General features: G+C 41.5%; 1 protein-coding gene across 3 annotated transcripts; it reads left to right on the top strand.

The window, feature by feature from the left end:
• Window positions 1-35,819: 35,819 nt before the first annotated feature.
• Window positions 35,820-71,824, top strand: GYG1 (glycogenin 1). Of its 3 annotated transcripts, none has more exons than XM_073898774.1 (7): window positions 35,820-35,980; window positions 38,325-38,460; window positions 40,289-40,463; window positions 40,756-40,918; window positions 51,999-52,125; window positions 64,879-65,098; window positions 71,663-71,824. In XM_073898774.1, the coding sequence occupies exons 1-7, from the start codon at window positions 35,974-35,976 to the stop codon at window positions 71,672-71,674; spliced, it is 840 nt and encodes a 279-aa protein (XP_073754875.1). In that variant the 5' UTR covers window positions 35,820-35,973; the 3' UTR covers window positions 71,675-71,824. The 3 variants fall into 3 exon arrangements, with proteins under 3 accessions (XP_073754875.1, XP_025736668.2, XP_073754873.1); XM_025880883.2 differs by lacking the exon at window positions 71,663-71,824 and adding an exon at window positions 67,360-68,240; XM_073898772.1 differs by lacking the exon at window positions 71,663-71,824 and adding an exon at window positions 67,044-67,161.
• Window positions 71,825-72,089: the final 265 nt, after the last annotated feature.

Below are 72,089 nucleotides of genomic sequence, written 5' to 3'. Positions count from 1 at the left end.
GTCTGAGCCAGGACAGGAGGTTCACTAGGGAGGAGGCCAGTGGCAGTGGGTTCTCCGAAAGGGGAAGACCTATGCCCCACCCCACCCTCAGACAGCCCTCACACAGTGACTTGGCTTCTGCAGAAGGGGGATTGAACACCAGATTTTTGGCCTTATCCTACAGCATAAGATCCTCGTGCCCAGCTTGGTGAAGAAAAAGAAGCTGACATCTTAGAAAAAGGACAGTAAGCACCCCAGTGGCTCCCACAGAGCCCTAAACAATTGTAGCCCCTCTGTTTGCTGGACACCATGTAAAACTCAACTGAGATGCAGTTTCCAGCCAGTTCTGGTGAGTGGGAGGGGCCCAATTTATCTCCCTTAGAACTGTTAAAGCCCATTGGCCAGAGACACCAAAAAGGGAGTTGAGAGGGGCTTCTTAGGGCATTTGGGTTTTTTGTGGATACGTTTAAGGAGACATTAGGGCAGCAGGGGTCAAATCTGGACTGGATTCTGTCAAGAAGAAGGGGATTTGGTTATAACTATCTTAATTTTCACCTTGAAAGGAAAAAACTGAAGTGGGGGAGAGTTGTCATCAGTTTAAAAAGAAAGAAAGTAGCAGTCATCTGTGTTAGAAAAGATATTTTAAGTTGTAGAGTGGCTTTGTCTTTATCTTGTTCCAAACATGGTCAGAATGGCCTTGTACAGCATTGTTTATATTCTTTAAACATTGTTAATTTCCACTTGGCAACATCATGATCCAGCTGCTATAGCAAAGCCATTTTTTACTTTCCTGAACAAAGGACTGTATCATTTCTTAACCCAAATTAATATCTATTATATATGTACACAGATTTTTTTTTTTACAAATACAGGAGTGTACTATACATACTGTTTGAGAATCTATTTTACCTAATAATATATCAACAAGAGTTGTTTGTGATAGTATTCATCTGTGTCATTTTAAATGGGAATAATGGGGTTCCATTGTGCAGATAAGCCATACATAGTTAACTAGTCCCATACTGCTTGACATTAGAATGTTTTCTTCCATGCATGCAAGCCTGTGTGTGTGTGTGTGTGTGTGTGTGTGTGTGTGTGTGTTTATGCTTTCGTAATCAATGCAGTAATGGACATCTCTGTATCTGAGATTTTGTGTATATCCACAGTTAGTTCCTTAGGATAAATTTCCGGAAGTGGGATTGCCAAATTGAAGTGGGGCCACAGTTCTAAGGCTTTTGGTAATATTGTCAAATTGCCCTTAAAAGTTGTTACAATGTACACTCTCACAAAGCAGTATAGGAGGATGATTTTAGCCCTGTTTCCTTCAGTGTGCTTTGTAATTTTGCAATTATCTGCTTTTATTGGTTTCACATTTGGTAGATTTATCTACCTCCACATAAGTTCAGATGGTCTAAACATGTTAGCGAGACCAAAACTATCCACTTAATTGCTTCCTAAGAGTTTTTATCACTAGTTAAGTAAACAAGTGAAAGGAAATGTTCTATTGATAGTAAATCAGGACTGGTTTCCATACACAAAGGACAGCATGCTAAAGTTAAGGTTTTTGCTGACAGAAATAGTTCGTTGATTTCTATCTCAAGCATTCACGGTTTGGTACTCTATGACATTTCAATAAACATTTGTTGACTATCTTTTAAACGCTATCTGATCCAATTAGATTTTTTGGTTGTGGGTGACAGAAAAACTCAATTCTAAATGGCTTAAACCCAAAGCAGGGTGAAATTTATTGATTCATGTAACTGAAAACCCTGGAAGACAGTAGAGCCACAGGTGAGGCTTCGTCCTGAAATTAAAGGCTGCCACCAGCATCCACCTCTGTTTAGCTGGCTTGATGTTTAGCTCTCTGTGGTGGCCTTTGGCAGCTTTGGGCTTTGTCATCATAGTCACAGGATGACTGGAGGAAAATCAGAAGGAAATCATCATTGATACTGAGCAGGAAAACAACAAACACCACTCTCCTAGAATTCTAAAGCTAGTAGGAAATTTGGAAATCATCTAGTCTAACGTTTTTCAAAAGGTGTTTGTTTTGTTTTGTTTTGTTTTGTTTTGTTTTGTTTTGTTTTGTTTTGATGGATCAAAGATCTTTCGCTGTCTTGGGGCACCTGGGGGGCTCAGTCAGTTAAGAGCGTCTGCCTTTGATCATGAGGTCATGATCTCAGGGTCCTAGGATTGAGCCCTGCGTCTGGCTCCCTGCTCAGCGTGGAGACTGTTTGTTCCTCTCCCTCTGCCCCCCCACCCCGCTCATGCTCTCTGGGTCCCTCTCCCTCTCTCAAATAAATAAATAAAATCTTTAAAAAAAAAAAAAACTTTTGCCTTCTTCACACCAGATCTTATGATAAAGCCAAATACATAAAATAGAGTAAAACTGAGCTACTCATGTTGAAACAGGGGTAAGAACCCTAAGCCCCAAGTATTTCACCCCCTCTTTTTTTCCTCATCCTCCCTGAACCTCCTACAAGAAACACTGATCACTTTTGAGTAGGGAAAATGAGGCCCTGAGCACACACATGGCTGGCTCTAGGACACATAGCCCATGAGTGATAGAGCCAATGGAACTCAAGTGCCCTCACCCTGTCCCTCTGTCTTGCTGCTTCCCTCACCTCTGTTTATTTCTCACTGCCATTTTGAGCATTGGGTTTCACTTCAATTTTTGACTAAGCACCTCTGCCCCCACCAAAAAGAAAAAAGAAAAGGTAAACAGAATTGAAAGTCTCAGTTGCCTGCCATGCGTGTTTATGCCCAGTCCTCCTGCCTCCAGCCATAGTGGATCACCGAAACAGGCTCAGGACCAACACGTTCAAAGGCACATTGAGCTTCTGTATTCCTCCAAGTCCACTTGAGGTTTTTATTTTAAATCACCAAGACGATGCCAGAAATCAGTGTTTCTCAGGGTATCACCTAAGGACATTGTGGATACTTCTCTAAGATCCTCTAGGAATTCTTGAGTTTTAGAAGATATTTTTGGACAGAGTGCAGGATGAGTGACAGAAGCAAAGGGACCCAAAACGAGAGTCCTAGAGATTGCTGTCCTATGAGAAAGGAAGATTATCAGTTTGACTTTAAGGGATAGAAACATTTTGTTTAGTACACAATTGAAAGTTACAGCCAATATTGAGAAAGCAATGAAAAAGATGACCAAATTTATGCAAATGCAAAAAGAATCCTAAGTGGTTACAGTAAATAGAAATAAAAGAATAAACAACACCATCTATGTCTGGTAAGAAGTATACCCCAAAATATCACCACTATGTTTCATATTACCGTAGTGATTTTCATACCACCATTATCACCATATCACCATTATGTTTCATTTGCCTTTATACCCAAGAGTTAGATATGAGGGACTAATGTAATTCACCAATATATTCTCTCTCTCTCCACCCCTCATCCCTCTCTTTCTCCCAGTTTTAATTAAAGCTTTTCTTATGCAGAAGAATTGGGGCATAGAAAAAACTCGGAAAACTACATTAATACATTTTCCAACTAAAACAAAATAAAAGGGTAAAGGTCACTGGGACCCTGGGTAACATTCAGAGCTCTATATATACAAGATCGTGGGTTAGAGCCAATGGATAAATGTCACAGGAGACCAGGAGGGGTGCAAGCCTCTCCTCTGTAAAGAACAAATTTTGGAGGGTCTCATTAAAGATAATTCTCCCTTTATATGGAGGAAAAGAATTTCTATCAAAACTATGTTTTCTACCAAAACCCACACATAACCTTTTTTATTGTATACTGGTACTCTGCAATTTAAAGCAATATTTAATTTGTTGAAGCTAGAGGTATAGAGTCTCTCCAAATATTCAAGTTATAAAAGGAAAATGTTTCCGTTGAACATAGAAGAAAAAAAATTGGGAGAAAACTGAGCATGTACTTCTGTATCCCTTTCAGATCCCAAATCACTTTGTGAGATTAGTAACATAGAAATATATTAAACCTATCATGATTTGTTTATAGAATCTTGAGCTCCAGTGCACAGAGAAATGTGATTGCCAGGAGAAATAAGTTGGGTCAGGGAGGCATTCATTTTTTCACCTTTGGGTTTGAATAATCAAAGAAATTAACTCATATGCCCCTGTGACCACCCACTTTATTGTTCACACCCCAGTTTTTGGTCACCTGGTGTTATACTTTTATGTTTACTCATCCATCTTTCCCACCACCAAACTCAGCAAAGGCAAGGACTGTATCTTACTCATTTAGGATCCTGAAGGTTTTAGGAAAATGCTTGTCCATCAATAAATAACACAGAAACAGAGGCAGAAAAGAGGTCAAATGAATTGTATCAACACCCCTTCCATGCTTTGATTTGCTGCCATTTTTACCTTTTTTCCAAATTAATAAAAGGTTAAGTATAAATTCCAAAGAAAGATTGGCTCAGAAGATTCAGAGACCATGGCCAAAAAAGGATTAGGACTGTGGAAGAAAGTTCTAGAAACGTTGGGTAAAATTAATTTATCCCCAACACTACCTTTTGCTTTCTTCCTTTGCCAATTTAATGAAAAAGATAATTAAGCCTAAAAATGCAGCATTGTCAGGGAAATGGCAGTTGAAGACAAATAGGGTATACCAGAAGAGGGCACTCTTAACACAGATATTTACAGTTAACATTTTTTGAACGTTTGCCCCACAGCAGGGCCAACAGGGAAAGCGCAGCATTCTTTCCTAAGGAGCTCATAATTCTCCCAGCCAAGCAAGGAAAAGGAAAAACACCAAGGGTAAAAAATTAGAGAAGAATGCCAAAGGTGATGACCGTGCTCCCTGGCCATTGCAATCTGGAAGCAGAGCTTTATATGGGTTCTCAGAGGACTATTTACCGCCTCCCCCTCATTAAGGCAAAAAAAAAAAAAGGAAAAGAAAGGAAGGAAGGAAGGAAGGAAGGAAAAAAGCCAAAGAGAAACGACACCACTATACCGGCCAACCCACATTCTGGCCTGCATTAACCCCACTCTCTGTATTGCATTTCAACTCTTTTTATTCCCATGCATTAAAACAAATCATTTCATTCTAGGGCTAGACCAAACCACATTTGCCAGAAGTCTGTAGCGTTAAGTGATAGTGTTGTACTTTTTTAGGGGAAGAACAGCCACATTCTCCCTGATGCCCCACGGAGAGTGCCTGGGCTTCTGAGCTGTGGAAACAGATGAAGCCTATCTCTGCCTTCACGCTTCTTTGGGACACTTACAGACTATAGAACTTTTGGTTCTCCTCCTACTCGGATAGCCGTCATTGCATATGATTAATCCAGAGATTGGGAGATAAGTACCCCCATCTCATCCTGGCCCCAGAGCTCTGGCCTTCCCCAAGGCCAGCTCTGTTTGGGAATTTCATCTGTGTGCTGTTCCAAAAGACGCCCTTCACCTAGACTATGATGATTCTACAATTCCAACTCAATTGCCCCACCATGGTGCTGGTCCTCTTCATTCCCGTGGGCTCCTAGGGGTCTCCCTGCTCCAGGCCTGGTTCCCCATCAGTCCTTCACACTGCACTGGAGTTCCCTTCCTAGAAAAAGAGCTGATGCTTGACTACTGCAACCTCAGTGCCCATCATTCGTCTCATTGCTTACTCCAGCCAGATTGGCCTCTATGTTTTTCCATGAACATAACTGTGTTGCTGCCTCAGGGCCTTTGTACTTACCGTTTTCTCTGTCTAGAATTATATTCTCCAATACCCACATGATTCATTCTCTCACTTTGTTCAGGGTTGTGCCCAAATATCATGCCTTCCCTGACCGTGGGCATCCAAAGCAGCTACTTGCCATATTACCCTCTATGCTCTTACTCTTCCTCACACTGCTTTATTTGTCTTTACAGTGTTCATCCCTCCCTGACATTATGTTATATATCTGATAGTTTACTTATGTCAGCTCCCTGAGGGCAGAGATTTAGTTCTATCTTGTCCACAACTACATTTGCAATACCTGGCACTTTGGATGTTCCCAGTAAATATTTGCTGAATTTATTAAACCATGTCTTTCATCCACTCACTTCCTTCCTCCATCCCCTCAGGTACTCCTCATTCATTCCAGAATTAAACCAAACCCTCTGGCATGGCATTCAGGGCTCATGATCTGACAGTCCCTTCCTTTTCTGGCCTTATTTCCTATCACACCTCCCCCGCCTGCAATGGACCGGGAACTGTAGGCAAACCTAGTGGTATACACCCCACTCTCTTGCTTGCTCTCTTGTGCTGCTGCCTCTGTTCCATCACCACTTGCCAAAACCCGCCTAGTCTCTCAAAAACCTTCTGCCAGTGCCGTGTCCGCGCAGGAGAGACTTCTCTATTCTCCCTCCCATCCCAGCCAATGACAGCTCTGTCCTTGGTATCAGTTTGTACATCTCTTAGATTATGTCCTGTCTTACACGGTATTGCTCCATTTAACTTTCTCTACCAGTAGACAAAATACCAGGACTGGATATTTTCTCTTTTAATTCCCAAGCACCAAGAGCAGGGGTCTCAAACGCAAATGCCCGCAGAAGCTAGGCACAAAGTATGGCACATGGCTGTATCACTCTACTTGGGCTTCCCTAACAAAACACCACAGAGTGGGGGCCCCAAACAACAGATACTTAACTTTCTCACGGTTCTGGAGACTGGGAGTCCAAGGTAGAGGTGCCATCAGGATCGGTTTCTGGTGAGAGCTCTCGGCAGCGCTTACGGCTGGATAGTCAGGGTCTTTCCTTTTCTATAGACGCGTGGTGACAGCGAGCAAGCTCTCTGGTGTCCCTTCCCCTAAGGGACACCCTTACCCCTCTAACTGCTTTCCTTTTTTTTTTTTTTTTAGATTTTATTTGTTTGAGAGAGAGAGAGGGAGCAAAGGGAGAGGGAGAGGCATACTCCCCACTGAGCAGGGAGCCCCATGCGGGTCTCGATCCCGAGACCCTGAGATCACGACCTGAGCCGAGGGCAGACGCTTAACCCACCGAGCCACCCAGGCGCCCCCCCTAACTGCTTTCTTAAAGGCCCTATCTCCGCATATAGTCACATTGCAGTTAGAGCCTCAAAACACGGACTGAGGGGGACACAGTTCAGTCGGTAACAAGGGGCCAGATAGGACTGAGGGAAAGTGGAGGCGTTCCCCGCTCATCTGGGGCGGTCCCAGGCCTGACGCGCAAGCCTCATAGCCCCACCCTCTAGGACCTGAAAGAAGCTGAAAATCGAGATCATTTGTAGGTGAGATCTCTCCATTTTAAGTTGCCAGTAACTAGTTCAAATGTATGTTCAACCTATGAGAGCAAAACAGATGCAGGATCCTGCCTGGGGACCAAGGATCCGCAGTGTTCCGGACGCCAGTGGAAGTACTGGGCCCGTAGCAAAGCCTTGTGAAATGTTTTGTGAGGAAATGGTCCCCGGTGTCTGTGTGTGCCATTGTCTGGAGAATTCTGAGATGAAGGTGACGTGCTAGGGGAAAGTGTGACTTCTAATTCATGTAAAGACTGCCTATGCCGCCTCAAAAAAAAAAAAAAGACTGCCTATGCCTCCCCCCATTTTCCGTGGTGTTTGTCCACTAGCAAGTTCCGCTGGCCCTGCCCACCTCTCGGTTCCCAACACACACACACACACACACACTCCCGGGTCCCTGCCCCCCTGCCCCGGCCCCGCGAACCTGGGTAGACACCCCCCACCCAGGGCTGCAGTTAGTAGGGAAGAGTGAGGAACCGGAGTCGGTTCTCAGAAAGCCACGGAAGAGATGAGAGGTCTGGAAAATAAAGATCAGGAGAGGTTAAAGGAACCAAGGTAATTCCGCTCAGAGGGGAGAGGGTTACAGGGTTAGCCCGCAATGGTTTTCAAGTACATAAAAGGCTCGTGCCCAGGACAGTAATGAGCAGTTCTCCCTACTGAGAACAGAACAAACAGAAAACAGACTCCAAATGCAGCATGGGGATTTGGATGTTTCTTTCCCTAACATAAGCATTTGTAAGGACTTTTGTGTTCGAATGGACCTTTATAGTGGAAAAGTTCTTTTTTTCATTCATTTATCTCCCTTCTGGCTCTAACATTCTGTGATTCTAAGAAAGTCCTGTTAGAAAAGGTTGTTCATAACGAGAGAATGAGCCATAAGGTGAAAGGAAGACTTTCATCTAGATACCATGGTGATGTGATGTTGCTCAATGAAGGATATAATATTTCTGTATTTACCTAAGAGAGTCACTTCATACAGAAAGCAACAAAAATCCACATGAACTTGGTAATATGTTCAAGGTCATGGATGACTATCAACAGCCACATTTTCTCCCTCATCTACCTTCCTGTTACATACCAAGAAAGCCAGATTTCCTCCAGTAAATGAGGAGGGGTGAAGAAGATATATAAATAAATAGATACACATAAGCAAACAACCTGTTCCTTAAGAAGTGCAGAGTCATGATCCTCCAGGTCAGAGATGATCTGCCCTCACAGGACAGCTGGACCTTTCCTAGGGCCCACTGTAGTGACTTGCATTTTCTTAATTTGCTAAGCGAAAGGACGGACATGGGTGAGCTTTCGCCTCTGGAAACCCTGGCAAACCTGGAGCTACAGTCAACTGGCCTCCAAGCCAGCCCTCAGCAGAACAACAAGATTGATAAAGTCTTGGATGTTTCCTCTGTGCTTCCTCTCCCCCCTCACCCCACCCCACCCCCCCGCCCCAGGCCCTGGACACCTCCACCAATAGCTAGCTCTTTTTTGCCATGTGCACCCTCGGAGAAGGCTAATCAGACCCGGAAACCAGCCTACTATCTTTCCTCACAGGCTAGCCTCTGATGAGGAATTCCAGCCAAAGTAATAGGGCCTTACTCCTCTTTCGAAGAATGACCATTGTCACACAAGTCACAGGAATGAATCTGGAGGATTTCCAGGGTTTCAGATAAACACATACCCTCACGCAGGTAAAACCTGCCTGGCTAGTTTGTGGCATTCGCTCAGTTCCAAATTCCTCTTTCCCCCTCTTTCTGCCACTTCCCAAGATTTCTTTCTTTACCCTGATATTGCCTAACTCTATTTTTCTTCTTGGTGGACTTTTAAAGGCACTTGGTATCCTATTTTAATAGGACTAGCTATTAACTAATAAGAGCAAGAATGCCAACATTAAATCAAAGATAAGTGTTTTGTTTTGCTTTGTTTTGTGTGATAGGACTGTATCTGAAAGGTGCGATAAGGAGAGGGGATCCTATTTAATTATAGGTCATAAATTGTCACTGGACATCTGGAATCAAGGATGACTACACCAGGAGTTTGAAAAACTGACAAGCACGAAGAAGGTATTTGAGACCATGAATTCAGAACAGGCGAAGGGTCAGCTTCTCTCACTGCGGGTTATTTCTTCCAAAGCTGTTATGCTCAGAGCTATCGTACTCTTCACTGGCTTAGATAGCATAAAAATGGGGGGGGGTGGGGTGAGGACATTGAATCTATTGTTTATGAGTAGAGATTACTCATTTGAAATTCTGTCACATAAACTTGGAGCCAGGCAACCTGGATTCAAATCCCAGATCTGCCATTTGCTGTGAGAACCTGGCCAAGACATGTCATCTCTAAAATAAGGACATGAGTACCAACCTCCAAGGTTGCTGTAAAAATTCATTTACATAAGATCCATTATACCCATGGCAGTTGTAAACACATATCTTTTGAGAAGTGGTGACTATTATGATCATTAAAATAATAATAATAATAACAACAACAACAACAACATTTTCACTCCTTGTAGCCTTCTGGAACACACCTCTATAGCTTCCAATCAAACAAACTTTTTTTTTTAAGATTTTATTTATTTATGTGACAGAGAGAGACAGAGCGAGAGAGGAAAACACAAGCAGGGGGAGTGGGAGAGGGAGAAGCAGGCTTCCCAACAAGCAGGGAGCCCGATGCGGGGCTCGATCCCGGGACCCTGGGATCGTGACCTGAGCCGAAGGCAGACGCTTAACGACTGAGCCACCCAGGTGCCCCCAATCAAACAAACTTACCTTAAAGCAGACATCAGCAACCTGGAGTATTGTGGCAAAGGCAGCCCTGGTATTGGCTCAGAGATTGTACTCCAGTGTCTTCCACTGAGTTACGGCAGTCCCTTCACTCTATCCTAGGCAACCTCCCTCTTTCTGTTACCCTCCCTCTACCTTCCAGCAAACCCACCCACCTCTGTCCTGCCCTGAAGCTACTCCTCTTCTCATCCTCTCCTCTGTAATCAAAACTCTTTTTCCTTCAGGACTGTGATGTTCTGTACATGCTAAGACAAAAGTATCATCAGTTTCCTCATCAGCCAACGGAAAGAGTGAATGAAAAGCTCCTAACTGCACTAGGCACTCAAGAGGTCTTGATAAATGGGAGTTCTCATCCCTCATCTATGAAGTGAGAGATCTGGACAAGGTTCCTCCAGATTCCCGGGATTCCACAGAAACTCATAGTCAACTGTGAAGCCGGTATATATTTGCATGCTAGCAAGAGAATTTTTTTAACCACCCACACGCCTCCTAGTTGAGACTCATCTCTGGTTGTTGGTTAAGTGATATTTAAAGATACCCAGAGAAAATGGATCACCCCCCAGCCCACACACAAAGGCCAGAAGAGTATTAAGCTCCTCACCACCCTACTTCTGAATGGTTGCTGGCCCTCATGTTGAACACGAACATGGCTAGAGAATTAAAAATTAGGGTTGCCACCTGTTAAGAATATTTATGGACAGTCCACGGACACATAGGTCAACTTCATCCTAGAGAGACCCTTTATTCAGAAGCTGTGACCTCAGGTTATCAGAAGCATGATAGGCTTTTTGAGCAGACTCTAAGAACAGTCCAGGCACCCCAGGCTTCTGGTAGCATCTACTGGATTCAGGCTGGGGTGACCTGACCTGAAGATGGCACTTGCATTGAGTCAAGTTTGGAATTCAATGGCTGGTCTGTCAAGCAGAGGACCATCTATGGGACTGATGGCTCCATAAGAGCCCAGTAATGAAATTATGTGCCTAGGATACACAGCTGGCCAGTATACTCTCTATGGATCACTTTAGGCAGCAATAAAGATAAAGTGCTTTATAATGTATTCATTCATTTCAATAGAGTCAGTAGTAATGTTAGAAAGTGGTTCGTGTCAAGAAAAGGCTGAACTGCATTTGAAAAGGAGAAATGTGTTTTCTTAGTGGGATTATTTTGGAGAACCAAATGAATGTACATGAGATGCTTCATTAAATCATAAGTCAGTTTGGCAGGTGATCCTAATATGCTCCTGGCAAAAGTGGGATTTGGAGCAATTGAAACAGTGGAAACAAATGAGCTACAGGTGTGTCTTGTTTTTGTTTTGGGTCTCATTTGGATTATTATGGGCTACATCAAATATATGTCAAAAAGTTTGTAGTAGATCATCCCAATAAACAGATTTCGAGTTTCTAGGAAACATCAGATATTTATTTGATGGACACACAGGGGACAAAATGTGGTTTCTAGGATGTCCTCTTGGAGACTCAGCAGCTTCTGGGTATAAATCTCCCTATTCCAAGGTTGTTCTCTCCCCCCTCTCTTCCAGGGAAAAGATAAGTCACACAGGGGGAAAACTGGACTCTTAAAGTGAGGTGGGAAACACCGAGATAACCACCCGGCGAAGGGCATTCTCCTGGAAGAGGCTGCTCTGATCCTTAGAAAGAAGGTAAACCTATAGAGTGCCAAGCTGGGTCCCTGGCCTTGAAATCCTGCCAATCACCATCCAAAGTGTTGTTTCTTCTAAGCTGATCCATGCCGAACGCTAACTCATCATCTTCCTTTTCTTCCTTTCCCCAAATTACCCTCTTTTTTGAACTTTCCTAGTTCATTGATTTAATTAATATATCTTTATTGAGAACCTACTATGTGCCGGGCACTGTGTGAAGGGCAGAGGCAAAAATGAGGGATAGTCTTCGTCCCTCTGCCCTCACATTTTAGTAACAGGCGAACAAACAAAACAGAAAATAACCAAACAAATGACTAAATACACAATATATTGTTAGATGAGGAAACAAGAAAAATCAAGCAGAGTAAGGGGAAAGAGAGGGATGGGGGTAGTTAGAGAAGGCCTCTCTAACTCGGGTACATTTTAGCAATCTCTCTGAACCTGCAAGAACTTTGGGGGAGAGTCATATTTTCATGTTTTGTGTATTGGTTGAAAATTCCAATTTTCCAAACTACAAAGGTAAAATAAGTGTGTGGAGAAGCAAGATAGGGACTGAAAGTGAGGGAACAAGTCAGGGAGATACCTGGGGAAGAATGTTCGGGATGGAGAAACCGGCAAATGGAAAGGCCTTGATGTGGGACTTTGCTGGCCTTGTTCAAGGAACAGCAAGGACATCTGTGTGGCTGGAGAAAGTGAGCAAGATGGGACAATGGGCAAAAATGGCTCTCAGCTCTTATTCCCCTCCAGCATGGAAACTACAGGTGCCTTTTACTCCTCCCACACTTTATATATTTGGTTATCTTTTCTTTTCTTTTTTATTCCTTTTTGGTTTTGTTTTTAAAGATTTTATTTATTTATTTATTTATTTGTCAGAGAGAGAGCACACAAGCAGGCGGAAGGGGCAGAGGGAGAAGCAGGCTCCCCGCTGAGCAAGGAGCCTGATGTGGACTCCATCCCAGGACCCTGGGATCATGACCTGAGCTGAAGACAGATGCTTAACCAGCTGAGCCACCCAGGCATCCCTTGGTTATCTTTTCTAAAGGATGACTCTCTAAAATCACCCTCCCCCTGCTTCTCTCTGATCTCTCCCCCGAATTCAGGTTCCACTCACTTTATGCCTGGATTACTGAAGAGCCTCCTAACTGGCCTTCCAAACTCATGCAGCAGCATCTATTGCTCTAATCACTTTACTCTAAGCTTCTAGATTAATCCTCCTAGAGCACTGCTTTCATCATGTCTCTTCCTCCCTTGCATAAAAATGGCTTAGCATTACCTATAGGATAAAACAGAAGCTCCTTAGCATGCCGCTCCTCCATCCCTGCCTCATTCTGGCCTAAACTCCATCTTTCTGTATCTCTGTTCCCACTTTCCCAACTCCAGTGACCTCCACCCATCATGCCATATACTCAGGGGTCCTCACTTTCAAGCCTTGAAGCCCATCCTGTGACCCACTTTAACCTACTCTGAGTAGCCCATCCCAAAAAGGATTGCCTCCTGTCTTGAACAGTCAGCACACTAAGTCAGAAGTATATCTCCAATTTGCTGCTTAATATACAGCAGTATATAGGCCCATAGCTTTCTTCTTTAGTCCTAGCCCCCCAATTATACTAAATTCATTGAGGGTAGGAACCATGTCTTCTACATTATGTACATCCTTTGAGTGCCATATATGTACAAGCCATATTTTATATTATAAGTGGACAATAAATACTAACAAAGAAAAAGTCATGGGTTGTTGGACACTGAATTGGGTAAGAAAAATAAAATAAAATGATCATATTGTATCAATGAAGCCATCCTTTTTCTGCAGACAAAAGGGGCTATTCAAAGCAAGGTCATCTTCCTAGTAATATGAAGGAAGGGAAGCTCGGCAGCATGATCACAGAAACTTTATTTTGTTCACCCCCTATATTCAGTAACTAAGTAATCAGATAGCTCCCATATTTGTGTTAAGCACTGAGTATATGTAACTACAAATTCTCTAGGGAAATGCTATCAATGTGATTGAACCAAATGTAAAAACTATGCACACCTACATGGACTTCTAGTAGGTAATGCTAACAGGTCTGAAGAGCTTTATAAAAGTGAGAAGATACGTTTCTTCAGTCCTCAATACCAATGTCAAAGGCTGAATGGCAGCAATATTTTTCCCACACAGAAAGCTCACATGGGTGCCAATAAAAACATAGGCAAAGTTTATAAATCTTGCATTGTGATGGAGAAAATATAAAATCTCATTCTTAAGTAGCAAGGTTTCCAACAAGAAACTCAAGTAGAAATTCTTTCCACCTTTGAATGCCTGATGGCCTTGCAGAACATTGCCCAACAGAACTGAACTGTCTGGACGGTATTTTCTGTGTGGTCTTTGAAGTTCACACCTGCCAGGGTCTTTGAAGTCCTATCTTTCAAAATCATAATAATCATAATTAAGTTAAAAATAAGAGATGCCAGAATTCTGTACTCAATTCGTATTTCACCTGGTTTCAGCAAGATGAAGCACTTGAAGGGAAAGGGTGGGTGTGTAGGTGGATGGGAGGGTTTCCCTGGCAAATCATTAACTTTGCCTTTCCTCTTCCCTTTATTCCTGGAGAGCCTGCAGCTGTGGTGACGCCGTCCATGGGGAGGCTCCGGATGAGACTGGCTGGTAGTGACATTAGGTAGAGGCCTTACCTGCCGTGGGATGCAGAGGCCCAGGGACCCTCCAGGTCCTCCCACTAGCTAAAGCCTGGAATTCCTTTATTATTAGCGAATTTGCACAGCTTTCTTCCTTCTCTGTGAACCTGCAGGAATTTTGAGGAAAGCTAATACTTGAAGCTGTCATGTATCTCTGAGGGCAAAGGTTGAAATTCCTGGTTTCCCGGGCCAGGCAGGGCTAAGAGGGGACTGAAGCAAACAGCTCCAGTGAGCCCAGCTGCGTGGAGCCGCTACCAAGCCTTCTGACCTTTCCAAAGATGCCAAGAAGCCACATCTTTATGCGAAGCCCCCCCGCCCCGCGCCCCTTTTTGACGTTGACCGCTAACTCTGGCTGGATACAACACTGCACGGACGAGACCAAACGCACCCGCACGCCCGCAGTGAACCGTGTCCGCACGCGGGTCTCAGTACGGTGCACGGGAGAAGTGAGGGTAGAGCCGGCAGCCACCTGTTAACCGAGGCTTGAAGGAGGGGCGGGGCTTTCGAGAGAATCTGAAGGTCTGAGTGTGAGCCAAGCGGCTCTGCCAAAGGGGGGTTCTGTGGCAGCTTGCCTGCACACCGACCTGTGCAGGGAAGGAAGGGGCCACACAACGAGCCTCCGGAGGGGTTTCTGAGCAGCGGCTTTGGCCACAGCTTCTCCACCTCTGCTCTACCCCTTGTCCAGGCCCACCTTAGGATATTCCCAGGCACATTGAAAAATATATCAATTATGGCTATGCCAGTATAAAGACAAATATGAGCCAGGCTGGATTAGTATTCATTTTTTCTTTTTTTTTAACATATATTTTTTTAAAGATTTTATTTGACAGAGAGAAACACAGCGAGAGAGGGAGCACAAGCAGGGGGAGTGGGAGAGGGAGAAGCAGGCTTCCCACTGAGCAGGGAGCCCGATGTGGGACTCGATCCCAGGGCCCTGGAATCACGACCTGAGCCGAAGGCAGACAACCAACGACTGAGCCACCCAGGAGCCCCTAGTATTCATTTTTTCCTCCTGATTTTGAAAGAAGTTTAAAACTTTCCTTGGGCCCCTAAAAGTACCGTGGGCCTTAGACCCTTGCCTCCGGTGCCTAAGGGCCTTAGTTGGCCCTTTCTCCAGCCCAGCAGGGCTTGGACTAAATGCTGGATGAAAACTCTTGGTTACTAGCTACTGGTGCCTGTCATTGTAAATATGACAAATCAGTAGTCCTGTTGAGAGGCGGCTAGATTGTTGTGGACACAAAGCATAGGCCATAAAAACGGACTACATCAGTTCAAATCACCTTGCCATTTACAATTTAAGCGATATTAGGCAAGTCACTCGACCCTCTCTGTACCTTGATCTCCTCATCCATGAAGGAAGAATAATAACAGTACCTACCTGAGAATTGCTGTGAGGATTAAATGGGTTAACATATGTAAAAAGCTTAGAAAAGTACCCAGCAAAAGTAAGAAATAAACGTTAGCTATTATTTTGTTCTGTTGTGTCCCCACATCTGACTGGCTTTATGGTTCTCGATATTGATGAAACTATCGAGTTAACATGTAAAAACTCTTGAAGGACCAAGCATTCTCTGGTCTTGAAGGCAACAGCTTTATCATGATTTCCTAAAGGTAACTTAACTGTATAAAATTCAAGAAATAGATGAATATCTATGCAGGCTTGCCTTGGCTAATTTTTAATCGTGTGTCGTCTTCCTTCTATCAGCTTCCTGATTTCCCCCATTTGTCTCTAAAAGAAGTTCAAAGTGGAGACTTGAACTTAGAAACTTATCCATGAATTGTGTTTGATATCCTGAAGAGATACGGTCTTTTAATAAATAAATATGCTTTGCATTCATCGAGTGCCTAGAAACTTTCAAAGCACTCAAATATACAATGATAAATGATATACATTCAAAGCAGCTAAAAACAAGAGAGAATTTTAGAAGAGTTCATGCCCCTGGGAGGACCCAGAGCGCCAGTCTCCCCTGTTGTACTGGGATAATTAATGACAGTGATTTTTGTTGTCATCCATAGAGTTGTAGAGTGAGAAGGAGCCTCTCAAGTTATCAGCCCGTCCCTCATTTGCTGAGGACACTAAACACACAGTTGTTTCCTCAAGGTCATGTTGGTTGGTCTCAAGCTCTTTATGTCTAGTCTTGCCACCTCTATCATCATTTTGCATATATTGCCTATTCTGAGTCCTTTTGTATGAATTCATACCTCTAACACTAGAATTATTGCAGCTAAAGATGGTTATAGAATTTTGAGCAGATTTTAAATTCTTTTGGTGGAAAAAGAAAATGGTACTCAAAAATCCTTGCTAAATGAATGAATGGAAGTTCTTTAAGCTTTCATTTCATGTTATCTTGTGATCTCATTGAACTCCTTACCATTTTATAAAACAGGAGGAGGAAATAGAGACCCTCATGTATTATCATGTTCTCAGCCTCTATGTAGTCCACATGGTTCATAACCACATGTGGAATGAACTATTTCTATTTCCAAATGTTCATAGATACATTAACATGAGTGTTGTTTGATTTCAAAAGAGCTAACAACAATGTATCCAAAGCCACATGATTTGGTGATTCCTGAAGACAAGAGTAAGGAAGGTCATGTGGAAATGTGAGCTAAGCTGAGCCTGTATCTCTTGATCTCTCTACATAATATACCTTTAACTGCTCAAACTACAAAAAAATATTTATTCTCATCTAATCCGAAGGAATGGCACAAATTTGAATGTCTTACACCAGCCAAAAACGAATGCATTTTTCAAGATACATCTTTACTATAGTCTAATAGTTCCCTTTCCAAAAAACCAATCAACAAAAACCTCTTGCACATTTGCAAAATACTTGAAAATCATTAATTCCTCCCAATAGTATTGTTAGCTCACTTTATAGTGAAGGTGCTAAAGAAAGTTTGAGACGTATTATGGAATTTTATATAACTCACGTTCTATTCAACTGTTGAACCCAGTGAGCCATGCTGTGTTCCTAATGCTCAAATAGATGGTCAAATCTTTCTTTGGGCCAAAATAAACCAATTGGTTTATCTGAAATAGTTGTTTTGTTAAAAGCCAGAGTCATTTATAAACAGAATGGTGATTTCCTTATAGCAAAAGAACAAAACCCGTTACTAACCTATGCTCACATATGATGTTCAGCTCTGTGGTCTCAAATGCAATTCCTGAACATAAGCCATGTCAGCATTAAGTGCTGAATACAGGCTAATATAGGGACTCTTTTTAACTGGACTATTAAGTCCATTAACATTTAATGAAACAATTTTAACTTTATCCACAAAAACACTCACAAATGCCTTTCCATCAACTCCCTAAAGGCAAAACAACATAAATTTAAGAGAAAAATAACCATGAAGCTTTGCTAAGTGCAGATGATTTCCATAGGACAGGTTAAGTCCTGAATTTCTGTCTCAGTGCAGTCCACATTTGATTTTTACTACAAAGATAAACTCAAACTGGCAATTACCCTTTGCTAACCCTACCAAATAATCTCAGCATGAAAATGCTGGCATTTTTCTTACTACAATGCAATGTATGGAGAATCAACTAAAGTAATCTCACCAAGAGTCTTAGTAATCCATTTCAAATTTATGCTATGAAACATTATCTTTAAAAATATCATGTTAATGATTTTCCCTTTACAGCAGGCTCAAAATAAAACTATATTCACTTTGGCTTGAATGATGAAGAAAGTCCTAGAAACCAAAGTCCTTTACAGAGATCCACTGTCCCGTTGAGACAGAGATATATGTGGGACACAGGGAACTCAAATTGTTTAGTCGGTTGTGCTTTTTTTTCCCTGTTACCTTTGACACATACCTATGCTATTTAAACTTATGCTCGTTCTGAACCTAAGTCTGGATATTTTTATAAGTATGCCCCCTCCAACGCCTATTTTGAAACTTCTAAAGTAGAGAGAAGTGAAATTGGTCCCCTTGTTAAGCTTTTTTAAAAAAAATCATTAACATATTCTTCTTCATGTTTCTTAGCATGACTCTACTACCTGGACAATTCTATAGATTTAACAATTCTATGTCCACTCCTCCAAATCTGACCACTTTGAAAACGGCTCTCCCTCAGTTAAAACAATAAAATACAATAAACTATAAGCATCCATGACTTAGAGTCATGTTTTTGGCAAACTTATTTAATAATCTAATGATTTAAAAATAAATCATATTTTTTTTCAAACATCTATCTTGAAAGACCTCACATAGCAGCTTCAGGGATTTGAATACCTTTGAGAAACCTGAACATCTAAAGGAGTTAGTGGGACTGATGCAGTTGAGACACTGAACATTCGACATGGCAGTTGTAGGACTTGTAAATGTACCACAGTAGGAAGCAGCTTCCCTTGGACTTCAAAGCAAACGGCAGTTAATTATCCAGCTTTCAGGAGCAGCATGGACTTACCGAGACAGCTGTTAGGCGAGGACACATGGGCATCCTCACAACTGAACATCAGCTCGTGTCATTGTCTGGCTTGGATCTCACTGGAAAGAAATGCTTAAGGTCTCAGCTTGGTTCAATTCAAATTAGTCTAAGAGTTTTCCCAGACGGTTTCTCAGCACAAGCTTATTTCTCACCCCGGAGCCTGTGCTTCACTATCACCTCAGATCTGCAGTCAACATGCTGTTTGCATATGCTCAAGCTCCATTTTTAATGCTGTGCATGGGATCTATCCATTTGAACTTTCTCCTCCCTGTTATTATTGTGAATTCACCCTGGGGGTCTTATAACTTTGGTGACAAAAGTAATGCTTCTGCTTTTTAAGCTCTCTCTCTTTCTTTCTCTCTCTCTCTGTATCCCTCCCCCTTCCTTCTCATCCACTCTCTTCATTGTGTCACCGACAGAGAAGATTGACTGTTTCTACCTGGTGCCTAACAGGTGGGATGTTTTGGGGTGTTCTTCATGGCTGGCCAAATATAGTGGGTCCAACAGTTACTTGATTTGCACGAATCCTAGCAGGGCCTGGCTTGTCCACAGTTTCCCAGAGCATCAGCTTCTATCTATGACCTGATCAGCCTTCACATAAGCCATGACAAATGCCCAGAATAACCAAGTTCATTCCTGGCCTCTCCTAACACCACCTCCCAGTCAAGGATTGTGGTCACAATTGTGCACTTTGCTGCATCTAGCACCATTTTTAAATCCAGACCTCATCCTTCTTGAACAATGTCAGGTTGTCCATAAACACAAGGGATGTGCCCTCAAGGAAAGATAAAAAAGAAAGTAAAGAACATATTCCTTTGATTAGACCTGCCAGAGATAGGGAAGAATAAAATATAAAGGGGAAAAAGTGAAGGACAGAGTTATTGGGATCAGAAGCTAATTAGGAAAGAGTTGAGAAAAAGAAAACTTTTCAAAAAAAGGGGGGAAAAATGAAGTACCAAACTGATATGACCTAAACTAACTTCATCCCTTTTACAAAAATGTCTGCCTTTAAGTTCTCTAAGTTAGTGAGGTCTTGCTGTTAAACTTGAAAAGTAAAAAAATAGCACTTGAACAAAAAAACCTCAACAATTGCTGACCTCTCATTGCAATTCACTTCAATCAGCCCCATACTGTTTCTTGACATGTCCAAAGTCCCAAATGAGGCCTTGCTGATTTCAAGCAGTTGGTAACTATGTGCAATATACGCAGAATCATCTTCTGGGGACTCCAAAGACCTGGGACTCTTCTTCTCCCCCACCTCCAGGAAACAAATATCAAATGCTTTCATCTTTCTAGTATGCAAAATGTTTTCAAGCTGCCTGTAAAACGTGTGCTGTGAGTGATTTGACAAAAATATTATACAAATTTATTAATTAGCTTTAAACATGTTTCTTTGCAGTTTTCAGTTCATCTTATATTAAGTGCTGAGCAGAAACTGGCTTTGTTTCTTACAGTAAAATTACACAAGATGCATAATTCTTTAATGTTCTCGGTTGCCTTTAGTGACTTTGCTTTCTTCTAAAAGTGTCTGAATACCTCTGAAATGCATGTGGGATAAATTCCCAAGATGCCAGGCTGCTAGCCAAAGTACTCAAAGGTGATAGGCTACAGCTGCTTCCTTCGTCCTAAGGAAAATGGTGCAGAGATGTGGGTCACTGGGTACTTGACAAATGTGTGATTGCCAAGTGTTCAGGCCCTGTCTTCTAAGGAGATGCTGAGTAGACCATGTGAAAGCAAACTGCTTTATGTGGAGAGTACATAGTTAACCAAACCTAGGTTTTTGAGTCTAAATAAGGAAATGTGTGACCAGTGAATCATAAAAGCTGAGAATAGGAATGTACTTTAAAAATCACATGGTACTGGGGTGGCGGGTGGCTCAGTCAGTTAAGCGGTTGACTCTGGATTTCGGCTCAGGTCATGATTCCAGGGTCCTGGGATCAAGCCCCACATTGGGCTCTACGCTTAGAGGGGATCTGCTCTCTCTTCTCCCTCCCCTCCCCCACTCATGCTCGCTCATGTGGGTGCACTCTCTCTCTCTAAAATAAATAAATAAATCTTTTCTTTTTTAATCATATGGTCCAGAGATCTAATCCAAGAAAACCTGCTATATAATCTTACCCAGTGATCATATGTTTGAACACCTCTGGAGCAGAGAATCTACTCTGTGTTAAAATAGTCTACATACATACACACAATTGTAATTCATATCAGACAAATGGATAATCTCCATAATACGCAAAAAGCTACTAAACTTCACTAAGAAAAAGGCCAATAGTTCAATTAAAAAAAAAAAAGGCAAAGGATACGGAAAGAAAAAAATAGAAATGATTATAAATTTAAAAAGAGACAGTTGGTTAAGCATCTGCCTTTGGCTTAAGTTGTGATCTTAGCGTCCTGGGATCAAGCCCCACTTGGGGCTCCCTGCTCAGCAAGGAGTCTGCTTCTCCCTCTCCCTCTGTCCCTCCCACCCCCCCACTCATGCTCATGCTCTCTCTCTCTCTCTCAAATAAATAAATAAATAAAATCTTTAAAAAAATTTTTTTTGAGGGGCGCCTGGGTAGCTCAGTCGTTAAGCGTCTGCCTTCGGCTCAGGTCATGATCCCAGGGTCCTGGGATGGAGCCCCGCATCAGGCTCCCTGCTCCGTGGGAAGCCTGCTTCTCCCTCTCCTACTCCCCCTGCTTGTGTTCCCTCCTTCGCTGTCTCTCTCTCTCTCTGTCAAATAAATAAATAAAAATCTTTAAAAAAAATAAAAAATAATTTTTTTAAAATAAAAAAATAAAAAGAGAAGATATGGTCAACTTCACTCATAGTAAGAGAAACGCAAATCAAAACCACACTGAAATACAACTTCTCCCAAATATTTCCTATATTCCTGACATGAGTATAAATTTATACAATCTCTATAGAGTAAAACTTAGTAATTAAAGTAATAGATGCATATATATGCTTTTATTCACTATTTCAACTTTTAGGAATTTTTAAACATGCAAAATGGTATACTTATAAAGGTAGCCACTGCAGCATTACTGATGCTAACAAAAGATGTGGAAATAACTTAATTCCCATCAACAAAGATCCAGTTAAATAGTATATCCATGCAATGGAGTACTATGCAGCTGTAGGTAATTATGAAGGTAATAAGGCAGCTCTTTTTTTTTTTTTTTTTTTTTATTTAAGAAACAGAGAGAGAGAGAAGCAGAGGGAGAAACAGGCTCCCAAGGAGTAGGGAGCCCGATGTGGGACTCGATCCCAGGACCTTGGGATCATGACCCGAGCTGAAGGCAGACGCTCAACCATCTGAGCCACCCAGGCACCCAGGCAGCTCTTAATATACATAATAGAAAGCTCTCCAAACTTTATTGTTAAAAAAAAGAAAGCAAGGTACCCTCAGCAAACTAGGAATAGAGAACTTCCTCAACTTGATAACAAACCACTATAAAAAACAACCAACAACAACCACCTAACATCATACTTAGTCGTGAGAAACTTGAAGCTTTCCCACTAAAATCAGAAAGAAGATAAAGATGTCCCCTCTTACCACTGCTTTTCAACATCGCACTGGAAATCCTAGCTAATGCAAAAAGACAGTAAAAGGAAATAAGAGGTATACAGATTGAGAAGAAAGAAAAAAAGAAAACTGTCTTTGTTCACAGATGACATGATCATCTATATAGAAAATTTGAAACAATTGGCAAAAAAAATATTCCTGGAACTAATAAGCAATCATAACAAAGCTGCAGGATACAAGGTTAATATACAAAAGTTGATCACATTCCTATATACCATCAATTAACAAGGGAATTTGCTTAAAACACATCTCTATTTACTTCTGTACCCCCCAAAATGAAATAAATCTAACAAAGATGTACAAGATTTATATGAGGCTAACTACAAAATTCTGGTGAAAGATATCAAAGAAAAACTACATAGATGGAGAGGTATTCCATGTTCATGGGTAAGAAGACTCAGTATTGTCAAGATGTCAATTCTTCCCAACCTGATTTATAGATTCAACACAATCCAGCCAAAATCCCAGAAAGTTACTTTGTGGATGTTGGCAAACTGGTTATAAAGTTTACATGGAAAGGCAAAAGATCCAGATAACAAACTCAAGATTAAAGAAGAACAGAGTTGCAGGACTGACACTACCTGGCTTTAAGACTTACTATTAAGTTACAGTATTCAAGGCAGTGTGGTATTGCAAAAGAATAGACTATTAGATAAATGGAATAGAAAAGTCCAGAAATAGACCCACACAAATATAATCAATTTATCTTTGACAAAGGGACAAAGGTCCTACAATGGAAAAAATCCGTCTTTGCTGCAATTGGTGCCACATCAACAGAACATCCACATGCAAAACAATTATTCTAGACACAGACTTTACACTTTTCTCAAACATTAACTCAAAATGGATCACATGGACCTAAATACAAAACACCAAACTATAAAACTCCTAGAAGATAATAACATAGGAGAAAATTTGGATGACCTTGGGTTTGGCAATAACTTTTTAAATACAACACCAAAGCACAGTTTGTGAAAGAAAGAATTGATAAACTGGACTTCATTAAAATTAAAATTTTCCACTCTGTGAAAGACACTGTCAAGAGAATGAAAAGATAAGCCACAGACTGGAAGAAAGTATTTGGGAAAGACATATTTGATAAAGGACTGTTATCCAAAATATACAGAGAATGCTTGAAAGTAAACAATAAGAAAACAAACAATCCAATTAATAAATAGGACAAAGGCCTTAACAGATCCCTCACCAAAGAATATATACAAATGGAAAGCATACAGAAAGATGTTCCACATCATAGGTCATCAGGGAAATGCAAAATAAAACAACAATGAGATACCATTACATATCTATTAGAATGACGAAAATTTAGAACACTGACCACAGCAAATGCTGGTGAGCATGTCAACAACATTCGTATTGGTGATGCAAAATGGTACATACACTTTGGAAGACAGTTTGGCAAATTCTACAACACTAAACATATTCTTACCATATGACCCAGCAGTTATGCTCTTTGGCACTTACCCAACGGAACTGAAAATTTATGTCTACACAAAATCTAGCACGTGGATGTTTACCGCAGCTTTATTCATCATGGCCGAAACTTGGGAGCAGCCAAGATGTCCTTCAGGAGATGAATGGACACATAATCTGTGGTACACAATGGAATATTACTCAGCGCTAAAAGGAAATGAGGTATGAAGCCATGGAATGATGTGAAGGAGCCTTAAAAGCATACTACTGAGTGAAAGAAGCCAATCTGAAAGATTAGAGGTTGCCAGGGTTAGGAGAAAGGAGGGATGAATAGGCAGACACAGAGGAACTTCAGAGCACTGAAACTATTCTGTACAATATTGCCATGCTGGATGCTTGTCGTCACACGTATGTCCAAACCCATAGAATGTACAACACACCAACACTGAAGCCTAAGGGAAACTGTGGACTTTGGATGATGATGATGTGTCAGTGCAGGTTTCCTGATTGTAACAACTGTGGCACCGTGGTGTGCGATGTTCTTGGGGAAAGGTTGTGGGTGTGTGAGGACACGGGTATATGGGAACTCTGTATTTTCTGTTCAGTTTTGCTATGACCCTAAAACCGCTCTAAAAAATAAAGTTTGTTAATTAAAAAAAAAAACAAGATCCTACATAACAAGATGTATAGGATGTTCCCTTTACATAAAATATATAGGATTACCTATATGTTCATTTCTTATGCACGAAACTGTTACTTGTGGAGAGTAGGACGGGAGTTGGAGGAAGACTTTTCACCATAGACCTTTTTATACTTATTTTTGAACCATTGAAAAGTTACTTATTCAAAAAATTAAATAACATAATTTAAAAATACATGAAAATGGTCTATTCTATCCCTTTCTTACAGTCAGTTAAAAAAACCCGACAACTTAGTATTGAAATACTGCCTCAAACAGTTAACTCTTTTTATATTTTTTTTAACTGAGACCATCACACAATGGCCTGTTTATTCTAACCCTAAAAATTTGGACCCAATTTTCAATCTTCTTGAAACCAATAAAAAAAAAAGTACAAGGAAAACCTTGTGAAATCTCCAAAAGAGAAAAATCAAATCTTAAAAGAATGTGGATTCCTAAATGAACCGCCACCATTTTTTCTCTTATTTAAACTTTACCTTAAACATCAGCTATCAGTCTTGATTATTTATCTACTGTTTAAGGTCTTAACTTTTAAGCCTCTAATCCAAAAGTTTCTGCAGGCAGGCACATATTGTGCTTTGTTGTGGGCATGCTGGAAACACCCAGTGGTCCTCGCCAGCTGAGCATATTCTTTGGGAACTGCTAGTGGCAGGGCTTCTGGACCTTTAAGGAATTTTTCTCCTGACCTCAAAACAAAACAAAACAAAACAAAAACAAAAAACAAAAACATCCAAGTACTTTTCTGGACAAATGCTATTTCTCTCAGAATCAATTTGTCCAGGAGATCTGTCAAATTCCTGCTACCGATATGTTTTGATACAAACTGTTCTGCTTATCCCTCAGGTGGTTAGGACCTTTCTTATAGACATGGCTTTATGAGAGTCACATACAGTGGTCACAGACTTTCTTGAATTTCATTCTAGCAGGTAGCAGGGCAGCTCCACCTCTCCTTCCTTTGGGATAACCCACTTGCCTCCAGAAAGGGCTGCCCTCAGCTGACACCAGCAGAACCTGCCAAAGAGCTCACATGTTGATTTTTTGATAGGCCTAGCAAGGTTAGATGCTATCACCACTCTTAAGCTTTTGGCCAGGCCAGAAGCTGGGTGTGTCCCAATGATGTACCATGACCAAACTGTTTGGGCTGTAGCACCCTGTTTGGCATAGAATGGTGGAGTATCAAATTCTGGCAAACAGCTTTCAACTCTGTAGTATTCAAGGAAGATACTCGGCTCCTGGAGGGGGTTTTCCTGATGCAAACTGGCAGTGAAAAATCTTCAGCTCAAGGTCAGTCCACACTGCACAGATTTGGCTTACCCACCAGCCCTTGAGCTATTGATTGCAAATCTCTTTCTGGAATACAGAGGTCAGCAGACGATCATTCCTACATACTTGCCAGTGAAATTTAACGTGGTGGGTACTTCAGTACATTTTTTAAGCTGTTTAAGTCCAAATAAAAAATTATCTCAATCATCCAACAGAACAAAACCTGAAACACTTTGGGAACCAAAGATTTATCTAGTTACGATACCAAAAAAAACAAAAACAAAACTGAAAACAAAACAAAAAAACAACCAAAAATAAAGAAGTTCAAAGTTCATCAGAAGCAAAAGTGAAAGCCGCCAGAAACATATGTTCAAGAGCCATGTAACACAAAACAGAAGTTGAGGAAGTATTTTAAAGCTCGAGGGCTATATTGATTCATGTGGAATGATAAAAAGTCTCTTGTTCTTGCCTTACTTTAAAAAAAAAAATGCTTAAGGGGCTCCTGGGTGGCTCAGTCGGTTAAGCATCTGCCTTCAGCTCAGGTCAGGATCCCAGGGTCCTGGGATCCAGCCCCTTGTGTGGGGCTCCCTACTCAGCAGAGAGCCTGCTTCTCCCTCTCCTCCCTGCTCACACTCTCTCTCGCTATCTTTGTCACTCTCTCTGTCTCTCTCAAATAAATAAACAAAATCTTTAAAAATAATAAAATAAAATAATGCTTAAAATATATATTTGGAAAAAAACCTGAAATAGCCCTTAAAAAATTTAAGTACCAGGACTGAGTAAATTTCTATTTCTACATAAACACCTCTTTAATTTATAAATGACCACAAAAGCACTAGGTATTCATGGTTCTAAGAATTACATGTTACTATAATTGCTCTGTGTGCAAAATAGCCATACGTCAATGAATGGATCTTCTGAAAGCATGTTGCTTTATCTTAATAAAGTTTGGTTATTTTTTTAAAAAAGAGGTTTGTTTACAAAAGTCTTCAGTAATCATTTCGAGCAAAGCTGTACCCACAAACCGTATTCACATATGACAAAAATAGCCCCGGACACAGAATCTATTTACTGGCTCATAAAAGGCATATTCACACATCAAAGGTAAATGGTTTCTTATCCTCTCAGTCTCATCATTTTGTGTGCAAAATGGAGCTAATAATATCTCCTGCACAGGGCTGTTGAAAAGATTAAATGAGATTATATATGTAGTATCTATTCTCACCGTGCCTCATAAAATTAGCTCTTCAAATAATGTCTCTTCTTCAACCAGAACTTATTTTTTCTTTCTAATTATGGGTGAAATATTTTGTCCTCTGTAAAAGGAATTTCAGACAAGTAAAGATATTTTAGGAGTTTAGGACACTCCAAGAAATCATTAAGCCTTTGTTCCAATGACCCCTCCCTGGAATGAGGGTAAGCGATAGGATCTATTCTAGAAGCCGCTTAGGAATTACCAGGAGTGAAGTACGTATGTCCTTTGACAGCAGCTCTTTTAGGACCTTGGAGACTTCTTGGCTCTTTTCCACTTGAACTCTTGACTCTCTCTGCCTGCTTGTGGACTAGAACCTCTCTCAGGCTGCTTCCAACATTCTTAGAGATTCTTCTTCAAAAATCCAATGCCTCATTCATTCCTCCATCTCCTCTGTGTCAAAAGGAGAAGCAGACGGGGAGAGATTATTGACATACTGACTACCAGAATTGGCAATGAGTGTCCCTGAGGTCCTGAATCCTGAGGAATACTCTGATTCCCACTCAAATTCCAGGGAGGCAGCGCAGTTTAAGAAGACCCAGACATGCCACTCTCTAGTCAAATGACCTTGAACAATTCTCTAACTTCTCTGAGTTTCAGTTATATCATCTGTAATATAGGGAAAGTAATTCTGCACGAACCAAAGAAAGCCTTTTCACCTGGTGGAAAAGAAAAATAAAAACACTTTTTTGTTTTCAAACACTGGGTTCAATAGACACCCCTCAACCTCACACTCACTTTGGAGGTTCAGGGCTGGGATCGGGCTCAGAGATGTGATGATCCTGAGGGACTGGCTGTAGTTCAGTAATGTAAGAGGGCTCAGGGCTGTGCGGGGACACCTGTGACAGCCTTTAGTTTTGTTGTTGCTGTTGTTGTTTGTTGTTTAACCCGGAAGTTGAATGCTTTTTTTAAAAAAGAATAAAATTATTGCTTGAATCCCAGTGGTCTTGTGAAAATATCATGTAGGTGACCTGATAGGCTAGATGAGCTGATGGGCTGTTTTGAGGCTCAGATGATACAATCCACAAGAGAGTATTTTCTATAATATATGTTGTGATCTAGACGTTTGGTGACAGTGGTGTTCTCTCTTCAGGTAAAAGCCTGCAGTCCACAGATCACTAAGACTCTGAATCGTAATGAATCTTATTTAATCCTCAAATGAAACCCTGAGTGTACACATGCTGGACAGTTAGAAGCAGATGGCACTGGCGTGCTAAAGGAAAGTCATTCTCCTGTAATACCTGTGGGGACTTGTGTCCCCTTCTCTCTAAGCGTACTATGAATGGACATCAGATCATCTTAGGACATAATCAATTTTATATAAAAACAATAACTTACATTCTTCATGATCTCATCAAGTTTTTGCAATGAACTTTGAAAGTCAACTGCCATTCTTATAAACTTTAACATACCATACTATACAATCCAGTAATCCTGCTCCTCTCATTTGAATATTCATGGCAGCTTTATTCATAAAACCCAAAGGAGAAGCAACTCAAATATCCATCTTCTGGTGAATGGATAAATATATGTTGGTATATGCATGGTAAAGAATTCTACTCAGCAATAAAAAGGAATGAACCATTGATACTCAACAACATGAATAAACCTCAAAAGCCTTATGCTAAAAGAAGCCAGACACAAAAGACTGCATACTGTATGATTGCATTTGCATAAAATTCTACAAAAAGCAAATCTATATGCTCAGAAATCAGAGCTGTGTTGGCCAGGGACCAAGGTTGTACACTTCTAAAAGCATTTTATTGTAGATAGATTATGCTACAATAAAGCTGATTTTAAAGAAAAAATAACTGCCAAAAAGATTCTCTTAATTTTTAGTCTTATAACTCACTAATTTAAATGATTTAATCCACAAACTAAAAGATAACAAATATGGTCACTAAAGTTTGAAAGGTGATATATATATATATATATATATATATATGTATATATATATATATATATATATTCGAAGTGTTCAGGGTTAGAGGTCCTAGACAACTTTATTTCTGCTTTTTGGCCACCATCATGTTGTTAGTGTGTTACTGGTAGAATAAATAATAAAAGTAAGATTGAAAGATCAGGCAATGACTTGTCTTTTTAACTAATCTTAAACTAATTACAGAAGGTTATTCTGATGTCTGGATCTGTAACCCTGCCTCTCTAATTTATGGAATCTTCATTTTACTGACAAACCACTACAAAAACCTCCAGAGTCACCCAAATTGAGCTGAAATTTCATTTTCTGTGCTCTACTCCCACTAGAAACCTCTGATAATTTAATTATTTAATAATTAATTCCACATGCCTCCCCTACTTCCAAAGGATCTCACGCAACTTCATAAATAAGGCAAGCCTAATAATGAGAGTAAGTAATGCAAGTAAATGCAGGGTAGAGAGGCTAAATAACGACTAGAAGTAGCTGCAGATTTTGCCATAAGTTTCTAAGTGGACCAAAAAAGGGGGAAGCATGTATTGATATAAGATTCAAAATGCCTATAAGATAAAGAAAAAACTAAGTACTAAGGAGATGTAGCATTCTTTCTAATACTAAGACTAGGGTGAAAATTTTCACGTGGATCCTCTGCAAGAAGAAATTGTGTGACACAGCAAATATCATCAATAAAACAGTCAGTTTTCTGTGGGATCCTTAGATCCACAGAAAACACTGAGAACATAATGCCACTCTATGCAGGGAAACATGGTGGCTGGAGGGAAAAAGTGGCAGGGAAGTGACTTATCATTGCACACATCTCCTTTCGCAGCTTTTGAATAGTACACAACCTGCACATATAACCAAGCACTGGTTATTGTACAGACTGGGGAAGCACCTCCACAAATTACTAGCTGTATAACATTGGGTAAACTCTGTGACTCCCTTTGATAGTGAGGATTAGAGACTATCTACCTCATTTGATTGTTGGGAAGGCTAAATGATTTAATATGTATAAGAAGTCTAGCATCAAGTAAGTGATAGCTATTACTAATGATAATGCCAAAGTGAAGTTTGTAAAGGTTGTCTTGTGATGGAGCAAAACAGTGTTGTTCCTTGTATGAAAGTCAATGATAATCCCATTTTAGTCAAGAATATAAATCTAGAGTACCTACTAGATATGAAAATCAGGTGTCTGTTGGTGGGAAAGCAAACTGGTACAGCCACTCTGGATAACAGTATGGAGGTTCCTCAAAATGTTAAAAATAGAGCTACCCTATGACCCAGCAATTGCACTACTGGGTATTTACCCCAAAGACACAAATGTAGGGATCCGAAGGGGTATGTGCACCCCGATGTTTATATCAGCAATGTCCACAATAGCCAAACTATGGAGAGAGCCCAGATGTCCATCGACAGATGAGTGGATAAAGAGGATGTGGTATATATATATACAATGGAATACTACTTAGCCATCAAAAAGAATGAAATCTTACTATTTGCAACGATGTGGATGGAACTACAGGGTATTATGCTGAGCGAAATAAGTCAGTCAGGGAAAGACAAATACCATATGATTTCACTCATATGTGGAATTTAAGAAACAAAACAGATGAACATAGGGGAAGGGAAGGAACAATAAAATAAGAGGAAAACAGAAAGGGAGGCAAACCATAAGAGACTCTTAACTATAGGGAACAAACTGAGGGTTACTGGAGGGGAGAGGGGTGGCAGGATGGGGTAACTGGGGGATGGGCATTAAGGAGGGCACTTGATGTAATGAGCACTGGGTGTTGCATGCAACTGATGAAATCACTGAATTCTACCTTTGAAACTAATATACAGTATATGTTAATTAAATTGAATTTAAATAAAAAATTTTAAAAATAATTAAAGATGAAAATTACAGGGGAAAAAAAAGAAAATCAGGTGTCATGCCTTTGGGGTTATGCAGCTAACAGACTTAGTTGGTTTGAATTTTGTTATGTGTTTTAAAAGGTAATGTACTACTAGGCATTGTTGAAAGAAATTAAGGAAGATCTAAGTAAATGAGAAGACATCTCATGTTCATGGATCAAGTTTAAGTTTTTAAGTTGTCAATTCTCCCCAAACTGATCTAAAAATTCCATGCAATCTCAATCAAAATCCCACCTTTCTTTATTGCAGAAATTAATAAACTGATCCTAAAATTCATATGGAAATGCAAGGGACCCAGAATAGCCAAAACAACTTTGAAAAAGAACAAAAATTAAGAACTCACTCTTCTTAATTCCAAACTTACTACAAAGCTGCAGAAATCAAGGCAATGTAGAATTAGCATTAGGATAGACATATAGATCAATGGAATAGAATGAGTCCAGACTTAGAACTGTCACATTGATGGTCAACTGATTTTCATCAAAGGTGCCAAGAAACGGTGCTGGGACAATTCAATATCCACATGCCAAAGAAAGAAGCTAGACTTCCACTTCACATGACACACAAAAATTAACACAAAGTGGATTATAGACCTAAATTTAAGAGCTAAAACTATAAATCTCTTAGAAGAAAACATAAGAGCAAATCTTCATGACTGCGGGTTAGGCGATGGTTTCCTAGACATGATACCAAAAGCACAAGCAAAAAAGAAAAATCAATAAATTGGACTGTGCAGAAATTTAAAATTTTATGCTACAAAAAATACTATCAAAAAAGTAAAAAGTCAACACACAGAATAGGAGAATATATTACAAATTTTATATATATACATGTGGGGTGCCTGCATAATTCACATATCATAAAATTCAGCCATTTAAAGTATACAATTAGATGGTTTTGAGTATATTCACAGAATTGTGCAAATATCATCACAATCTAACTTCAGAAGATTTCATCACCCAAAAAAGAAAACTATACCCATAAGCAGGGGTGCCTGCCTGCATGGCTCAGTTGGTCAAGTGTCTGCCTTGGGCTCAGGTCATGATCCCAGGGTCCTCCGGCTCCCTGCTCAGCAGGGAGTCTGCTTCTCCCCTTCCCTTTGCCCCTCCCCCTACTCATGCTCTCTCTCTCTCTCTCAAATAAATAAATAAAATCTTTTAAAAATTTTTAAAAAATAAATAAAAATCAAATCATATATCTGATAAGGGCTTGTATCCAGAATATATAAAGAACTCTTATAACTCAATAATAAAAAACCAACTCAATTTAAAAGTGGGTGAAGTGTTTTAATAGTCATTTCTCCAAAGAAGATATGCAAATGGACAATAAGCGCATGAAAAAATGCTCAACATCACAAGTCATTAGGGAAATACAAATCAAATCCACAATGAGATGCTACTCCAAACCCATTAGGATACCTATAATAAAACACAACGGGCACCTGGGTGGCTCAGTTGGTTAAGCGACTGCCTTCGGCTCAGGTCATGATCCTGGAGTCCCGGGATCGAGTCCCACATCGGGCTCCCTGCTCAGCAGGGAGTCTGCTTCTCCCTCTGACCCTCTTCCCTCTCGTGCACTCTATCTCTCATTCTCTCTCAAATAAATAAATAAAATCTTAAAAAAAAAAAACACAACAACATTGGCTAAGAAACTCTCATACTAGTGGGAATGACAAATGGGGCAGACATTTTGGAAAACAATCTAGCCATCTTAAAATATTAAACATAGAATTACCATACGATCCAGCAATTCTATGGTTGGTATATATCCAGGAGGAGAACTATCTATCTATCTATCTATCTATCTATTTAAAAAAATATATATGTGTGTCAAGCAAAAACTTGGACACAAATGTTCATAGCAGCATTATTCACAATAGCTAAAAAGTGGAAACTACCCAAATATTCATCCACATGTTTATTCATGAAATGGTAACTAAAATGTCATATATCCATATAGTGAAATATTATTTGGCAATAAAAAGGAAGGAAACACCAATACATGCCCTAATGTGGAAGAACCATAAAACATTATGGTAGTAAATGAAAGAAAGTTACAAAAGACCACATATAGGCAAATCTTTCTAGACAAATCCATAGAGACAGAAAGATTAGTAGTTACTGAGGGATGAGGGAAAGAGAGACTGAGGAGGACTACTTATGGGTATAGTTTTCTTTTTGTGTGATGAAATGTTCTAAAGTTAGATTGTGATGATATTTGCACAATTCTGTAAATATCCTCAAAAGCATCTAATTGTATACTTTAAATGGCTGAATTTTATGATATGTGAATTATATTGTAATAAAGTTGTTGTTGCTTTTTTTAAGGCATTATAACTAGTCAACAGGCCCTTACAACTTGGGGAGTTGGAGACTCCAGCTTTCAAGTGAAGTATGAACAACTTTGGGCCTCCAAGGATAATATTTCTTGAATAAGCTTTCACTTGGAATTAGGGCTGTGGTCGCTGGCAACAATTCCAGGTACAGATTCTGTGTGTTACCAATTAAGGGCAAAATTTTATGTAGTTAGTTAACAAGTTAGTTACTGTGTCTGGGCAGATGTGGTATATCTATTTCATGGACTGTCTGTGGGAACTGTTTGTCTTAGGCCAGCAGGTTGCCCTCTGCTCTGGAATATATTTCTAGGTCAGTGGCTCCCACCATCAATTAGTGTGTGTGCTCAAGGGAATGCAAACTGATTTCAGCATTATCTTAAACAAAACATAATTGGGAAGGTAAGGATCCTGCCAAAAAATTACATCATGCATTCCAAAGCCAACTAAAAATGAATTTTGGACCAACCATGCTAAATATACACATTTAGCATAGGTTTAAATGGTTAATAGTTATGATAATACTAAGTTGGTAGTACCCATGTAGCTTCTCTTTTTGAACTTATTTAAATCTTTCTTTTAGGATTTAGAAATTCTGCTACACAAATTTCACAGGAAAAAAGTTAATAAATTAAATTCTCAAACATTTGTCCTATTACAACATTGTATGTCTTTCCACTATGTCTAAATCCTTACAATCCAGAATATTCAATCACCTTGCTATGCAAAATTGGTCCACCACCTGGACATTGCCATGGAGATCCATTCCAAACTACTGAGTCAGAATCTGCATTTTAACAAGATCCCCAGACAATCTGTGTGCACATTAAAGTTTGAGAGGCCTTGCTCTCATACCTAACCAAAACTCAGTGTAAAACAGCCTCAGGAAAACTGGGCAGTGCGTCACTATTAGTAATCTCAATTGAGACAACATTGTAGCAACCTCAAAATGTCCCTTTTTGATTAAGGTGGTAAAAGCTATCAATGTTCTCTTATTGTAAATGTGCACGAAACACAGGGCAGAAGGCTGTGGTGACCACTCCTACTTAAACATCCTGGAGGATGGAGCAGAGAGGAGCTTTTTCCTAAGGAAATTTTCCCTACTGTTCTAGTTGTCCCCAGATCTTCCTCCTGGCTTTGACCTTTTGAGTACAGCATCACCCTTTGTGAAAACCCAGCCTGGACAGTTTGCTCTGAAGCAACAGGTGGTAATAGAACCATCAAGGGCAGGAGGGTTCCTGAGTGAAAGAAACTTTACTCTTTCAGGCCCACTTATCAGTATGGAAAGAAGCAATTGAGACCTGGAGCACCACTGTTTTCCCTCTCCCAGGGAGGTACAATTCAACCACAGTCTTCATTTTCCTTAAAGAGTGTCAACTCTTCTAACCCCACAGGGTTTGAATACATGAAAACCCCTCCATTATACCTTTGCTCCGATATTTCCACTTCCTACAAAGGAAGTTTATAAAGCCAAGTAACCAGGAGGTCTTCCCAAGTGAATTGGTCTCCATGCCAAGATGGGGTTGGGGGGAAGGGGAAGGGATCAAGAGAGTTTCCTGGAGAATGATAAATAAGATGCTGATTCTTGGGTTCCACCCTTAAGATTCTGATTCAGGAGGTCCGGACTTAGGACCAAAAATTAACATTTTAACAAGTGCCTTAAGCAATTCTAAAGTAGGCAGTCCAGGCCTACACTTGAGGAAACTGAGATAATGGGTTTAAGAATAGCAATAGCACCTTTGCAATAAAACACTTATTCTTACGCATCTATTTCATCTTTTGAACTGAAGTTGTCAATTTCCTACTGGCTTCCATTCAGCATTTACCGAACAACCGTTGTTCGCAGAGGACTGTGCCACCTGTGCCTCTCCTGGTATGTCTGGGCTGGGTGGAGCGGACGGGGAGAGAAGGGTGTGATCACAAGAGAGCTATTTCTCCACTTCCTAGCAAAATGACAAAGTCACCTTTTCATGACTTGTGAAACAGAGTAACCTAAACAACCATATTACCCAACCACAGTTACCATAATTTGCTAACCTTTTTAGGGCACCAACGTACCAGGGATGCCATGGCCTTACTTGTAGGAAGGTCAGTTCTGCAAACCAAACTGCCTACCTTCTCCACTTGATGATAGGACCACAGGCAAGTGATTTAACCTTTCTGTAACTCAGTTTCTTCATCTGTAAAACGAGGCTATAACACCTACTTCATGGAGTCGGTGTAAGGAGTAAATGAAACCCTATCTAATGGATGCAGAGGGCTCCAAGAATCTAAATAATATAGCGAAGATTCATTTCGTTTCTCAGTCAAAGCCACAAGACCATTATGAGAATACTAAAAACTGTTTCCAGAGGCTGATTTGTAATTCTAGGTGCAAAGAGTGAAATTTAAACTTTGTTTATTTCAAACAGTTCGAGTGAATTATTGTCACTAAAATGATCTGGGGTTTTGGTTTTTAGGGTTCTCTAACTCTTCTTCAGGAGTTTGTCCTGCTTATGCCACGCTCTGCCCCCAAAGTTCTGTTCCAAATCCCCGGTTTGGGGGGGGGATGCGGAGGCGCGACGTCCCGGGCAGGTGCCCCTCGGGAGCTGGACCCGAGCCCAGCCCCGAGGGTGGAGGGGCTGGGAGAGGACCCGGGTCGGCCGCCCCGCCGGCCGCTCAGCGGGGAGGTTGCCTGCGGGCGCCAGGAGCGTGCGCGGCCACGTGACGGCCGCTATAAGAGCGCTCGCGGCCCACGCTCCGCTCCCGCCGCGCCTCCTCCCTGGCCGCGCTCCCTCCCGACACCCGGCTTCTCCCAGCCAGCAACCTGCGGCAGCGACGGCCGCCCGGCCCCTCCCGGCAGCACCATGACAGGTACGCGCCGCGCCGCCCACCGCCCCCCGGACCTCCGACTCCGCGTCCTGCGCTGCCTCCCCGCGCCTCCTTCCCGCCCCGCAGCCCCGGGGGAGTTCCTGGCAGGACGAAGACTGCCGCAAAGTTACAGGCTGGCTGCAGTCGGGCGTGCCGCTTCCTGCGTCAGCCGCTGCCCCGCCGTCCCCGAGGCCGGAGCTGCGGCCGGGAACCCGGGACGCTGTCGTGGGGGGCAGCCTGGCGGCGCCTGGGCCCTCTGCCCAAGCCCCCGTTCCTGCTTCCGTCTCCGTGCCCTTCCTTCTGCTCTCACCGTGAAGGGCGGGCGGAGCAGCTGCGGCGGGGCCGGGTGGGGGTGGGGAGCCGGTTCCCTGGGGCGCCTGTCCCGAGCCCCGGAGCGCGGCGGGATCGCTCGGCGGCCGCCCCCGCCGCCCGCAAGCAGGATCACCTGGAAGGGCCGGCCTCGAGGTGGGGACGCCGGCGGCCCCGGCCTGGCCCTTCTACCGGCCGCCGGGGCGCTGGCCGCCACGCCGAGCCTATTTTTAGGCCTTTGGGGCCGGGTTGCTGAAAGCTAGAGCCGGGCGAGCGCCCCAGGGGAGCGGGCCGCATGCGGTGGGCGTGCGCCGGCCCACTTGTTGCAGGGGTCGAATCTGCCTCGAGAAGGGGAAGCTCGGAGATACCGGGTCCTTCCGAGGTTGTTGAGGCTAATAGCGCGGTTATGAGAGCAACTGAACTGCCGAAAGATTGCAGATGTACCCGGAGTTGCTGTATTTTACCCAGCTGTCATTGGTCTTTCCCGTTCGTTTGTAATGTTTGCTAGGTGTTCCAGCTTATGTTCCTAAGCATCTGTCCTGTCCCCTACTTCATCTCGGATAGCATCCGTAACCTTGCTTCCTGAAATCCTTGAGTCCTATTTACCTTATTAAACTTTTATCCAGGTTCCCCTGGAATCTGGACCGCTTTTGAGTTAAAACATTAGTCCTTATCCCCCAGATGAAATACTCTTGGGGTAGACTGTCTGAAGTGTTGCCATCTTGTGATGGGTTGAAGGAACAAGTAAAGGCAGAGATTGATGGGCATGTCAAATGACAGGTGTCACTGTTCTGAGCTTTCCTAGAATGTGACTAGCTGGGAAGCCGGTGGCCCTTGAAGGGTGGGGAACACCAGTCTTTCTACAGCTTAATAGCGATCCTGTTCAGGAAGAGAGTCCAGCACATGCAGTAGCCTCCTTGACAGCCTACAACTTTCTCTGGCTTCTCAATGGAATTCAGTCTGCCTCCAGCCTCCACAATGGAAAACAGGCAAAGGGAAAATGAGAAAGAGCGTGACTTCATGACCAAATGTCCCAACTCCTTGGTTGGGCAACAGTGCCCCCAAGTGACCCCTGCCAGTGTTTGATCCGAAGTATCTTGTACATTTGGATGCCCACTGCCTTGCTAAAATCCCCTCAGAGATAGAGTGGACCTCAGACTCATTCCAGGGAAGAACTGGAGAAATCCTAAAGGCAGGGCTGGTGGTCTTGGGAGGGTGGGGCTTGTTCAGTAGGAAGAATAATCCATGTGTTTGCCTTCCCTTCTGGCAACGGAGGGATTATTGAGTGTGTGTATGTGTGTGTGTGTTGGGGGACCCAGGGTACAGGGTAGGTGATGCTGATTGCTTCTCCAAGAAAAAGGAGGCAGGTTTGTTAGCACTTTTGAGGTGGTCCCTAAAATCTGATTAACACTGATTGGCTGCTGTTTAGATAGAAACTCTAAGGAGGGAAGGCCTGTCCATGGAGGTGATATTTGAGCAGACACTCCAAGTGACTGTGAGATGTGGTGGGTGGTGTGGGTGCCTTTGCTGCAGGTTGAGGAAACAATATAGAAAGCCTGAGGCTTGGCAGAAGCCTAAGCATCAGAATGAAGAATATGGCTTCTGCTTTCAGATGCTCTCCGTTGAGGTCATTAGTTGGATTTGTGCTTGGCTGAAAATACTTGTAGGAAACAGAAAATGTACTTCTTGAGTTCATTACCAACTGTTATTTACCTGAGGTTCACCTTCTGGTGTTAAGCTGCTATTTCGTCTGAGAATTTTGTGTGTTCAGACTCTAAATTGGATTTAATTTTTAAAGCTTAATCAGCCTGTTGGAGATTGCCAGAGATGTTTCTGCTAAAGAATGGTCTTGAATCATTCTTAAAGTGGGTACTTGGGTTCTTCCCCCACTCCCAAAGAGGCTGCTTCTTTATTAATAGAGCAAGTTGATCTCAGAGGAGCTGATTGCCAAATTAGTGGTTGAAAAGGGTCCTGTGGTAGCTTTTTCCAGGTAGGATATTGTAATGAGTGTGTTTTTTTTCTTTCTCTTTGTATTAAGATCAGGCCTTTGTGACACTGACCACAAACGATGCCTACGCCAAAGGAGCTCTGGTCCTGGGCTCATCTCTGAAACAGCACAGGACCACCAGGAAGCTGGCTGTGCTCACCACTCCACAGGTCTCAGACTCCATGAGGTGAGGACCTCTTGCCTGTCGGTGGGGCTCTGACATCTTTATCCCATTTCTGGCATCACTGGGCGTTGAGGCCATCCCCTTTCCAGGAGTTGAGCACTAGGTGGAGAAAGATCAGAATTGCTGGGTGAAGGATTTCTGGATCAACCTCTTCTAGCTCTTAGGAGCTGTTCCCGCTGAGCTCCCTTCTGGAAGGTGCTGTTGTGACCCATGTTCTTGTTGGTTCCAGCTGTGAGGAGGACTCTCCTGTAAGCAGGTCCTCTAGGATGACCTGAGTGAATGTTTTAGTCCAGGCATTCCTTTTATGTGGTCACACTTCACTTGTATTCCTTTCCCAAAATGCAGCAGGGGCTACTTTGTTTTCTGTTTCCAACCAGGGAAACCTCAGGTGACTGAAAGTAAGTAGCAGTTTTCTCCACTGTCAGTTGGCATTTGTAACCTAAAGATTTTTATTTATCATTTAATAGACTAGAATATTTGCCAGGGCTTTCTGAACTAGGGATTGTGTAAGAGAGCACCCTGGGGTAGAGATGGGGCCCGGGGGGGGGGGGACACAAACTGCTTGTTGATTGTGTTCATTTTGATTGTTGGTATTAAACTTTGAAGTATTTGATTGAACTACCTAGATCCTAACACTACAAAAATATCTGGGCACACTAGCAGCTCTGTATGGTGTTTATTTTTGTTTTCCTATCCGTCTTAGAAATTGAAAATGCCCTTTTTTGTGACTTTTTATAAGAAATATAAGCACATGCCAAGAACCTCTATATATAGCTAGATATTTCTCACACACTAATAACCTTATTTATAAAGGGTAATTTAGGAAAATGCTGAAAGATTTTCCTAATGTGTACATTCTAATTCGTAGTCTGTTTAGTGAGGGTGTGTGCAAGAAAACAGATATAGTCTTAGATCCCCTTTTACTGTGCTAAATGGCTCCAGTGACCATTTATTTTCAAAAAGATGTTTACTGTGTGAATTGGAACATCTTTTTCTACAGCTTGGGGACAGATAATACAATGCCAGTTTTGTTCTGCATGTTTCATTTTATTATAAACTTTCAATGATGATGTCTTTATCATATGCTGTGCTGAGCTTAGTGTTTTACCTAAGTATACCCCCGCTTAACCCACTTCAAGATTGCTTTCTAAAATAAATCTTGAGTTAATTTTGGGCCTGGAGAAGTGTTTCACCTCACAAACCAAAGTGAATCATTATGTCAAAAGTGCTAAGCATACTTTAAGTGTTGGTTATATTCGATTCTAAAAATTGGCAACCAAATAGCTTAGCTGAGTCCTTGAACATCCTTTGGGATGCATAGCTCTATGTAAACTGCTTTATCAAAAGTGATTAGTTATAGGCTTCATTGCAGGTATTATATGCACTTAGCATCATTTGTAGAAACATGCAGTAATCAGCAAGAATCAATTCTAATGAAATATCATTGTTAAATACATAGGTTTTTGTAAAGATGTGCTCTTTCAAAATGGGAGTCACGTTTTGACAGGTGGTTTCTATAATTTGCCTGGTATCCAGTGATAACATAAAATAAATAAAAATAGAAAAGTTCTGCTGTAATGATGTTTAGTACTTCATCCTCACCAAAGCAATTTTTATTAGTGAAGTTAGTTAGCTACACATATAAATTGATACAGTTTGGCCTGAAGTAAATTAAGACCACCTATTTAAGAGATTGTACTACATCAAAGTAACAGATTGCTCTGGTAATTTATGGGTAAACTTAATAAGAATACAATTTTACATTAGATGGGTTACTTGTTACTTATCTGAAAAGACACTAAATGCTGTTTTCTGGATTTTATTTTGGCAGAAAAGTTTTAGAGACAATCTTTGATGAAGTCATCACAGTAGACGTCTTGGACAGTGGTGATTCTGCGCATCTAACCTTAATGAAAAGGCCTGAGTTGGGTGTCACGTTAACTAAACTCCATTGCTGGTCACTTACACAGTATTCAAAATGTGTGTTCATGGATGCAGATACTCTGGTGAGTGTGGCTTTGATGACTGGAAAGATGTAGATAGTAACTGAGACCAGTTAGGCATTTGAGGAATGCTCTCAAGACTTGACAGTACAGTTCAGATAAAACCACTTATTGAAAGCATCAGGTGATGAAGGAGAGTAAGCCCAGGCTGTTTTACAGCTGTCATCTGAATGGTTAAGATCAGCAGCAGACTGCATCGTTTGTGTTGGATAACTTAGAACTTAGGAAGAGTATGCTGGGGCAGAACATTTTTGTAATGCTTTCCCTCCCACCCACCTCCCCCCCTTTAAATTAGGTCCTAGCAAATATTGATGATCTTTTTGAGAGAGAAGAATTGTCGGCGGCACCAGACCCAGGGTGGCCTGACTGCTTCAATTCTGGAGTCTTTGTTTATCAGCCTTCAGTTGAAACATACAATCAGCTGTTGCACCTTGCTTCTGAGCAAGGCAGTTTTGATGGTAGGTATCTGTTATCTTTATATTTGATAAGCTGTTAGTAACTTCCAGGGGCGGCTGTTCTCAGGGATCTAGTTGCTTTCATTCCTTGTGCCTGGAGGACAGCAGTGCATGAGACGTAGCAAACATTTTCATTTGTACTCTTGTTGGAAAGACTGTTGTGTGTCTGTGTGTGCATATGCATTTTTCTTTTGTAAGTGCATAAGACTGAGCTAGGAGGCATTTTTATACACCTGCCTTTAACTGGCTTTCTTGTTTCTAAATTAGAGTATGATAAATGAACCATGATTATTCAAGAATTCAAAAGACTCTTATTAAACAAATTAAAAACTTTAACAACTATCTTTAAATCTAAGTAAACTTAACTGCAAGAGCTAACAGGAGGACCAAGCATTGTTTCCATAGAAATTGGAGGAATAAACCTGATAATTTGGCTCTCATTCTCTTGGGAAACATTTTTAAAAAAAGATAGAAAATTAAATGATCACTCTTTGTCTCCAAATTCTCATTCCGTATAAGGCTGCACATCAGAGTGGCATTTGCAAGGCCAAAGAACAGAACATTGGCAAAGTCAGCATCCATTTTCCATAACGTAGAAGCATATCTGTAGCTACATGTATATATAGAAAGGTTCTGACTATTCGTGGATTTTGGGCCCCACATCCTTTGGAGAAATTTGATCAAATGAATTAGAGGTATGTTTCCATTTCAGGCCAGTCTCTGAAATAATAAAGAATCCATTTTTTTTTAACAACAAACTATCCCAAGACAGAACTAGTAGTTAATGTGCAAAAGCAGCTTTTTCTAAAATTAATGTTAATGGGTCTTTGGAATAAAGAAGAAAGCCAGTTATATCAGAGAAGAAGGATCGGTTCTAAGAAGTGGCACTCTCAGCAGGGACTTACTATCAGATACTTGACATTGTGGCAAAGAGCCCTGAGCTCTGAAGTAGATCCTCGGCACCAGGGGCTTCTTTCTTCCTCCTCTCCTCTCCAAGAGCATATCTGAGATTGCAGGGAGTAGATCTTTTGAAACTAGCAGAAACGGCTTTCCTCAGTTGACATAGGTTTGGCCCTCGGTAAAGATATGAAGATTCATTTCCATTAACTAGTTATAAAGTTAAAAGTCATAACTTCAAATTTAAACGTTTTAAACAAAAAGATTAAAAGTTTGTCAGATTGCTGAAGTTAAAACATTTTCAGTTATACATAAAACTGAAATTGGATTTTTGTTGTTGCTCTCACAGAAAATAAACTCTGGTCACTTGACAAAGGATTTGGGATCTGCAACTATTGAAGTGTCATTGAAAAGAATAAGAAAGGTTAAGTGTCCTTCTTGTGTCACCATTTGGCTAGTTTAAACTCTATGCCAGGAGCTCTCAACATGAGGTTGATTTGGCTTCCTGGGGGACATTTGGAAACATCTGGAGACCCATTGGGTTGTCACAATTGACAAGGGTGCTACTGGCATCTAGAGGCTTGGGTTGCTGCTGAAAACATCCTACAGTGCACGGGGACAGCCCCCACAGCAAAGGATTACCAGGCCCCAGTTGTCAGTAGTGCCAAGGTTGAGACACTTTGCTCTATGCCATGACATTATATGCTCTAAAACAGCAGGAATATCTGCACCATAATGAATGACGACATCTGATAAGAAGTACAGTCTTATTTTAAGCACCCTTAAGTAGGAAATAATGTATTGAGTGTTCACTGTGGTCAGGACCAAATGCAACTTCTTCACTTCACTTCTATGCCTTTGCATAAAAGGAAGATGAGAGTATTTTTAGCAGAAGTCCACTGTTTGTCTTAACCTTCCCGTCAAAATATAGCTTTCTTCACCTCCTCCGATCAAATTTGAAGGAAGTAGTTGTAATTTGCCAGAAACTCAGTGTAAATTGTCAACTCCAGTAAACAATTCACATCCTGAAATAGATCCAGCAACCTGAAATCCAAATTACTATAATAGCGTAAAGAGAATCAATCCAATTTCTAACGTGGAAGAGTACTAGATTTTGTTGTTGAGAGTTAAGAGTTGAGATATCAAATGGTAGTATGCCATGGCAAATTATCGAGGTTCCAATTTTAGAATATAAAACTAAATGATTAACTGGTAGAGACCCATCTGGATCATCTACCTTGTTTGAGAATTAAGAGGTACTAGAGAAGTTGATGAATTCATTGTTAAGAAGCGAGGATGTGTGAAAAGTGCCCAGCTAGAAAGCACTTTCTGCTTTTTCAGCCAGAATCTGAAACCACTGAGAGATTCTCTCTGTGCCTGGTAGCACATTTCATTATTCAGCAGCAGGGTTTCCAGGAGCTGGTCCTTCTGTAAGGTGTTCCATTTAACTGGCTTGTTGGTAGTGAAGGATTGAATTTTCTGTTAATAGAAATGCTTAATTGAAGGAGTTGAAAATTCAATTATGCAGATTGGACCTTATAGTCATTCTCAATATGTTGTTTAAATTCAACAGAAGAATAGATTAGCAGCTCTTAAATGAAAGGTAGTTTTCCCTTTGTATTGATAAGCTTTACTTAGCAAAGAAAGCTCACAACATACCGGGAGAGCCTGTTCCACTCAGGAGTTTACTGTCCTATTGAATTAATACGTGTGTGACATAAAGACTTACTGGACTGACACAACATTTCATCGTGAGCTACATCTTTTTTTCTAATGGCAGTAGTAACCTTGCTTTACTTGAAGTTTTCAGTGCAGTGAGCAATTTTGTTTAGATGTCCTGGTCATAGGCACTGAAATGAACATTTTGATGTTTCACATTTTCTACTATCCACAGATATTAGCCATCCCCCTTCATCCCCCAGTTTTCCTGAACAGAGAGCTTAGGTCCCAGTATTTTTAGATCGGTATTAAAGGAAACCCATTTGTAGATGATTGTATCTCAGTCTGAATATCTCGCAAGTCCTGCTTAATCTCTTACATACGTTCAACAAACACTATGGGGCCGGGTGTCCACTGACAAGCCACGCAGGCTGCTGGTGGTTGAGTGTTTGCAGCTGCGTTTGCAGCCCTTCTGCTGCAGAGGAATGTGGCTGGCATGCCTCTAATCACCAGCCCTCTAATTACTACCCCTCCCCATGCCTCTGGCCAAGAGAATAACCGTACCATGGCCAGTCATGCTAGATACCTTGACTTCTCTCTTCCTTCCACATATGTCGAGTATTGGAATTTAGAGCTAGTGACTGTGCACCTCATTCATGGCTGAATTCTCATTTTCCATAGTGAAGTGTCTAAGTTCCTATACTGTTGTTTGTGTTTGCAAACTGTCTTGGCACTTACTTCATAACTGAAGTTACATGTTTCCTGAAAGTTGAACAATAGCTGTTGTGAAATATCTGCACACATTTTATAGGATGTGACAAGATCAGGTTAATTCGGGGTTTGTTAGCAGTGAGAGGAAGAAAGAGGTCATACTAGATACTAATCATCGGTTTTGTCTCCACATACTCATGTGCAACAAAGGTGATGCATTTGGCCCTTGAGGAAATCTATCTGAAAGCAAGTTGAGGTTTCTTTTCCCCCTGTTACCCTAAGTTTCCTAAATTCAGGGTAGAGTTGAGTTTAGTGCTTGGGAATTGCTGTATGTTAAATTTTATCTATATGTGTTAGTTTCAAAAACCCAAGTCAAAAAGAGGATTTCATATTTTCCAGTTTGGAGTGTTTTTTTCTTTTTAAGAATTTATTTATCAGAGAGAGAGCACAAGCAGGGGGAGTGGCAGGGAGAGGGAGAAGCAGGCTCCCCACAGAGCAGGGAGTCCTACATGGGGCTTGATCCCAGGACTCCAGGATCATGACCTGAGCTGAAGGCAGATGCTTAACCAACTCAGCCACCCAGGCGCCCCTGGAGTGTTGTTTTTGTTGTTGGGTTTTTTTTTTTGCTTGTTTTTTAATTGGGGATTTACTTTACTGTAACCAAAATACCCTAAGCTACTTATTGGAGTAATGAAATTTTGGTCTATAGTTGAATTTTCAGAAAAAAATAGGAGACAATAAATTGGTGATCGAATATTAGGTATGATTTTACCTTAGGCAGAATCCAAGACCTGCTATGAGATTCTTATACCTACACGTTCCATCTTCCAAGTGGTCACTGAGCCCCTTAAACTGTAAGATGTTTTTTCTGTGCTTGAAGATGTAGTAAACCAGGAGAGTATAAGTTTTTTAAATGATTTTTAACAGAAAAGATTTGGCTTTAAATTATTATAAAGTGTAAAATTGACCCCACGGCTACCTCCTTTAATCTTTGTAGTTAGTTAGGCTTCAAATTGGACCTGCCCAAAAAAGGGATGAAGGTGAGAGGTATTTCCAGATAACACTTGTCTTGTCCAACCCACATCAGTCAGAAATCCCAGCGCGCCTCACTGGGTTCGCTCTGACTTCGTGGCTTCTCCCTTGCCGGCTGCCTGTGGCGGGCTTGCCCCAGCTGCCCCAATAGGAGCTGCTTGCGGCCCGGAGAGTACTTCATCAATTGCTTTGAAAATTACTCCACTCTCTTGCATTTATATCATGTAACTGATAGTTCGAGTAATAAGTATCTTGAATAAGTAAAAATGAAAAGCAAAAGTCATAACATGTAACAGCAAGACAAATGAGTACCCAGGTTTTTTCTCAAGAGCTATTTTTACCTCCTTATACCCATGAGTATTTCTTTTAAGTTAGCCATCTGTTTGTCTCTAGCCTTGTAACCAGCAGAGATCATGAACCCCGTGAGAAATGGAGAAGGGGGAAAGGACCAACGTATTACCTGTCTGACTCCTTCACTTCTTTCCCAGCAGTCCTGTGAGGTCGTCATTCACTTGCTCGTTCACTCATTCATGTGTTCATGTAGCAAGTCGTTCTTGAGGGCCTGCTGTATAACTAGTCCTGGGAACCCCGTCGTCCCATTTGGGAGGGCAGCCTTTGCCAGTGGAGGAGCCAGGGCTGAACCAGACAGTGTTTCTTGACTTCTGTGGCTGGGTTGTGTGTGTGGTTTTTTCATTGCCTCCCAATTAGTCCATTCTGCAGCATTCACGAAAATGAATCCTGATAGCAATACAGGATGGAGGAGAATCTCTAGGACATGGCCCTTACTACAGATTAATTACTTAAAATTCATTCCTCTGAGTGGAGAACAGCTGATACATTCCTCATCCTACAGATAAGGAAATGGAGGCTCAAGTCTACTATCTCTGCAGCTTATTGCTCTTCCCCCCGAACCACGATATCTAGAAGTACTTTGTCTTTCTAAATCAGCTGCACACTTAAGTCTTGCATTGTTTTCTGAGTCTGGAAACATTCTTGGAGATATTACTCTCTACATTTCTGTAGTCCACTTAGCATTTATATAATTTTAGGTACTAATCTGGGCAGGATGCTAAGTTTAATGGCCAGCAATAGACTGGTAAGTAATTCAGATTTTTATACCTGCCTCTATAAAGCTTATGAGACCTTACAGAAATTTAATAATAATTATATAACTAATCATGTAATTGTGATTCTGATAAATTCAGAGTGCTAAGAGAATCTAGACTTAGGAGGACCTGCCTTAAATTGAGAAAGTGAAATTTAGGCCAAGAATAAATGTTCCCTTGCATTTATACGTTAATTAACATCTTGATTATTAAAATCTTTTTTAAAAACAGAGATTATCTGTTTATTAGCATGTGCAAGCGGGTGTGCACGAGTTGGGGGGGAGAGGGAGAAGCTGCTGAGCTGGGAGCCCAACTTGGGGGGAGGGGTGGTGATATGCAGTGATAGTGAGACCCAAGCTCCAAGTGCCTAGATTTCCATGAGCTACCTGGGGTTCATCTGATGATCCTTGGCGAACCTCATAAAAATATCCCCAAGATCTGAGCCATTCATAAACTGTAATCCTTGGCATGTTTGCTATAGGCAGAAGCGATGATACTAGTATATTGTGGAAGTCAGCGTTAACAAAGCGAGTCACGTTTTCATTTCAGTGCTTGCCTATATCGCTATATATAATATTAAGCATATTTTACTTTAAATTATTTGCTTGATATCTGCTCCTCTGCCACTTTATTAGAGAACCATTTGAGAGCCGAAACCTTTCTTATTAATCATCCTAGCCATAATGCCTATACCTAATTTATGTCACTTCAGATGTTTTCTATAGAAATGACAGTGCAAGTTGCATTCTCTGATTGAAAAAAAAGTCATTCCCTAGTTCTGACTCTAAACCAGTGCTTCACATATTCTAATATGCAAAGAAATCACCTAGGGATTAAAATGTGGATTCTGATTCTGTAGGTCTAGGTTGGGGCTTAGCATTCTGCATTTCTGTCAAGCTCCTGGGTGATGCCTGTGGTGCTAAAACCTGGACCACTTCGAGTAGTACGAGTCTAGAGGGAACATTCCTGTGACTGAGCTCCTAGGGTTCATGTTTAAACCAGAATTGACCCACCCTCCCTGCTATCCACAGGAGGCAGGCCAACTGCCAGCAAACTACGGAAGGGCCAGAACAAATGCACTCATATGAAAGACAGCACTCCATTTCTGTTTTATAAAATAGAGTTTCTGATGGATGCTGTGATGTGTCTGTGGTTACCAGGTTCATGTCCCTGCTCAAAAGACCTGGAGAAGACTGGGTGGTTGTAAGGTTATCACTATACTTGGGCAGCCAGGTGAAAGGATGAGGCAGAATCTGGTATTTGCTTGTTTGCAAAACAGGTGCCATGTGTCCCTTGTCCCATTTCCTTTCTGTTTCTCACCTGTGTTGCCACGCCCCGGCCTGATGGATCACAGCTGCTAGTGAGGTCTCCTAATCCTGTTTGTCGGTTCAGAGATGATTGAAATTAGAAGTGTCTTAACCTGTCAGAATAAATAAAGCTGCCTCCAGGAGTCTGAAATGTAATGGACTAAAAAGTCCTGGGGGGGTTGTAGTGAAAATTCAGCAGTCTTCATAGCATCCCTGTGTGTTTTGTAGCACAGACATACTTAGCTTTGCATTCTGCTTTGAATTGTGCTCTAATTTAGGGACTTCTAAAAAGACAGTATTGATAATACTACATACAGATTTTTCTGATGAAGTTAAAACATTTGCCTGACCTTGAAACGTGGAATTGTGCATTTGGAAAAAGATGTTTGAAATACTAAACTTAAAAATTATGTAAAAAGCTACAGACTTTCAAGTGATGTTTAATTCTATTTTTAATACACAATTTGGGGCTCGAAGTTGACCCTCTGTAGTCACATAATGAGGTCGGCGGCCATGGAACTTTTATGCTCTGTGCTGTCCCCTCCAGAGGCGAGGTCCTTGTTGACTGTTTAAGGATTTTCCAGTTGAATGGGACGACTGACTCACAGGTCTTCCCTGCCCGTTTCACCTCTTGCTTGTTTCCTGTCCCACCTGCTCGGCCCTGATGTGGCACATGGCTGAGGGACTGATGAGGTTTGTAGGGTACCTGAGGGTAAACGGAAACAGCCTTTGGTGGCCAAGGGCAGCTGGCCAGGGGCTTTGAGGGATCAAGAGCTCTGACTCCTGTTTCCCGGGATCATCCTGTCCGATTGGGAAGTTCTTTTTTACAACTACTATTCTGATCTTCATGGAATTAGATTTCTTCATTGTCCTACATGTAGTCAGCAGTCCTTTTCAGTGGAATTAATTTTTTTTTCTGTTTCTGAAAAAACTAGTAGAAAAATGTATATAGGATGATGCCCAATTTTTCAAAGTTCAGAAACAAGTGAAACTCCTACGTTGTCTGGGGATACTTATACATGTGGTAAAACCAAGGAAATCAAGACCATTACAAACAAAATTCACCATTAGTAGTTCTGGGGGAGGGGCAGTGGAATTGAATTAGGGAGCCCACATAGAACTTAAACAGTATTGGTAACATTTGAGAACTTAAATTGGGTATTGGGCAGAGTTTTATAATTATATGCTTTATAAACCCCACATATATTTTTTTCTTTTGATGGTGTATTTCGTAATGAAGATAACAGGTAAGGGATATTTAGAAAAGGTCTTGGCACAATCTCGCTCTTTCCCCTCATCATATTATTTTAAAATTATAAAAATAATACAGCTGTACTAAGGAAAAGTCAGGGAGAGCATATCTGTAACACCAGTCCCCTTATACAATTACTGTTGTTTCATTTATTTTCTTCCAATCTGAATCTTTATGTTCTTAGTTTTGGTAATGGTGTCTGTCACTGTGTATCTTTATATTGCTTGGTGGAATGATGGTCTTTATAGCCCTTTGTTTTAATGGCTGAATAATATTCCCACAAGTGGTTAGGAGCATAATGTACTAACCATTCCTCTTTGGTGGAATATTCAAGTTTTTTCAATTTTTCTGCTATTACAGAACATCTTCAAGTTTCTTGCATTCATTCTACAAGTAATTTATGTGTAAGGCATTCTGCTATGTGCTAGAACTATAGTAATAAGCAAAAAGCCATAGTCTCTGTCCTTGTGGAATTTAGAATCTAATGGCTAACAGTTCTTGATTATATTTTTGCATTTTAAGCACATTAATCCTCAGACTTTCAATTTTTTTTTTTATTTTTGAGAGAATAGTAGATTCACATGCAGTTGTAAGAAACGATACGGAAAGTTCCCATGTATCCTTCACAGTTTCCCCAATGGTAACATCTCACATAATTCCACAGACAGGAAATGGACATTGATACAATCCATCAGTTTTATTCAGATTTCAGCAGTTTTAAGAGTTTTATGTGTTGTGTGTTTGTGTATGCATATGGGTTTTCTGTGTGCTGTGCAGTTTTATTACGTGTGTAGCTTGGTGTGACCACCACCACGGTCGAGACGGAACAGTTTCGTCACGGGGACCCCTCATGCTACTCTTGTAGTCATGGCCGCTTCTCCCCCACTCTCTCCCCCTCCTTGACCCCTGACAACCACAAAGCTGTTCTCTATCTTTATAATTTTGTGGTGTAAAGGATATTATATAAATGGTACAGTAGGCCTGGATTTTTTTTCACATAGCATAATTCTCTTGAGATCCATCCAAGTTGCTGTGGGTATGCGTAGTTTTTTCCTTTATATTGTTGAGTAATTCTTCATTGTATGGAGGTATCATGTTCCTACACCTGTTGAAGGACATTTGGACTGTTTCCAGTTTTGTGCTATTATGAATAAAGCTGCTATGAACATTTCCTCAACCTTTATTTTGATGATTATACATAAAAGGAAATTAGTAAGTCTTCAGGCCTCTGTACCTCAACCACCAGTGTGTATGCCCACATTTGGGGTGTCTTTGTAGAATCCAAAGTAAGCCACTGATGAATGCTATGGTATTCTGGCTTTAATATTTAATACTTTGTGTCTGAAAATATGTTGTCAATATAGCTAAACTGTTTTTGTTTATGTAACAGTGAAGCACATCCTGCCACTGTCTTTATTGTCCTTTAGAATTTATGAGGGTAAAATCTTGATTTTCTGTTGAGCTGTTTGTCCTTTGAGAAATGAGGACCCATGTGAGTCTCATAATACAAAGAGGTTGCTCCGTAGACATTTGTTCAATGAATGCCTTTGATCCATAGAGTTGACTGAGGACATTTAGAAAGGATGAGATACACAGAGGATTGATGAGGTACACTTGGACTTCAAACCGAATGCTTTGATCTTACTCCTTAGTTCCAAATATTAAATAATCTCCAGATTTTTAAAGTCTCTTTCAAAACCAATGAAAACCAAATAATAATGATAGCCAGTTGGGTCTGTTGTGTATTTAGGAAGAAAACTGGGTCTTGGGGCAAAGCAGACTAAGGAGGGAGGTAACTGCTCAGTATAGCAGCCTTGCACTTCAAAAGAAAAGGATTCTCCCTGCCTGCCATCTCCCATACACTGTGCTCGCACACTCGTATGCACATGCACACACCCCACCCACTTAAGCTGCTGTTTTGCTGTATGGAAGACTGGTTCTGTGCATGTTTTCTGAAATCTCATGAGCCTAAAACGGAAAGGACATGGGTTATGGAGCAGAATATGTTTTGAGGTGGCTTAGTGACCTCTTTGGTTACTTGTGCGTTTATGATTTAGGTTAGACACTTAGCTGTTTAGATTTTTTTTTTTTAATTTCTTTTGAATGAATGGCTATGGTTGTCACTTTCCAAGGAAGGCATAAAGATCAGCAACCCCCAGGGGCTAAGCAAACACTATGCTGTGTGGTTGTGGCTGACCTTGGTCCCAGTGATGACTGACTTGGACCTGTCCAGAGGCTTGGTCAATGGTAGGAGAATGCATCAGGATGATGTGTCTTTCTGGGCCTCTGTCAATGAGCCAACAGCTGGGGCTCTGGAAGACCATTCCATTATCCCAGTTTGCTCTCTTTTGCTTTTTACCACCCCCACCCGTGCCCCCATAGCTCTTAACATAAAGTCAAAAATCTGGGGATAAAGTCTATAGTTTGAGCCCTGTGTGGTCTGGTCCATGCCTACCTCTGAAACCCACCTGGTGCCATGCAACCCCTTCCCGCATGCCACAGTCCACGTATACGGGCCACCTTCCAGGTCTTTCCACGGCTTCATGTTCCTGCCCACCTCCCTTCTGTGGTACATGCTGTTTGTTCTGCCTGAAACACCATCTGCCCTCCTCATCTCCCCCTGTATTATGTCAAGCACTCCTGTGTACCCCTCAGATCTTGGCTTCAGTACAGCTTCCTCATGGAAGCCTTCCTGACGCATCCCATGTTCTTGAGCCACTTCCACCACATGCCTCGTAGCAGCCAGTGTTTTGCCGTTCCCCTCCCCATCTGTGATGATGCTTATTGACTTATAATTTGCTGGTACCAGTGTATCCCCCCTCCTCCTGCCCTGCCCCTCATGAAGATGATGACAGTCTCTCTGTTCCCTGTTGACTCTTCAGTGACTGGCACAGTGTCTGGCCATAGCAGCTGCTCAGTAAATATTTGTTGAATTCGTGAATTAACTCAGGAAAATGGCCACCCCCTAAAAATGCCCTTGGTAGGTTTAACACAGAATTTCTTATTTTAAAAATGGAATCTGTATACCTATTTTTTAAAGATCCGGTTATGTGTTCCTATAAAATTATTGACCTGTCTTTGAAGTTTATGACTTATAATTCACTTTTTTTTTCTTTCAGGTGGGGACCAGGGTTTACTGAACACATTTTTTAACAGCTGGGCAACAACAGATATCAGAAAACACCTGCCATTTATTTATAACCTAAGCAGCGTTTCTATATACTCCTACCTCCCAGCATTTAAAGCGTAAGTGCAAAGGTTTAACTGTTGTTGGAGGTGGGCAGGGCAGGGGAGTGGGATTTAAAATTTGGGGGGGTTCCTCATGGTCATTCTGAGGTCAATAACAGGTGGGAACTTAAGGGAAGTCTTTCTCTTATGAGAAACATGGCTATAGTGGGGAAAGGCCTTGATGTTATCAGTTACTTTGTTTGGAGTAACCCAGAGGGTACTTAACCACCTTACAGGAAAAGGTTCCCATTCGCTCCTGGGTGCCAGGCCCTCTGTTAAATCGTCCCTATGTCATGGTCATGAATTCATAGTGGGCACAAACCCAACTTCTGCTTCCTAGTGGCTGCTAAGCTTCAGTTCCCATCCCCCTAAAATGAGGATCTTAACAGCTGTCTCCGTGGTTCTTGTGGAGCTGAAGCAAGCTGCTGGTAGCAGTGTGCTGACCCAGTCCAGAGCAGGGGCTGTGGAGTCGCACTGCTCAGTTCACATTCTGGAGTAGCTTCTTCCTGGTTGGTTACTCATTACTGAACTTCTCTGCCTCAATGTCCTCCAAAACTAACTGTGATCATTAAGGGAGGTAGTCCTAGGAAGTGGGTAGAAGAGGGTGGAAGAGGGCCTTAGCACTCAGTAAACATCAGATTATTAGTCCTTTTTGTTGGAGAGGTGGTCTAGCTGTAAGCGTGATCTCTGAAGCCAGAAAGGCAGGGTGTGTCTTCTCACTCTGCCATTTACCTACGCTATGGCTTAGCCTCTGTGCCTCAGTTTATCCATATGCAAAATGACAAGGGGAATCAGACTTACCCTGCAGAGTTGTCATGAGGATGAAGTGAATTCACACAGGCATAAAGCGCTCAGCAGACAGCTTGTTTTTGGCAACATTGCTTGTTTGGCAGTCCCCCTGGGGTGGTTCTAACTCAGCAGTTAATACAACCTAGTTGCAGGGCTGGTCTCACTGACCAGGGCCCGGGCCCTGTTCTTTAGCCTCTGACTCATTTGTGTTGAATGAAGATGATGATTCAGGTTTCTTGAACGGAGGCCAAGCTGTCGGGTTGATCCTGAGACACAGCCATGAGCAGCCAAGCTCTTCATTGAGTTGGGCTCGGCTCTGCAGTCTCTGTCCCGCACGGGCATTCCTGGGCAGGCAGAACACAAAGGGCCTTTCACTCCTCATATTTTATTATCCAGAGTCCTCTCTTTATGTCTCTCACCACAGTAATGAGCACGTCTGGCTTTTTGTGGCAGAAATGTTTCCTTTTCTGTTCTTTTCTGGGCAAACTCTGTCAACATTCCCCCAGATAAGGATTATAAGTGTCTTGTGTTCTTTCCTCCCTAACTGTTCTCTTGGCATATGTCTCTGACGTATTATAGCCTCTTGATAGTCCTGCCTCTCTGGAATGAAGCAGGCAAACTCTCAAATATACCAACTGTCCAAGTAACACAAAGAGAGAAAGATTCACTATCAAGGGGTGGATTTGGAGAAACATTTTTTTTTTTTAGCCTCTCTGTCCTTGGCCCTGTCAAGTACCAGCCTGTCTTGCTTGGAAATGTGGGCCTGATTCTTTTCATTCTTATTGCCTCATAATGAACCTTGCAACTTTGAACAGTGCTCCCGCAGACCATGATACCTCGATCCCCTAGAACTGAATTTGTGATAATAGGGAAGATGGTTAATGTAATTGACTAGACTCCATTGAGCAAGCAAAAAGATGAGGGTGAAGGAGAAAATCATTACTAGTCTGAGCAATTCTACCCACCATTCCACTTAATTCTGCCCAATGAGCACGTGTCCTGGGATGAATATATTGGGGAGACGTGAATCTGATCTCCTTCCAGTTGGTCTCAGTTCCCAAACGGAGTCAACTCTAGTGTTTAGAGATTTGTGTTTTTCATGTAATGTGGCCCCCGGTGCCTAGCAACTCTCTCCCCTATGGTTCATTTGGACTCCATCTGATTTTCACCATAACACCAAAATTGAACACACTGCACCTTTCAGTGAGCGCCTGGTTTGCGCAGACACTGCTTGCATTTATTTTGTTTTGACAAGAACAAGAAGCAGGTAGAGCAGAGTTAAGGTTGTTTTTTTTTTTTTTTTTTTTTTGGCGGGGCGGGGGGAGAGAGAGAGAGACTTATTTGTCAGAACCAGGGCCCCCTCTCTCCAGAACCCAGTTGTTTTTATATCCTCTGAATGAATTTCCCAGAAAAAGTTTGAGATCTGAATGACCAGAATGGTTAGGATGGTTTCTTCTTCCTGGCTCAACAAATTAGTGCTAATTTTGGAAATCTTCTTGGTTTATTGCCAGAACCATAGAGCATATGACACACTGGGGAGGTTGGGAGCGGCTCCCTCCACTAGCTTGCCGTTGGCTGGCCCGTGGCCCCACAGGTGCTCCTGCCCTTGGGGGTGTCCACTCCGCACTTCTGTGATAAGACTTTTCAGAGTGCTGCTTTGTCTCACCGCATTGCTGCCTATTTGGGAATGTTGAAACTCCATCGAAGAACTCCTTTTTCCCTTCCCTGTGCCAGAAAATGCCTTTGTTTTTCTTGCAGCGATCCATCTCCAGAGACATTTTTCATACCATTGGGAAGGGCTGAAAAGACAGTTCTATTCCTTTTTTTTGTTTCAAGTGAATGTAAAATTATGACACAGATCTTTTAAGCCGAAGTAGATGATCATGAACGTTTGGGTCACCATACCTACTCCACAGAATGCCCTGTGGACCTCTGGGAGCTCATCATGAATGCGATGCTCCATTGCTGGGCTCAGAATCACCTTAGGGGTCTCCAGGACTTAGTGGCCCTGGGGCGTGCTGGTCTTCCCTAGGACAGCATGTGGGTGGTGGCAGGTAGAGTGAGAAACTGGGGAGTGGTTCAGAACAACTTGGGCTTGGCGGAACAAGTGAGAATTTGTCTTACCAGCTCCAAGCAACCAGGTGTCATGAGGTCACCAAGGCAGTATTTAGATGCCCCAGAATCTTAGAACTGTGGATATCTTAAAACACATGCTGTACCTAGAACAGTGTAGCCTTGCTGTTTTATGTGAAGTTTTTGCTAAAGGATGGCCTAATATGAATCTTATTTGGCATGAATTTGAGCCATGGAGGCAGCATTTCTAATGCCTTACTTGACATACCATTTGGACAGAACAAAACCTAAAGGAAACACTTAATAGTTCTATCACTTTGAATGAATACTCAGACATAGCTTCTGAAAAACAAAATTAGTCCTGTTTTCTGTAATAGAAGATCCTCTTTAACATAGCATAATTTGAGAGCTAAAATGCTTGATTTAGTAACTTTTAAGGTAATTTGTAATATATGAATTGAGAAACAAGTTCATAAATGCATTTCTTAATGAAATATTTCTGCAAGTGCCTAACATAATGTTTAGGACATAGTATGCTGTTAGTCAATACTAGTTTCTTTTCGGTTTTCTTCATTTAGAGGGCCTATTTTATTCACGTAGTTTAGAATCTGGCTTGTGCATAGTGCTAGGCAAAATCTCATCAGCCTTTTAAAAAATCAGTCATTTAGCTCCATTTTAGCTCCACTTTCTATTCTATCTACCAAGTAAAAGCTGTTTATGGCATTTTGTGCCATAAATGGGCCCAAAGCCCTAAATGGGCCCAAAGCCAAGAGAAAGAGTTCTCTGGTATTGCTTCAGATTGCCAAAAGTCCTATTGATGACTCCAGAGCTTGTTTTACCAAATAATTTCAAAAATAACTTATCTAAAATTTTTACTTGAGTTCAGATACGACCTGAGACCTGGCCTGGCCTAGTCTCAGAAAGTGGATCTAAAAACCTAAAAGATTTCTCCCCATTTGCTTTAAATTCTTCTGAGGGTATTTGTATCCGCTGTTTCTTTTTCAGGAATGTGGCTTATTCACTAAGGTCTTACCAAACCTCTTTAAAATCCAAATTTTGCAAGAATGAAATGAACCTTCGGCGTCTTGAATTCTGTTCTTGTGTATTTCTGATTTGATTTTTTTCCTTGACCCCTGAGACACCCGTGGGTCCAGCCTCCCACTGTCCTGTTATCACTGAAGCCATAGCCTTTTCTGTGTTCGTTACTGTCACATTCTTAACATCTTCACCTAAAACCCTGAGGCCTCGTAGTTTGGCTCGGTCTTCAGCCGTCTGTCCACTCACCTGTTTGGTTGGCTGTCGGGCCCGCAGCTCGCAGAGGGCGCTCAGGGGGACGAGGGAGCTCTCATCTAATCAGCCTGCGACTTCCTGCGTGTGGAGAGTTGCCCGGATGTCACGTGGCGCGGCCGTCGTGATTTGCGCATGGGAGAAGAATCTAGCCGCGGTTGCCCAGCTGTCTTGTTCCTCCTTCATGGGTTTCAGCAATGCCTGTTGGGCCCCGGTGCCCCCGTGTCCAGGATGACCACCTGGTCATTCCGACCTCCTCTCTGTTTATCAGGCGATGTGTCTGTCCTCCGTTCTTCCTGCCGCCTTTCCCCCTCCCATACCTCAGCCCTTAGCGCCCAGGGGAAAGCTTCCCCGTGAGACCAAGCCCAGACATTAGAGGCCACCCTGGCAATGGGCCCAAAGGGCACAAGGAGTGGTATCTCCGCTGCAGAGGTCTGAGTGAGAAATGCCTTCAGGAGGAGATGGAGCTCGTGGGAGGGGAAAAGCGTGAGTGGAAGACCTACCATCCTCCGGGTCTCAGACTGGTGGGCCGCAGACTCCCTTTGTCCCACAGATATGTTTTGTCTTCCTTACATGTTTTTTTTTTTTTTTACTCAGGTGCCAATGCCTCAAAATCAGGGAATTTCACATGAAACCTAGATTTTCAACTTCTTTTTAAAAAAAAATAAGATATTTGGAGAAAGATGTCCAGTGACTTTTACAGGTTTGGGGCCTTAAGCAATTGGAAAGATGGGGGCAAGCAGGTTTGTGGAGGCAGGGTTTGACCAGAGATGGATTGAATGTATCCAGTTTGGGATGCATTAAGCTTGAGGTGCCTGTGAAGCATCCTAGGGAAAATGGGGTCTAGGGAAGTTGCTGTAAGAGTGGGGAGTTGAGGAGAGAGGTCCGGTGGGACAGACCTATGGGAGTGTCCGCACAGAAGTGCTCTTTATAGCCATGAGACAGGATGATGTCACCTGGAGAGTGACTGTGATAGAAGAGTCCTGAGCAACTGAGCCCTAAAACAGGAAAATGTGGAGAGGCAGGGCCCTGAGATGGAGAAGAGTAAGGCAAGAGGAGACCCAGGCAGGTGAGATGCTGCACAAGCCAGCCAAAGAAAATATTCCTGGGAGAAAAGAGGGACCCATCTGTGTCAGATGCTGTTGAGAATTGGCACTGACCTAGAATGTGGAGGTCACTGGGTGACCTTGAGCATGTCTCATGGAGTGGTGGGAGGAAGCCTGATTGAAGTGGGTCCAAGAGAATGGAGACTCGGAGAACATGAATGTAGAGAAAACTACATTCAGAAGGCAGAGTGTGTAGACACAGACGAAGGTAGGTGGGCATATTTTTTGTTTGAGTGAATGAATGAGCTAGCAGTCAGCCAGGAGGGACTGAGATTGACAGGATGTCCCCGGGAAAGTCTCCATGGTGGCCTGGAGTCGTGGGGTTTCCTTGGCCTACTCTGTGAGGACAGGCCACCCTGGTAGGGGAAGCAGTTGACTAGGTCCTCGTCTAGGTGATTATTTTTTTTATTTTATTTATTTATTTGAGAGAATGAGAGAGAGAGAGAGCACATGAGAGGAGGGAGGGTTAGAGGGAGAAGCAGACTCCCCGCTGAGCAGGGAGCCCGATGCAGGACTTGATCCTGGAACTCCAGGATCATGACCTGAGCCGAAGGCAGTCGCTTAACCAACTGAGCCACCCAGGCACCCTCGTCTAGGTGATTAAAGTCCACGTTTGAGTACTGATGTTATTCTGATTTCTGGGGCATGATCGGGAGGGTATTTAGCTTGAAAGCCAAGGAAAAATTGGGGGGGGTGGTCCCTGGTGGGCACAGTTCTTAGCTGCTGGGTAGCAGCTGTCTTCTGGTGATGTACTCGCTTGTGCTCCATGGTTCCGACCTTCAGCAGATCCACTCCTCCTCTGCATGGCCAGCCCCGCCCACCTTGGGCACTTGTGCTCACGATCCTTGGTGTAGACCTTGAGTGAGTGATAAGAGGAGGAATTTGGGGGGGTGAGAGGGGAAAGGTGGCTGACTGGTGGTAGGGAAGGGATTGTGCAGGAGAGCGAGGCTGAGGAGGTGCAGGAGTGAGTGGCCATGTGCCAGAGAACATGAGTCATTGAGGTGGGTGGAGGATGGTTGGCCACTGCTGCCACATTTCCCAGAGAAAGGTCTCGCAAGCCATGCTGTGTTTCTTCTTGGTGCCTCATTGAGCATCACAAATAAATTGCTTTGTGAGACGTAAAATGGCTCCTGTGTGCACTGTCACAGCGTAGTTCCTTTTCCGTTCTGAACGCTTCTGTAGTCTCATCCACACGTTACCAGCTGCTGAACTAGTCATGAAAATTCTATCTGATCTTTTGGTAACATCAGGTCACAGGGATTATTTTAATGGCTAACATAAGCAGTATTATTGCTGGCTCAGGTTCAAACTATGTCTTGTGATCTGGACGTCTCTTTTGAGATTCTATCAAGTTAAAATTAGAACACTTATTTTAAGAGATGTATGCAAGCTGAGACAAATCCCCATTACTGGGTCAGAATGAATGGCTCTTAGTAATATAGAGACAATTGGAATATGTACCCAATGTTGTTTTGTTTTTTGTTTTCTTTATTCCTGGCTGGTAATTTGATGGATAAATCAGGCAGTGAGTCAGTGAATCTTCTCATTATCCTTGTTCTGGGTCAACGTCAGTTGAACTTTAATTCTTTTGACATCAATATTTCCCCTTCTTATTTGTCAGCTAACCATTTTGCCTTCAGCCAGGCAACATAAATTCCGTCTGGTATCCTGAGTTTACCTTCTTAAGAGGAATATCCCTGAATTTGCATTTAGGCTAAAATATTCTTTTAAGCAAAAAAGTAATTTCCCTTTTCACTTATGACCTGTTCTCTTATTTCATTTTGATATGGTTATTTTGGATTTTCATCAATAATTGGAGAGTAGTTGGGGCGCCTGGGTATGGCTCAGTCAGTTAAGTGTCTAACTCTTGATCTCTGCTCAGGTCTAAATCTTGGGGTCATGAGTTCAAGCCCTGTGTTGGGCCCCATGCTGGGCTTGGAGCCTACTTAATAAAAAAGATAAAATTTAATTTAAAAAATTGAAGAGTAGAATTGATTAAAATGGTAGAAAATGATTTTTAAAAACATTCTTTGGGGCAACATTAAGACATAAAAATAATTACATGAAATTCATATCTAGATTAATTGAAATTCTAGATACAAAAACCGTGTTTGAGACCTTTTGCTCATCTTTTTTGCAAACTGTTTTATTATGAAAGCTAATAGAGCAAGCCCTTCAGGCTACCTTGCTGTGTCAATAAATACTGTTTGTACAGTTAGAGCATAGTTATATAGTTTTACCCATATAACTCACAGACCTTCATAGAAGGTGGCCAGTGTTAGGCCTAACAGTACCCCTGGGGCAGGCCTAGGTGATTTCCAGAACATCGTTGATGCGACTACCTTATGCAAAACTGCACGTCTGTCTTCTCTTCCCTTCCCCACTTCCTATCAGAGCCCCATGTCTCCCACTTAGCAGCTGCCTTACTTTGCACCCTGCCCCCATCCTCCCACCCTCAGAGGGCCTGTGGGTTGGCCAGAACCTTCCACATTCAGTGACTCACCCAGGCTTGCGCTTCTCATAAAGAATTCTTGCTCTAAAACTTGTTTTTCTCCTACCCCGACTCATTTCCATAGATCGGTTTGGTGTGTGGCAGGTTAAAGGAATACCTTGATACCTAAAAAAAAAAAAAAAAAAAAGTTCCCATTCTTGACTGTACAGAAGTAGGGCTAACCATGGCCTTGAACCCATGACCTCTGAAGTCTGCACATGACTACTGTATGCCCCAGCATCTTTCTTCTTCTCTCCGCCATCACACTCCTGAATCCTCATGAGCTCTTTCTGGTCGGCCCCTCGGTAGCCCTAGCTGCAATAGAAACCTAGTTACATTATGCATTTTATGATTTGTTTTGTTTTTGCTGAAACTTGGGTAGCTGTTGGGTGGTTACATCACATCTCCACAATCCCGCTCACTCTCAACCCTCCCCCTTACTGGCACCAAGGAATTCCTCAACTTCAGGCACAAAGGGCAGTTTCATCCACATTTAGGACCCCTTATGATCTCCGTTTCTGCCACAAACAGGCTCATCAAGGACTTTCTTCAAACTAGGACTGCCCTGTCTATGAAAGGACTATCCAGTGGATACAGTTTTTCTCGGTGTTACAATGGAATAGGTAAAGAAGGTAATCTTGAGGAAGAAGGATCCTTCCTGTAGCCACAGAGGGCAACAGAAAGACACTCAGGGATCGTGGCTTCACGAAGGTGCAGCCCAGGCCTGAGCCACAGTGAAGTGCAGGCGGTAGACTGTCCCCAGATGGTGTTTCTGTTGACATGCGAGGGGAAGGCATTGAGCCACATGGGGTGGCCTCTAACCGGAGGTTGCAGAGAACCCTGAGCCACTGTGGGGCACAGCCAGACCCAGAGGCAGGAGTGTCTACTCCTGCCCGCCAGCAGAGGCAGGGCGCTCTGTCTCGCTGGGCGGTGTTAGCGGCTCTGCAGTGTGCCGGACCATCGTGCCCTTCCTCTGCTTCCCCGGGCTTTAAAGTCCCAATTCACAGAGTGGAGTGCTGGAGAGGAGCTGGGGTGGCCCTTAGACACGGTTGAGCACAGTCCACGTAGGGGTCAGCTGCTGGTCCTAAGCACCGCCATCCATTTCTTGTTCTTCTTCCCACCTTTCCCCTACCTTTGTGCAAACTGAACCCGTCTGAGAACAGTCTTTCTTAGGCAGTGCTAAGTTGCTTGTTTTGTAGCTTTCTTTCCTATCGGTTACTTTCTTGCTCTGTTCTTGACTATATTTGGAGTATTTCCAGGGCTCCTTAGACACATCCTTTCCACTTTTCAGATTGACCGTCTGTAGGCAGGGCATTCATCTCTGAAGTAACAGATGTCACTCTCAGATGATGTCCTAATTCTGGGAGTGTCTTTCAGGAACAGCCTAGTTGTGGTTAAGAACCTTGGCTCTGGAACCAGACTGCCTCCGTGGAATCCCAGCCCTGTCACTCACCAGCCATGTGGTCCTAGACGAGTTATTGAACTACTTCATGCCTTGGTTTCCTCACGTAGTTGTTTTGGAGATTAACTGGTATATAAACCATGCAATTGTTAGCCAATGTCTGGTACATGTAAGTACTCAATAGATGTTAGCTATTCCTGTGACTCCTGTTTAATCATGTGCAAACTGTCAGGAAGCAGGTTAGAAAGGAAGAGAGTTTATGCTATATTCACGTTTTACTTTATTTTAATTAGTACTGTTACCTCTCCTATAATGACTAGGACATTCATATTAGGTCTAGGCCAAATCATGGACTGAAACTTAGCGGCCAGTTTTATTCTAGGAGGAGCAAACTAGGAGTCTTGCTCCAGCAAGATGAGTCAGGAGGAGGATGTCTGAGAACGTGAAAGCAAGTGCTCTCTTCTGGTCGCAGGCGTGTTTGTATTGCAGGCGAGGTAGTGCCTGCCACCCCCAAAACACACACAAGTGTCTGGTCTCTGGGACAGGTTCCCCGCCCCCGTCACCACTAGGACGTTTGTCCAAGGCCGTTACCTTCACCCCGCCATCTTTCCCAGGTCTTCTCTGCGCCCCCTTCCCACACAAAGCCCCTTCTGAAAATCTACGCCTGCACGGATCGCTTTGGTGTTCCTGTAGCCCCTCGTGTCCGCATTGCCCTGGTAGCCCTGACTCGTTGCCTTGTTTGTGCTGCTCTTCCTTATTTTTATGTTAGAGGACTCCTTTCCCTGTTTGGGTGGAAAACCTTTTGGAGTCCTGCACTGACCCTATGTAACAGTTGCTTATTTAATTAATAGCCATGTCTGCACAAGTTTTGAGCATTATCCTTTTAAGGATAAAATTGAGAGTACTTGTGTGCATGTGTGTGGGTGTAAAATATGAAATGAAGAGTCAGCTTGGGGATTTCTGGTATCTGTCTCATTTTCAGAAGAAAGGCGCTGTGGTATAGTCCATGACTCTTAGGAGGACATTTACAGTAGGCTCTATTTTTCTTTCATAGTTTTGGAGTGGCAGCATGGTAGGATTGGTAAGAGTGCAGGCTTAAGAGAGAGGCAGAACAGTGCCAAATCCCTTTTCTGCCACCTAATAGCTGTATGGCTCTGGCTGACCCCCTGACCTCTAGGAGCCTCTATTAACATGTTATTAAGATCTACCTTTGCCAGAGTGTTGTTATTCCCAATCATGTCCTTAAAAAAGTTTGGGCCCAGGATGCCTGGGTGGCTCAGGCGGTTAAGCATCTGCCTTCGGCTCAGGTCATGATCCCGGGGTCCTGGAATCGAGCCCCGCATCGGGCTCTCTGCTCAGCGGGGAGTCTGCTTCTCCCTCTCCCTCTCCCGCTCCCCCGGCTTGTGCATGCTCTCACTCGCTCTTTCTCTCTGACAAATGAAAAAAAAAAAAAAAATCTTAAAAAAAAAAAAAAAGTTTGGGCCCCAAACATGGGAAACCCTCAGATAATGATAGCTATGTAATAGGTCTCTGGCATTTAAAAATAAATAAATAAATAAAATAAAAGATTGGAAAGGTTACATGAGTAGAGTTTGCATTATTTCAGTCTGCACATCATGCTCAGCAACTTTGGTTGCCTATAGGATAAATCCACTAAAATCTAACACTTGAACCCAACACCCAAGGAACCATCCCATTTTTCCTTTCCCTATCAGTTTCCTCTTTGGCTGCAGTGGGAGTGCCCTCGGTCTAACTCACATACACTCACCTGATACTTGCTCTCCCCCTGCCTAGAATTCTCTGTATCACCAGCTACCCAGCTCCTGTCTGTTGCACAAGCTTTAAGTCTCTGCTCCACGAAAAACCTACCTTTCATGACCACCCTGCCTCTGCATTTCTGGAGCACCCACTGTTCCATCTTTCTTTTGGCACTTGTTGTATTCACCTTTATTATTTGGTTTTTTATGTACATAGATTTCCTCCCAGCCAGAAAATGACCACTCTTAATTCTTTTTTTTTAAGAAATTATTATGAAATATAGTATATATACAAAGGGGTATATATAAAAAATGTGGTGTTGTTTTTTTTTTAAATCCAAGTTAAGAAATGGAACACAACCAGTACCTTACAAGCTGTCTGTCCCTTCCCCATCACGGCTTCCCCTTTCCCCGGGAGATAACCAACATCATGACACTGACATTGATTACAGTTTTCTACTCTTCATTTTTTTTTAAGATTTTATTTATTTATTAGAGCATGAGCATGAGCAGAGGGAGAGAAAGGGAGAAGCAGACTCCCCACTGAGCAGGGAGCCCAATGTGGGGCTTGATCCCAGGGCCCTGGGATCATGACCTGAGCCAAAGGCAGATGTCCAACCCACTGAACCACCCAGGCATCCCCAGTTTTCTACTCTTTAAATAGTACTTTTTTTTTTTGGTTTTTGCCCAATGTAAATGGATCTTTATGTATGAATTTCTATTTGAAAATTTTCAGCATGTTTAAAAAAGTCATCTATTTGCTGCATGATGTGTGTAGCTATCATTTTATTTTCACTGCTATATTGTATTCCATGATCTGAATATACCAGAAGTTGTCCTTTAAAAATAATAAAATGGACAAATAACCATAAAATTTCAGTGACATTCAACAGTAAGTATATATTTCTTGCTCATATGTTGGTGGCTAGGCTGGAGCAGCTCTGATAATCTCAGCAGGGTTTGGAGCCACAGATTTGATCCACATCTGCTCCGTGGGTCTCATCCATTCTTCTGCTGACAGAGGTCTCTCAGAGAGAGGGACCAGAAACAAGCAGGGCTGGCTTGCTTTTTCTTTCTTTCCTTCTTTCTCTTTCTTTCTTTGTTTCTTTCTTTGTTTCTTTGTTTTTCTTTTCTTTCTTTCTTTCCTTTCTTTCTTTCCTTTCTTTCCTTTCTTTCTTTCTTTCCTTTCCTTTTCTTTCTTTATTTCTTTTTTCTTCTTTCCTTTTTCTTTTTCTCTTTCTTTCTTTCCCTTTCTTTTCTTCCTTCCTTCCTTCCTTCCTTTCCCTTCTTTCTTTACCTCCTTTCTGACACAGTTACTTCCTCCCATATTTCCTTGCAAAGGCAAGTTCTGTGAGCATGCCCAATTATCAGTGAGGTAGGAAAGTGTATTCCCCCTGTGGAGACTGGGAAAAGGAGTGAACACTTGCTGAACAGGCTTAACCTACTAAGATATGGTCATATGAGTGGTTTGTAGTTATGACTGTTTCAAACAGCACTGCTGCTGTGAATATTTTGATGACATCTGCACGTGGGTAAGAGCTTCTTTCGGGTCTGTGCCAAGGAGCTGAGCTTCCGGGTCAGAGGTGTGAGATTTTTCAGTGTCACTAGGTGTAATACCAAATGGTTTTCCAAGTTGTTGTACCTTTCCAACCACAGTGGATTGGTGTTTTGGTTGTTGCCCTGACCCACTGCTACTTTTGGATTTTTGTATGTATTTAACATACAACTGAATAATTTCAAAAATCTGTGTAAAACTTAGCTCAAGTTCTTTTCCAACCACTACTTCAGTGGAAAGTGCATCGTTAAGACTACCGAACAAAGTGCTCAGAATCCACTAATGGTTTCAACTTTGTGTTCTCTTGGCAGATTTGGGGCAAATGCCAAAGTTGTGCATTTCCTGGGACAAATCAAACCTTGGAATTATACTTATGATCCTAACACAAAAAGTGTCAAAAGTGAGTCCCATGATCCCACCATGACTCATCCAGAGTTTCTCAACCTGTGGTGGGACATCTTCACCACCAACGTGTTACCTCTGCTTCAACAATTTGGCCTTGTCAAAGACACCCACTCATGCCTGAATGTGGTAGGTTCTGTTTTTTCTTTCAGGTAATTTAATGCTGTATTTTTTAAAACTTTGGTATACTGGTAGAGGTAGTGTTTAGTGGTACTTTTAAACGGAGATCAATCAGATTTGTAGAAAAAAAAATGTCCATCTTACAGGGAAAGGAATACTGCCAGCAAAGACTAAAAGCAGTAGATTCTGTGGCAGATTTCATTAGATCTGGGAGCATAAGAAAGGACTTTAGAGGGTGTGTGTGTGTGTGTGTGTGTGTAGTGCACACACATATATGTCCATATCTAGTATGTATAGAATTCTTAGCCCATTGTCCTAAGATTCTGAGGTTATTCCTAAAGTATAAAGAATGCCTTATTTCATGTGTTAGAAACTATAAACATTTAAATATACATATTTATTTTTTCCATCTGCTTAGAAGAATGTATTTTCAGTGAACATTTTAATAACATGTGAAAACAAACACTTGCAAAAACAGATACTTTTCTAGGATTATTTTGGTTTGTCATGCACATGCTCTTACGGTTATATAGAATCTTGAAAAAAGAAATCTCCTTGTAAGAGGAAGATGACATTAACATTTACAACAGCAACTTGCTTAGCCTCTTTTCTGACTTTAAATGTCTCCCTCTGAGATTGGTTCTTTTAGAAGAATTGGAAAGAGGATGAGAAGTTACATTTCTCTGCTACATATTAAGATATAAAGAATCAAACTGAATGGGTGAATTACAACCGAGTCTAACTGATCAGTTAATTACCTTGCTATAATTATAAGAGGCTATAAGGTTGTAAGAGATCCTTTTCTTTGCCATGGTAGAGATTTTAGCCATTTCACTTAGTAGCACTTGTACCAATATATAAAATGGAGAAAGGGAAAAATAACACTAACATTCTTACTTTAATTGCTTTACATGGACCACGAAATAATACTTGTACAGTACTCGGAACATTGCCTGGCACATAATAAGTGCATAAGGAAAGCTAGTTATTATTATGTAACCCTTACAACTACTTTGTCAAATAAGTGTTATTAATATGCCCTTTTATATATTAAAAATAAGTGAGGCTTAAAGAAGTTAAATAACTTCTCTTAGTTATATAACATACTCATCAAAAGCAGAACTGGGACTCAAATCTAAGTCTGCAAGACTGTTACCTTCTGAACAGTATCATGAAACGGAGAATTCTGGAAGAACAGCCCAGTATCATTGCTGTTGCAAGTGGAAGCAAAGGCAGGGCTAATCCAGGGTAAGGACTTACGTTGCTTCAGCTGTGAAACCACCCCATGGAATCTGCCCAGGTACCTTGGAGTGCCAGTATATTTAAACACCTGCATAGACACATATAGTCATATAGCAACAAAAACCGGTAATCAAAAATTTTGTTCTCCCATTTTCTCTGTTAAAAGCAATATCTGTATGCATTCACTCGCCTTCCTTTTTCTCTGTTTCTAGTACCTTCTCACCTCAGAGCTTTTTGAAGAATAGCTTTGATATTCTTTTATGGTATAATTGAAGTTAATGGCCTTTCCATAAGTAATGAGATTCTAATTTAACGTGGAGTAGGTTTGCTCTATTTCCTGCACATTTCCCTTGTTCCCTCCACAACCCAAGGAGTTAGAATTATGAACCAAGGAAAGGTGATGGGAATTTAAACAGTTGTTCAAGACTAAGCCAATTAACATGAGCTACGAGAATAGATACTCCTTGATAATAAGCTTGAACGGGCAGATAAGTTCGGTGCATAGTCTCAAACCATTTAGCTCTCGCTTTTATAATGTAACAACTTGTGTATGTGGTGTGGCTCTCTGGTTAGGTGCTTTCTGAAGTTTAGCCTCTGAAGTATCATTTTGTTTAAGTTCTCAACCTTTCAGAGCCCACACAGATCGAGAATTGATCGTGAGACTGTGTTCCCTTGTCCGTCCATCTTACACTTTCTAATGAACTGTTTGCAGCTTTCAGACTTGGTCTATACACTGGCTTTCTCTTGTGGCTTCTGTAGAAAGGTATGCAGAACTTAAACATTAACCCTAATTACTTTGTTCTCCCAATGTTTTCACTGAGTCAAGAAGTCTTCATTTCGTTAGGAATAAATCATATGACCCTTGTATTTCTGTGTCTTTTGTTTGTTTGTTTCATGTAATACTTTTCAGTTTTTGCTACTTTGCATGATAATTCATCCTGGCTTTTCTCACCTTCAACTTATTGCGTTCCTTAAAACAGTCTGATTTTCAGCTCTCAAGGAGTCTCTGATTATGCTCTCCTTTTTAGGAAGGTGTCTCAGGAGCCATATCACATCTGTCCCTTGGGGAGATCCCGGCTGCGGCACAGCCTTTTGTGTCCTCAGAAGAACGGAAGGAGCGGTGGGAACAGGGCCAGGCTGATTACATGGGAGCAGATTCCTTTGACAACATCAAGAGGAAGCTTGACACTTACCTCCAGTAGAAACACTGCCATTTTCCCATGGACACATCCACTTCACAGGCCCTTGTTTCAGATACTTAGTGTCTAGATCTGGGTTAGGAAAGGTCTGTTACGGTTGCTAGAAGCTTTGCTAGAATTCATCAGATGAGGGGATTTTTCAGGACAACGGGGAGAACTGGGCAAAAGTTGTGAAGTAGCAGTTCTGTTATGTGGACAGCATTCTGCTTTTTAACCCTAGGCTTATTCATTATTCAGTTCATGTGTTGGAAGTTCTTAATTTTGCTGATGGCCAACATATGTGGTGGTAAGGGAAGCTCAAGCTAATTAAGATGGCTGTATCGACTCTAAGAATGTGCCAATGCAGGCTCTAAACCAGTCTCCCTTCAGAAAGGGACAAGGTATCTCTCTCTCTCGCTTGCACGTTGTACCTTTCACTAGACCTGCATTTTATTTAGAATTGCCCAGAGACTGCCAGAGTGATTGTAATTCTGCTTTCAGGTGAAGACAGCCTGTAACACTGCTGAGTGATTCATAAACCTATCAACAAATGGTGTTAACCCATTTTATTTCCTAATTGTAGTGTCTGAAATTGTTCACCAGTTTTCTATGTACAGTAAGGCAGCATGCTAAAATGCTTTTGTTCAGTTCTGTATATCTGTAAACAGCTTGTGCTCTCTGATGGTTACCTGCGGTGGCACCTTGTATGAAAATAAAGACTTCTTGCCATATCTTGTCTAATTAAGGGATTCCCACTCCCCTGGAAAAAAAAAATGTATTAGGCAGTTTTTCCTAATTTGTAGAATTTGTCAGTGTTTTAAAAACCAGTGTAAAACTTGACACTTGGAATTGGTTTTTAGATATCTAGAAATATTTCAATCTAGTGTTCTCCAGTGACAGTGTTGGATGTGATCGATGGAGGAAAGTGAGATCAAATTTATCTAATCTCTCACATTATATCTCCGTATCAAGTGAATATTCAGACTTTAGAAAATATAATGTTAAAATCATCATAGGTTCATTGTCAGTCTCTGGACATACTTGATAATCTTTCCAGGACTGTTCGAATCAGTACTGGAACCAGTGACTTCTAGTGTTTTTATCCATGAATTAAAATTGTTAAGTGTAAAGAATATTTATTAAATGTATAGATGACTCTAGGTTGCGAGGATGGCAAGCCAGTGAAGGGCAGGATCCAGAGTGACCTTTTAAAACCAATGTGAGTAATCTTTCTATTGGGGGGAAGAAACCAACCAACCAACCAACCAGGAAAGAAGACCATGACCAGAAATTTTAGAGGTTTAATTGGGCAGTAGCTACAATGGCTTTTATGACGTAACTAACCTTCAAGGTCGCCCTTCTTTATTTCCACAATATCCTACTGGTTACACAAGTCAGCCCTATTCAATATGGGTGTGAATGAATACACAGGGATACGGAATCCTGGAGGCAAGAATGGTTAAGGGCCACCTTGGAGGCTGGCTACAGAAGAGCTCAAGAAGAACCTGAGGATTTACCTAAAATTGTAAAATATCAAATAAGTGATTTCTGAAGATAAACTACAATTATTTGGACTGGTGGAGGAGTTGCTATAATCGTCAAGTACACTAAGCACTACTGGAGATTTAAGTGCCTCCATGTTTCAGGTGCTGTGGTGCCTCTTCTCAAAATACTCCTAAATCCAAGGATCTCCGCGTTGGGGGGATTATCAGGATGCAACCCCATTATAGGTCAAGAGATGTGTATATAAAATAAGGAACTGGTTTCCTGGCATCCTCCAAAGGTAACCAAGGTGATTTTGGGGGGATTGTGTTCTAAGCCATCATTATGAATTAGTGAATTTTAATGTAGTTGGTTTCAACCCATTTAAAGATGATCTAACTGTTGGGGCGCCTGGGTGGCTCAGTCGGTTAAGCGGCTGCCTTCAACTCAGGTTATGATCTCAGGGTCCTGGTTTTGAGCCCCGCATCGGGCTCCTTGCTCAGTAGGGAGTCTGCTTCTCCCTCTCCTTCTGCTGTTTCCCCCACTTGTCTCTCTGGCTCTCTGTGTCAAATAAAATCTTAAAAAAAAAAAGATCTAATTGTTTTACCTTTATGATTTACATTTTAAAAACACTGCTTTTGCAGCTGGTGGAAAATAGCTTGAATTGAGGACAAAAGAGCTGATGGGAAGGACAGTTAGTTTACACTAGTGGTCCTGGAGAAGAGACCGTAGTAATCTAGCATAACTTTCACCAGGATGAAGGCAGTGAAGTTGCTGATGGATTGCATATGAAGAGTGAGGAAAAAGGAATAACTGAAGATGAGGGGTTTGAGCAACTGAGTGAATCTCCCAACCTTGCTGCTCCCTAAAACACTAGAGACTTAACTGTAAGTAGTTTCTTATGCCTCATCACTTACAAATTCTGATTCAGTAGGTCTTGGTTGAGGCCATAGTGTCTCTGCTCCAAGTAACTACCAGGCAATCCAAAAGACTCTGACCCAAATAACATTTGAGAACCACTTGATACATTAAGGAGGTATTTATACTAAATGCAACAGGCAATGAGATTTTTAGCCGAAGATGCATGAAGAGGTAAGGTGGTGGTTGCATAGCAAGGGGCTCAACTTCTAATTAAAGTCTTTCCAAAAGACAATCTCAGCTCTTTTGAGTCATACAGAAAACATTACCATAAATAACATGTATAAATGTATTTGTATAGTGTTTACCTTTTTAATGTCACTGAGACTTGAAGCATTAAGCTAAAGTAAGATTTGACTTGTCCTTAAAATAGTCTGCTGTGGTTTGCTTTTTTCTTTATTATTACAAATACACAAATGGATTATTAGTTTTTTTTATACTTGGGTTAAGTTACTTGACTAACTTATTTCTCTGGGGTTCAGATGCTGAAATTCGACCTCCTTCAAAACTATGTAAGAAAGCAAAAACAGGAAAGAAAGTTTACTGGGCATTCACATCTCAATTCTATCAATCCTATGATGTATATATGGTATACACATTTTGCAGATAATCAGAGAATAAGGTTATCCTTTAAATAATTTGCAGATTCAACTTCTGTACACACGTATCTTACAAGAAGCCTCTATTATCCTGTTTTCAGTGGTGGTAGTGGCCTAGAAGAGGCACAACTTCTGTTATAAGACTATTCTGTGATACTGTGATGTAATCAGGATCAACACAGATCTATATGGGCAAAAGCTCCTTATACCTTATACAAAGCAGTTCAGTTCTTGTGATCTACTTATTCTGTATTCACTTGTTTCTTGATGTCCAGTCTATCAGCTACCATTTCTCACTACCATTTGCCTAGAATAAAAATAGGAAGAGTCGAATGTTCAGGAAAGGGCCTTAGAATGCTGGTCCTTTTCCACTGAGTCAAGCACAGCTGACCTTGAACAACACAGGTTGAACTGCAAGGGTACACTTACACATGGATTTTTTAATACAGTACAGTACTGTATTTTCTTGTCCTTATGATTTTAATAATTCTTTTCTCCAGCTTCATTATAAAAATACAGTATATAATTTATATATGTATATGTTGAGTGTTATCAGTAAGGCTTCTGGTTAGTAGTAGGCTATTAGTAAAGTTTTGGGGGAGTCAAAAGTTCTATGTGGATTTTCAACAGCACAGGGGGGTCAGCACCCCTAACCCCCATGTTGTTCCAGGGTCAACTGTATAGGGATTTACGGAAGGCTACTATTTTAGGTGATCAAAGTCTTTTTGGCTCCTGGGTCCCTGGTTGAGATTAATAGAAATCCAGTCTTAAGACAACTAATACTGCCATGCAGTATGTAATCCGAGTAACTGTATTTTAGAACTCTCTGTATCAAAAGAGATCACAAGATTCAAAGCCTTTTCTTTTTGTAATTGAGAAAAGGTTATCAAAGCATCAAATTTGGTGTGTGGGGGAAGCAAACCTATCACTTGGTGTTTTTGTCTTAATACTTTTTTTTTTACATTGTATAAGCTAATACTCTAAAGTGAAAAAGCTTATATAATTTAATATTTATTGAAGGCTATAAACTTTTGGAATAAAAAAGGATGAGTATACCATAGAAAACAGCATATAATGTGCATAGATTTATGCACTTAAGAGGCTGAGAAACCACTGAACTAGGCTAACAGATTTCTTTCCTTGATCTTTTCAAGGATATGCCTTAATTAAGGTGAAGTACTACTTTTCCAACTACACTTCAAAATCTTCTCCAGGGAGCCTAAACTACCATGGATCACCTAGTAAGATGTGTAAAATGGCAGCAATAACTCAGATTATAAGAACATTTGTAGAGGATCAATATATCATTTTTTTTTTTTTAAATCTTGTGAACAGTGGTGGATAGAATAGCCTTTTGCTGTAAGACAAATTTGCCTACACACGGTCAGATCCACACCTTTGGAGATTAACTCCATGCTTGCTCAAGGTCTATAATTCATGCCTGAAATAAATGTCTTAAATCTCCTTACTTACACCTGCAAGAAGCCTATTACGTCTCCTTCACTGGAACATTTATCATGAAATATTTACCTTTTCTTTACCAACATATTGATACCAGGGCAAGTTTTCTTTAAAAACCTA

The sequence above is a fragment of the Callorhinus ursinus genome, unplaced genomic scaffold, assembly GCF_003265705.2.
Source record: "Callorhinus ursinus isolate GAN/ISIS: 27379988/994484 unplaced genomic scaffold, GSC_fseal_2.0 scaffold1, whole genome shotgun sequence".
Taxonomy (NCBI): domain Eukaryota; kingdom Metazoa; phylum Chordata; class Mammalia; order Carnivora; family Otariidae; genus Callorhinus; species Callorhinus ursinus.
This window is presented reverse-complemented; position numbering and strand designations above follow the sequence as displayed.

Coding starts and splice junctions, on each gene's coding strand:
- GYG1 (XM_025880883.2), top strand. Junction 40,464..40,755: donor TCATGGATGCAGATACTCTG/GTGAGTGTGGCT, acceptor CCTTTAAATTAG/GTCCTAGCAAATATTGATGA. Junction 40,919..51,998: donor TGAGCAAGGCAGTTTTGATG/GTAGGTATCTGT, acceptor TTTTTCTTTCAG/GTGGGGACCAGGGTTTACTG.